At 35.0% G+C, this 50,659-nt stretch overlaps 7 protein-coding genes across 11 annotated transcripts; 4 read left to right on the forward strand and 3 right to left on the reverse strand.

Annotated features, from left to right (window-relative positions):
- Positions 1 to 334: 334 nt before the first annotated feature.
- On the reverse strand, positions 335 to 2,269 carry LOC133685657 (small ribosomal subunit protein bS6c). Its single transcript, XM_062106921.1, has 2 exons — positions 1,771 to 2,269; positions 335 to 927 (listed from the first exon to the last, which is right to left on the reverse strand). Exons 1-2 carry the CDS (start codon positions 2,251 to 2,253, stop codon positions 688 to 690), a joined length of 723 nt encoding a protein of 240 aa, XP_061962905.1. The 5' UTR covers positions 2,254 to 2,269; the 3' UTR covers positions 335 to 687.
- Positions 2,270 to 3,316: 1,047 nt separating this feature from the next.
- LOC133696585 (26S proteasome non-ATPase regulatory subunit 8 homolog A) lies at positions 3,317 to 6,538 on the forward strand. Its single transcript, XM_062119147.1, has 6 exons — positions 3,317 to 3,512; positions 3,658 to 3,736; positions 3,887 to 3,989; positions 4,663 to 4,926; positions 5,701 to 5,812; positions 6,195 to 6,538. The coding sequence occupies exons 1-6, from the start codon at positions 3,408 to 3,410 to the stop codon at positions 6,333 to 6,335; spliced, it is 804 nt and encodes a 267-aa protein (XP_061975131.1). The 5' UTR covers positions 3,317 to 3,407; the 3' UTR covers positions 6,336 to 6,538.
- Positions 6,539 to 7,420: 882 nt separating this feature from the next.
- Positions 7,421 to 10,752, forward strand: LOC133701459 (protein ABIL2-like). Of its 4 annotated transcripts, none has more exons than XM_062125401.1 (11): positions 7,421 to 7,526; positions 7,748 to 7,853; positions 8,591 to 8,720; positions 8,855 to 8,937; positions 9,029 to 9,179; positions 9,424 to 9,523; positions 9,618 to 9,713; positions 9,842 to 9,884; positions 9,977 to 10,065; positions 10,185 to 10,282; positions 10,447 to 10,752. In XM_062125401.1, exons 3-11 carry the CDS (start codon positions 8,616 to 8,618, stop codon positions 10,618 to 10,620), a joined length of 939 nt encoding a protein of 312 aa, XP_061981385.1. In that variant the 5' UTR covers positions 7,421 to 7,526; positions 7,748 to 7,853; positions 8,591 to 8,615; the 3' UTR covers positions 10,621 to 10,752. The 4 variants fall into 4 exon arrangements, with proteins under 4 accessions (XP_061981385.1, XP_061981394.1, XP_061981374.1 ...); XM_062125410.1 differs by having other exon boundaries at positions 7,463 to 7,626; positions 7,748 to 7,921; XM_062125390.1 differs by having other exon boundaries at positions 7,463 to 7,626.
- Positions 10,753 to 15,306: 4,554 nt separating this feature from the next.
- Positions 15,307 to 18,296, forward strand: LOC133679081 (cyclin-dependent kinase E-1-like). 2 transcript variants are annotated; one of them, XM_062101589.1, is made up of 2 exons: positions 15,307 to 15,650; positions 16,542 to 18,296. In XM_062101589.1, the coding sequence occupies exon 2, from the start codon at positions 16,674 to 16,676 to the stop codon at positions 18,081 to 18,083; it is 1,410 nt and encodes a 469-aa protein (XP_061957573.1). In that variant the 5' UTR covers positions 15,307 to 15,650; positions 16,542 to 16,673; the 3' UTR covers positions 18,084 to 18,296. The 2 variants fall into 2 exon arrangements, with proteins under 2 accessions (XP_061957573.1, XP_061957581.1); XM_062101597.1 differs by having other exon boundaries at positions 16,586 to 18,296.
- A 2,638-nt stretch (positions 18,297 to 20,934) lies between these two features.
- Positions 20,935 to 25,900, forward strand: LOC133680974 (protein NLP7). Its single transcript, XM_062104047.1, has 5 exons — positions 20,935 to 21,663; positions 22,566 to 23,137; positions 23,335 to 23,382; positions 23,515 to 24,451; positions 24,608 to 25,900. The coding sequence occupies exons 1-5, from the start codon at positions 21,372 to 21,374 to the stop codon at positions 25,756 to 25,758; spliced, it is 3,000 nt and encodes a 999-aa protein (XP_061960031.1). The 5' UTR covers positions 20,935 to 21,371; the 3' UTR covers positions 25,759 to 25,900.
- A 5,336-nt stretch (positions 25,901 to 31,236) lies between these two features.
- On the reverse strand, positions 31,237 to 35,002 carry LOC133679096 (protein KINESIN LIGHT CHAIN-RELATED 1-like). The gene is made up of 3 exons (XM_062101609.1): positions 34,035 to 35,002; positions 32,429 to 33,337; positions 31,237 to 31,698 (listed from the first exon to the last, which is right to left on the reverse strand). The coding sequence occupies exons 1-3, from the start codon at positions 34,691 to 34,693 to the stop codon at positions 31,473 to 31,475; spliced, it is 1,794 nt and encodes a 597-aa protein (XP_061957593.1). The 5' UTR covers positions 34,694 to 35,002; the 3' UTR covers positions 31,237 to 31,472.
- Positions 35,003 to 45,597: 10,595 nt separating this feature from the next.
- LOC133679127 (beta-amylase 1, chloroplastic-like) lies at positions 45,598 to 49,429 on the reverse strand. Its single transcript, XM_062101639.1, has 4 exons — positions 48,723 to 49,429; positions 47,001 to 47,211; positions 46,783 to 46,899; positions 45,598 to 46,646 (listed from the first exon to the last, which is right to left on the reverse strand). Exons 1-4 carry the CDS (start codon positions 49,265 to 49,267, stop codon positions 45,852 to 45,854), a joined length of 1,668 nt encoding a protein of 555 aa, XP_061957623.1. The 5' UTR covers positions 49,268 to 49,429; the 3' UTR covers positions 45,598 to 45,851.
- Between the last annotated feature and the right edge of the window lie 1,230 nt (positions 49,430 to 50,659).

A 50,659-nucleotide genomic window follows, 5' to 3' on the forward strand; every position in this document is an offset into this window, starting at 1 on the left:
TTTATTTATTAAATTTTATTTTTTTTATTTCAAATTATTTTTTAATGTTTTTAATGTTCATATTAAAAATAAATTTTAAAAATTTAAAAAAATATTATTTTAATTTATTTTCAAATAAAATATATTTTTTTAAAAATAACATTTATTACACTTTCAAATACCCCCTAAAAAAACATAGAGTTTGGCACCATTGAACATTAAAAGATGCTTAGAATTAGAAAAGCAATTACATTTCAAAGTGATTTTTACTTCAAAATTCATTAAAATAATTTTTTTTTATTTTTTAAATATTATTACGATATCAATATATTAAAATTATCTAAAAACATAAAAATAAATTAACCACGAAACGGTTTCACATTCCCAAACAGAGTCGGACAAGAGGGGCTGGATATTTCTCCTCGCAATCAAAGCTAGGATAAACACGGCCTTCATGAGTTGTTAAATTCCCATACAATACAATACTACTTGCACTGTTGAGGCAAGTCCACATTCCTAGCACCCGCAGTCCACATTCCTAGCACCCGCATGATTTCTAATCTTGTCATTGTGGATATACTTAAACAAAATAAATTTCAATCATTAGAATCAAGATTATAACAAACAAGATTACATTGCCGCTATAACTCATTCTCTCCTAACCATGTTCCTCCATCGTACTGCACAAAAGATTGAAACTGACCAGCACTAATACTTTCTCTTTCTCACTTTGAAACTGGATGATCGGATAACATCATCATCTGTGTTCAGAGTTTGCTCAAGAATTCCAATGGACTCAGGTTTTGTGAAGTAGGTAAAGAGAAGGTAAATACCATCCAAATAAGTGTTAGACTCCCCAGCTTTGTTTTTTTTCTTGATGCTGTAAGCTAGTGGAACGACCCCTCTGTTGAATACCTCTACATACATGCCACCACCAGCAACAAGCAACTGCAAGATGATCACCATCAGCAAGAACGATGAAGAAAATGTGCAGAGGTAGTGTATAATTAACCATTATGCTACTTGACACTGCTTTAATTTTAAGTTACAAACTAGCATACTTGCCTAAATAGTTCCCTTGCTTAGCTCCTAAAGTAAACATCTACACAAAATGCAATGCTATAATCAATTTATATTGAATGCACATCTCGTAACATGCATGACTTTATTGACGTGATCTTGCTTATAAGGTGCATAGCCCAGACCATCCAGATATCAGGGCTGAACGTAAATGTCAACTGCGCATAAGTACTGAAAAATTCAGGCCATCTATTGCAAGATCATTCTAACACAAAATCATAATCAGCAGGGCATTGAAACAAATTGGCATACAATACCATCAAGCTGAAGCATCTGCTAGTTCCCTAAATCAAAGTAGCAGATACAAGGAAAAATCATAATCGTCTGGCCAGATACATTTCAACTCGAAGCAATTTGGCTTAGAATCTTTGTCATTTGTCAACAAGAATCGCAATTCAACTAGAAGCATTTCTATCCATCAGTGACGGTTAAAGAATGTCATTTGGCCCCGATCACTACCCTATTAGTCCTCCTCCTCAGTTTCTTGAGCACACTCAACGTTTAACAACACAGGTACCTATTTAACAATATTTAAAATTTACTTGCCATAATTACTCGAAAACTAATTATTAAAATTAAAAAAACTAAAAGAACCCCAGCATTTTTAGAACGCTGTAGGATTAACAACAAACAAAACATTGTAAAGTTTCATACTTCAAGGACTACATTGAAAAGAAAGAAAGAAAAAATATTAAACATGCTTGTTTTTACCTCCTCGTACTTCTGTGTAAGAGCGAGTCTTTCATCCTCCGACATGTCGGGTCTCAAAACAGCCATAGTTTCATACTGTCGAAGCCCGGGTGGGCAGGGTGGCGTCTCCTTCTCCTCGACAGCAGTGATAGTACCCGACCCAATTGGAGAATCCGGTTCATCTTCAGACCCGATCCCGCCTTCATAAAACGAGCCCGCGAAGTCTACAGTTTGGGCCTTGACTGCTGTTGTTGGGTTGCTGTGTGCTCTGTAGACCAGTTTTGAGGTGTTAGGGAAAGGCTTGAGGGTTTGAGAGAATGAGAGGAGGGGCAATGATGGTGATTTGGAGAATGATGAAGGGTAAAATGGGGATGAAACTAAATTTGATGTAAGCGAAGAAGAAGTAGAAGACGATGCCATTTTTTCAGCTACTGCTTCTGGGTCAGTGAAAGGCAGAAAAAGGGATAATAGATAAGGAGGGTGCGCTGTACGCACATGGCGCATTTTAGAATAGCACTTATGGGCCTGATTGTTTGAATTGGTTAAATTCTTAAAAACAAAACTATTAATTCCTAAAAAAAGCCATAATTCCTTTTTTTTAATTATTATTTCATTAACATAAAAATTCTAATTTAATAAAAATTCTAATAAATTTTAAATTATATTGTACTTTAATTTTTATTAAAAATATTTTTTAATATGCTAATAAAACATGAAGTATTAAGTTTAAAAATAATTAAATTATATTAAAATTTATAAAATTATTAAATTGAATCCTTAGTTAATATTTTACAAGTTACTTTATGTTATTGTTTTACGTTATTTTTTTTACTCTTTAAACAAGCATGGGTAATACTAAAAAAAATTAAGATTTATAACAAAAAAAAGTATTTATAAAATTTGTATTCATGTTTGTATTGTTAATTTATATTCACATCATATATAATTTAAAAGGTGTTTAAGATAAAAAACCGTTCAAAATAATATAATGTTAGGTAAAACTGTGTTTTAGTAGTTTTTATTTTAAGATTCATATGTATGTATCTTAACTATTCATTATTAGATTTTGAAATATAATTTAATTTATGTCCCTAAGTTTCACTTTAAATTCCAGTTTAAAATAATCATATATTCAAAATATCAAAAAATATAATTTTAATTAGTATTATAAAAAATATATTAAGTTATTTAAAAATCAAACATGGTTATTTAATAAAAAATAGAATTTATGTTCTTATAAATAAATCTAAATAAATATATTAAATATTAAAAAAATAATATAAATTAAATAATTAAAAAATAATATAAATTATATTTTTCAACTTAATTAATTAATTATTTTTTTATATAGTTATTTTTGCATCTGTTTCGATTCGTTCTTGGATTTGAAGGAAAGAAGGTAAATTCTTTCTCTTCATATACATTTGACGATGGATTGAATCTTTCGGTTGTTTCTATCATTGTAGCCCAGCTCATAACAGCCAGTTATGGGCTGGGCTAGACTGAATCGGGTCAACAAGTTATCACCCGAACCAAACTCTTTTTAAACCCCTGTAAAATACTTTTTTTTTTTAAAAAAATTCTTTTCTTCCGGTAAAAGCCAGGGAACTCGGCCTTAAAAACCAAAACCGGGGAGAGCCAGCGAGGGAGAGAGAGAGATGGATCCAAAGCTAACAGAAGTATCGCAGCTATTCGAGCGATTCAAAGCGGCATGTACTAGAGACGATATCAATACTTCAACGAATCTGCTTTCTCAGCTCAAGGTAGACAAATCCTCACACTTGAAAACCCCATCTATTTAAACTCATTTTCAGCTTAATTCATTTCTGTTTTTTTTATATAATGATTTAATTACGGTTGAATTGATTAATAATCAGCGTTAATTGCAATTAATATTTTTTTTTGCAGGTTTTGTTGATAGGATTTCGAAGCTTGCCGCCGTTGTTTGAAAACACGCCTAATTCTGTTGAAGAATTGATAATAGCAAGTAAAATCGTGGCTCTTTTTGTTATGTTTTGAGGATCTTAGGGTCATAATATAGGACTTAGGGTTTCATGATTTTAGATTATAGTTTATAAGATTGTTTCTGACGCATGGTATTTTATTTATTTATTTATGTATGAGAATGTTTTTTCAGGGGATATTTATGAGCATGCTGTTCTTTTGAGTGTGAAGATTGGGGATCAGGATGCGTTTGAAAGGGATTTCTTTCAGTTGAAGCCTTATTATACTGATGCCGGGTAATTTTTTGATTGGTTTTGGTTTTCGAGGAATTATCATGCATGCTTAGTTTTGTTTTTGGGCGAGTGTTTTTAGTATAAACTGCATGCTTCTACAATTATGTTTCCGTACTTCGCTAGAATGCTGACTTGAATTTCATACCGAGTCTGATCTGATATATTCACCATTTCATAGTTTCAACAACTTGAGTAATCTATTTGACTGTTGGCAGTGTGGACTAAAGTTGCATGTAGGGCATCACGTACAAATATTCTTACCGTGACAGGATGCATAATTAGTTCTGTTCTCAACTTGTTGGTTTGCACATCCTAGTGCATATCAAGGAATGGGACTTCAAACTACTCGAGTTTTGTTTCAAAGGCTTTGTTGTAATTGTGAACTCAATTGAGTGCCCTTTTGTGTGTGTGACCTTCCCCTTTCAGAATAGAAAATAAAAAATGGCTTGTTTCATAGTTGTGCATTTGGTTCTTTTAAATTTCTGGCCTCTCTATAACTGATTTCTGGATTTTATGTATTGGGCAATACTAAGTTCTTAACTAAAGGAATCATTAAAGTGAAGAACACATGTATTCTGGATGAGGAAGAATTTGCTGTTTTATTCTCTTCATTAGCCAGTGTTGAGTTGTATATTATTAGAGCTTGATGTTCATGATTTCTTTTTTGATGGAGCAGTGGCCGCCTTGCCCCATCTCCTCAGGAGTATATGATCTTGGGTCTCAACCTCTTGAGACTCTTAGTCCAAAACAGAATTGCTGAATTCCATACTGAATTGGAATTGCTCTCCCCTGCTGCTTTGGAGAATCCTTGCATCAAGCATGCCGTGGAGTTGGAGCAGTCCTTCATGGAAGGGGCTTATAATCGTGTGTTATCTGCAAAACAGAATGTGCCATACAAGACTTTTGATTATTTTATGGATCTCTTGGCAAAGACTGTAAGGTAATTTCTCCATACTCCATAATAACAGTCAAGTGACCATTGATTAGTCATTGAAAATTCATTCCTTGAAGTTATATTTTCTTATGGGTAATATTCACCACCGCACCCTAAAGGGTAGGAATTTAGGATAGATGGAATTGTCCGTTCAGAGAGAATATGGTCATTATTGTTTTGGTCAAAATGGTTCATTCTAGTCTAGACTACACTTGGGCTTAATTAATATCTTTTTAGGTGCTGTCAAACTCTTTGTTTTCAAGGTTTATATATGTGTTCCATCCATTGCTCTAAATGAAAGCCATCGTTTCTTTTGTAAACTTGTTCGTTTGCTTGAAGTTTTAATGATGGTTTTGATTTGTTGTACCTCTTTTAAAGTGACATCTCAAACATTTGATGTAGTTTTTCTAATAATGAGATCCATTGCTGTTAAGTTTTTGCCAGAGTCCTTTTTTCAGTTTGATTTATCTAATAGTGTTGTGGTTAAATAGAGTATGGAATCCATCTTTTGTAAATTTCCATGCTAGAGTTTTGCACTCTGGCTCATTGGTTTTTTAGGACACATAGTTTGGAGTTTGAATGTAGAGGATTTTATTTTTCATTTTAACCACATCGTTGTAGACTTAAAACTCATCTTGCTACTATACTTTGAAATCTGTCTTTAGAATTCCTGGTTGGAAGCTACAGTTCTCCCTACCATCCTATATGAATGGATATAGTACACAGTTTGCACTTTCCTCTTGTCTTCTTATTAGTTAATTTCTACTGCATCATCCCCAGGGATGAAATAGCTGGATGCAGTGAGAAGGCATATGACTACCTTTCAATAAGTGATGCCCGGCAAATGTTGCTCTTCTCTTCTGATGATGAACTTTTGGAATACATCAAGGAGGTACTGAAATATGTTTGCATTGTTCTGTGTTGATTTTCTTTTACGTTTGAGTTTTAGGAATTTGAGCAATTCATATTTTCCATTGATTAGAAATTATATAAACTTGGATAAGAAATGCCTGTGACACTGCTTCAGAGCTTGTAACTAGTCCTGGGTTTAGCTGCCCCAGTGACTCTACAAGCTTCCACAGTTAAGAAACAGTTTCTAGGGGAGGGGGCTGCTTGACCCATGATTTGGGATACTTGACAAACTGAAGTAAGTTGTTCAGATTGTTTTCCAACTCCTTTGATGGAGTTTAGATCAAGCATGGACAAGTTCTGGGCATTTTCAGATTTAGTTTCACGATTAACATAAACATGACATGTTCTGTTACTTAATGCAGGGGCATCTTGAGTGGGAGATAAAGAATGGCTCTGTAGTTTTCCAGAAGGCAAACGAATCTGCTCCCTGCAAAGAGATACCATCTCTACATCTCATCAACCAGACATTGAGTTATGCTAGAGAGTTGGAGCGGATTGTGTAAAAGATAGATAGCTGTCTTCAGACACAAAACTTCAACTTGGAACTGTTTCATTTGAGGATACAAATTTCAATTGCCATCTTTTGTAGTTCAATTTGGCCCCTCAGCGGCCTACATTATCAGCATTTCTCTCTTTGATTTGTAATGCTCCAGTACATTTTACTTTTAATTTCACAATTTGACATGTTTCATGCTGCTTTGGAAAATTATCTTTACAGAGCTCCTCTTCCCCCCCCCCCCCCCCCCCCCCCCCCCCCCCCAAAATGGGCCGACTATCAAGGCATCTTTGTTAGGGAAACCTCAGATAGTTTGTCCTCAACTACTATATTATCTAAACTCATCTAAATTGGTTTTACAACTAATATTAATATCATTTTGGGGTCGAATCTTAAGGGAAGATTGCAAGGAGGAATTTCTCAAAAGCGGAGCCCAAGGTATAAGCTTGCCATAAAATTAAACAAGAAGTTAAATTGATTGAAAAATAGTCCCTCCTCCACTCACCAAATAGGATGGGTGTCATTGTTAGCGGAGCTAAATCTTTAATGCAAAGCGTAATCCGGCGACGAAAAAGTAGAAAGATTACGTTGCTTTTAACGAAAACGACAGCAACGTAAGAAACACTACAGCTTCAGGAAAAAGAAATCACTGACATTGCTAGTAGTACTGTTGCTTTGTTTGTTCCATGTTTTCTACCTAAATCTCCCGTGTCTTTGCATGGCGTGTCGGTGCGCCTGTTAATTTCCCTATTTTTATTTATTTTTAAATGGTTGGGGTTCATTTATCAGCCTCAAAAGGGTTGTTCTTGAAACATAACTCTATACCTCAGAGTCATGAGCATTGATACCAACTCCATCTATGATTATGATCCCCTTGGTAGGGTGTCATTGACGTATCTACTTGTGAGAAAAATAAAAATCATCAAGTAATATAAACTTACATCTTTTAGCATGGATTGATTTTTTCAAAAAATATTGAAAATAATTTTTTAATATATTAAAAAAAAAACATTTCAAAAAAACAATCTTCTAAAGCGCTACATAAGTCGGTAGACGATGAAACCAGCATATAACTGACATGTGGCCGATTCCCGCTAATAAAAAGGCCTTCCTAGCACAGCAGAGAAAAGAAATCAGTTCTGTTTCCAAACTGTTGGTAAAAGTAACAAGTTCATCTCTTAACTACAATAACAAACTCGTGAGATTCTCTTGCCTCCTTTCTTTCCTTGCAAAGATTTCTGTCTCCTTTCAATAATAATTGCTCTCTTTCTCTTCCTCTTCCTCTCTTTCCCATGAAGGTACGGTTATGTATTATCTTCTAAACCATAACTTCACTATCATCTTTTGTTTTTAGTTGAACCAAGTCAAGATACTTTATTATATGTTTAGATAAATGAAGACCCTTTACTTCGTTTTCAGTGTTTCACAGTATTTGGATATCTACAAGGAATAGCGACTTCAAATGCAACGTGGGTTTGGGATTGCATTTCCAGTTCTAAATTAAATTAAGAACAAGGAACACTAGGTTGGCTCTCTGTCTCCTTCTCTCATGGTTTACGTCTCTCCTAGCCTGTCATTTTTATGTCATTTCTGGTACACTCTTCAATAAACTTTCGAAAAATCTCGTGTTCTGTGTTTTTTTCTCAAACTTAACCATGTGATTATACCTGCTGAAGTACGAGTGTTGCCTGGAATAGTGTTATTGGTTTCCTTTTTGAGGAGCATAGGGATCAATATTTAACTGGAAAGATCAATATGCAGAGTTTTTTGGTCTCTATACAATTTCATGTCTTTGAAATATATTTTCTCTGAAGTTTTCTGATCTTATAATCTCTATAGTCCACATGCTCTCTGGTGAAAGGTTTGCAAGCTCGAAAGGGGGGAAAAGGGAGTAGTAGAAAACAAAGTTCTGAATCTTTAGCTCATATTGGTTTAGTTTCAGAATTACAGTCCTCAACTCAACCAAGCTATATGGTACCATGTTGTATGTTGAGTTGATTAAGAATTTTGGTTGCCCAGATTTCAGGATATTCTTTAATCTCAGATTCTTATTGGTTTCTCTTTGTTCATCCTGTTTCCATTTGAGTGCCATAGAGTCATTAGTTGGAAATATTTTATGCACTTTTAATGTCTATCCTCGTAACTATATTTTGCACACTTGTTCAAGAGTCGAGGGCATGTGGTGCTGTGGGAGTGGCGTTTTCATGAAGTAATTAGAGTTGGTGGGTCTTAAATGTTGATGTGGTTTTGATTAATTGGCAGCTAAAAAGAGCCAGGTTTCATTGTCATGGATAGTAAGACCTCATCCTCTTCAGTAAATGGTCCTCGAGAACCTTCCATTCACGAGGAACTTCTGATGCAGCAGAGCTTGCTCTTTTCTGATACTCTCAAGGTACACACATTCTTGTAAAATTCTTCCATTAGTCTCCAGGTTGCATGAAGACTCCAATGGTTGCTAGAAATTCAGTGATAATTGTAGAAATGATTACTTTAGTTTTAGTAAAGATAGTTGTTTTGTTTGATTAGGACTTGAAGAACCTTAGGAAGCAGCTATACTCAGCAGCAGATTATTTTGAATTAGCTTACAACAAAGAAGACCAGAAACAAATGTGAGTCAATTTTCAAATCCATTATAAATGCCATGAATGTGACATAGTATGCTAATGGTCGTCCCCGGCTACCGGCTTTGTCTAAGCGCAGAGTGGTGGAGAACTTGAAAGACTACGCCATCAAAGCTTTGATCAATACTGTTGACCACTTGGGTTCTGTAGCATACAAAGTTGACAGATTTTTAGATCAAAAGATTGATGAAGTTTCAGGAATGGAGCTTCGATTCTCTTGCTCCGAACAGGTATTGTTCCCTTCCGGCCTCCCCTTAACCCTTCATCATACATTCTTCTATACAAGTGAGATTCAATTTCAGGTTTTTATGAGACAGTGCTGAAACATTATCACAACATGCTCGTGAAATCATTTATTATCATATTATTTTGCTTTCCTTGAACATGTCACTTGTCTACACATGAATTTAAACCATGCCAGACTGTCCAAGACTTCAATATATACTTTATACCTTTTCCTGTGCTATGCCCTAGAGACTGGAAGCATGCCAAAAATATATCAACCAAGGTGGCCTTTCTCAACAATCACTGGTAATAAAAACTCCCTACCACTACAAGCGGTACATTTTTCCAGGTAAATATTTTGATCTCTCCTATTTTCCTTCTGCATTTTTCTCTACATTTCCAATATGCCAAAGATTTTTCTGACACTGGAACTCGCTGTTCAGTCGACGAGGAGACCATGGATTCATTTAGCCATGCTAAACCAGATCATGATAGTAGAAATCTTAGCACTGAACACAACTTGCTTGAGTTTAAAAATGGTATGATACTCCCGCTCCTGATGGTTCACAATGTGCTTATAGCAAATCAATCAAATACCAAATTTTTATGATCCAAAAAACCTCTTTCAAACTCATTAATTGTTTCTTGATGTCACTGCTATGCCAAGCTGCTCAAGCGTCAATCGAAGGAACCCCTTCCTCTTTCTTCAGGTAATCCCTATGCCATGTATGCCATTACTATGACCATCTTACCATGTCTGTTTCATCATGACCGAGGACTTCAATGTATAACTTTAATGCAGAGAGAGGCATTCTGAATTACGTTCTCCACAATTCTACTCGGGACAGGGAACATTTACATTCACAAGGACTTCAACCAACAACAAACCTGGTTTGTGCAAATGCAAATGAATTCTTCTTCACATTCGTCTTATCTAGAGGAAAATTTGCAGTACACGCTGCAGATTGATCAGTGTGCTATAACATAATTCTGTCTCTCCTTTTAATCAGAGAAAAGATCATCCTCTCCGCAACGCTCTCCGATCATACGTTCTGGATCTCTTCTTAAGAGACCAATATCTCCTAATTATGCTAATGCACTACGAAGGGTAAGCGCAACTATTACAAAGAAAATGGAATGACATATGAGATTATGCTGTCAAAAAATCCCAGACAATGAATAGTCATGACTTGAAACTTGTTAAAAAGGTTGCTGCTTAAACCTGAATTAATTCTGAAACTGATGTAAATCACTCAATTCCTTGTATCTCAGTATCCATCGGAGCCTCGGAGATCTGTTTCATTGTCCATGTATTCGGAAAGAGACATGGCAAAGGATAGTGATCAACAATATTCTGCCAAGAGCAAACGCCTGTTTAAGGCCTTGCTCAGCATGCGCAAGTCCAGAAAGGAAGGCTCACTGTTTACTTGCTTGGATCAGATTTGAAACAGCAAAATAAATGGAGATCAAGCATGGTAGGAAACAATAGAGAGACTATTTGTAGTTTCTGGTTGATAATACGTATCCTTCTTTTGGTTTAAGATTTAATTTCTCTATGGAAATGAGGGGATTTCAACATATGCTCTCAAAATCCTTATTTTTGGATGCTATTATGTGATTGATAATAATATTACTTATATTTTTTTTTATCAAAAACATAAGAAAATACCATGTTTCATTATATAATATTTATAATTTCAATTTTCAAAAAAGAAAATTTGTTAAAACGCTTGCTAGCTACAAATTTAAGAAAATTATTAAAAAAACTTTTTAGTGGCTAAATCAAATCAGCCACACCCATAAATACTATTCATTGGAATAATATTTGGTATAATTTTTTTTTTAATTTCACCGTTGACCAACCCCTTCTTTTCTTTTTTCTTTAATTTTATCTTTTAATATTAGATTATATTGAGAATTGTGTTTCATAATATTTTTTTTTTGTTGAGTTATATACTGGTTTCATGGATTTATTTATTTTTTTCGATTTCTACCTTCAATATTAGATCTATTAGAAGATCGATTTTTTTATTGCTTTTTATGAATTTATCTTGATCTCATAACCCAAGTCGCAGTTTTAACAGGTTAATTAACTCGGGTAGACTCGAATTACTTTTTTGGACCTTTTTTCTAATTGATTTTCCTTTTGATTTCATCATTCAACAATGAGTTAGTTGAAAATTAAGTTTCATATTTCCTTTTCTTTTTATGAGGTTATCATGATATCATGACTCGGGTTGTGGGTTTGGTAGATTGCCCAAGTTGACCTTATTAATTTTTTGGGTCTTTTTTTAATTCAATTTGTTTTTTTTTTATAAGGTTATCCCAATGTCATAACCGGGGTCGCAGGTTTCGAGTTTGACAGGTTGCCCAAGTTGACCTTATTAATTTTTTGGGTCTTTTTTTATTGGGTTTTATTTTTTCAATTTTTTTTTTCAATTTGTTTTATGAGATTATCATAATCTCATGACTTGAATCGCAGGTTTGACAGGTTAACCCGAATTGATTCCCTTTATTTCTTTGGGTCATTTTTTAATTAAATATATATATTTTTTCAATTTCACCCTAAAAAAACTCAATCTTTTTTTTTTATTTTTTTTTCAATTTTATTTTTTAGTATTAGGTTGTTTACAAATTGAACTTTGTTTTGTTTTGTATTTTTTTTTGTGGAATTATCATGGTCTCATGTATTTTTTTTTTCTATTTCAACCTTCAACTTTTGATCTATTGTAAATTAAGCTTTGTAATTTTTTTTTAAAGTTATTCTGGTCTTATGATCTAGACCGTGGGTTTAACAGGTTATCTTAGGTTAACGTGATTTTTTTTTGTATTTTTTTAATTTCTTCCTTCAATATTAGATTGGTTAGAAATTGGGCTTCATATTTTTTTTTATTTGATTTTCAGAGGGTTATCCCAATCTCATAACCAAAGTTGCTGGTTTGGCAGGTTAATTTGAGTTGTTTTTTTTTCTTCAATTTCATCATTTTACATTTGGTTAATTAGGAGTTAACATTCATAATTTTTATTTTTATAGGATCATCACGATCTAATAACTGGGGTTAAAGATTTAACAAGTTAACTTGTATTGATCAAATTTATTATTATTTTAATATTTAAAAAGAAATGTTATCCAATATATCATTACCATTAATATTTTTTTAAAACATGAGATTCGTAAATCTTGGCTAAAGCGGGGAGCTGCTCAAAGAAGCATTTATAATCTCTTTTTTTACCCCCCCCCCCCCCAGGATAATAAGAAGGATTTGCCAAAAATCCCCACCAAATAAAAATGATTTCCCACTAAATAGTTCACTTTGATGTCTTTCGTTAGCATTACCAAGACATCTCGTAGTGATCGGTCCAATAACTCAAAATAGAATCTATTGTTCATTTAAGAGAGCAATGCCAGTTTTAAGAAAGGAGAAATAATGCCAAGCTTATCTTCAAGCTGATAGTTTCTTGTTTTTTAATCTCCCTCTGTATCTCAAACCAATTAACATTGCAGGTGAATGTTATAAAAAGCTTTGAATTGCTATAATATATCATAATAATTATTTATCATGAATATGGATTGCTATAATATATCATAAAATAAAGTTTTTTTATTTTGTAAAAATTATTTTTAACATCAGCACATCAAAACGATCGAAAAACCTAAAAAAAATTTAAATTTTTTTGAGAACACGGTTTACATCACTTACCCAAACACACCCTAAGAGTAGGCTCTTGCATCCTTTTATAAGCTTCGGTTCTAAGGATTTTTCGTTTTGCTCGAATGTTATCAAGATGATCTTCGTCAACATTAACAAATACATCTAACTAAAAATTACTGGTAAAGTCGTCCTCCTTCAGCAAAAGTACTTTCCCCCTCGTTTTTTTCGTGAATAAAATAAACATAATAAGCTCTCATTATAACCTTTTAATGCTTTCCAGGTGGTTGTTGCTCTTGATTAGCCAATGCGATATCGGTGTGAAATCCATCCTCGTCATAAGGAAAAATGAGTGGATATTGCAGATACATAAACTTTGGACGAAGATGAGGGATCCTTTATGGGATCTCTGGAAAACTTTCTATGATAATGTCTAATTACAGTTTGAGAATCACCAATATCTCCAAGAACCAGCCCACTCGTGTCATCAGAAGATGGATTATCGTATTGTTTAGAATCATTATCTCTACTGGAGATCAAATGAAGCCTCCGATCAGGACCACTCACCCTATCGAGTCTATGCCTACCTTGACAGAACCACCTTACACTATGTTGGATAAATCTAGCATTACAGTAAGTCCACCGACAATAATTTTATTTAAGGTTGATGAAGTGTTGTCTTAATAGACAAGGTTCATTCTTAGTGTTAAGAGATTAGGAGCTGGGCAAACCTTCGTGCTTGATTGTGAGATGGCAAAAGAGAACCAATAACATGGTAACATTGCCCACTGATCTTAAAGATTTAAGATCCTGTTTGAGCACTCAATATCCCATGAACCAAATCAAATTAACAAGAACAGTTATAAAAAAGACAACTTATTGCAATTATCTCTACCTTTCACAAGATGAATCAAATCACCATATGATAACCATGACTTGTTATTGGAGGCATCCATTTTGCATCAAACCACGTCTTTATTTCATCGGTTTGAATTTTCGATGCTTGTTTACAATGAAGTCTTCGAGTAATGTTCTCTTGATTTGCTTGGCTTCATCAATTGTCCTTAGGTTTGCTTTTACAATCAGATTTCTTTTCTTTTCTTATATCCTTTCTGGGATTCTTGGCCTTTTCAATTCCTCTTTTTGACGGCCTTTGTGGCTAGCTAATAGCTCATGGGTTCTGCAATTCTTTTCTCGTCAATAAACTTAGTTTTATTGATTTAAAATAAAGTAATTCTAACAAACATGGTTGAATCTGAACATGATGGTTTTCGCTCATAATTTACTCTTAATGTTCCTCGCTAGAGTGGAGCTCTTTGCTGCAGGATCAAACAAAAAATGAAATAAAAAGTAAAAAAGGGTTTTTTTTTTTTTCTCTTTCAGAAGGAAAGCTGATTAAAATATAACACTAGCCACTGATCTCCCAACCATTTTCCATTCTCGTTGTGCTCTGCCCTTCGTTATGCTACTACCTTTTTGCTTAGACGATGGATCAGGTTAGAAATGCACAGTTGGCTTCATGATGCTTGTGTACAGGATTCTGTTCTATTCATTTGAATACGAGCTGGATCAGGCAAAGTTACATGAAGAGGTTGAGGATCTGGCTAAGGGGATGTTCTGGGCGTCGGCCACTGCTCCATAACCAGCCACCAACTTCCCAATCAATTTTCGGTTGCTGAGATTTTTAATGAGCAGGTCATGTTCTATCGAACTTCCCATGTCTTTGCTTTTTCCTTTTTACTCGACAGCGGGATGGATGTTGACAAATCCAAGTCGGTGAAGAAATGGAAAATTTATCTGAGCGTTATAAGGTCGGCAAGCTCGCATCAGCCGAGCACGGGAGTATTTTTTATTTTCATAATTAATTTTAGATTCTATTTCTAATTAGGTGTTATAATATTATTTGATTTAGAAGTGAGTTTAAGCTTCTATTTGTGCATTATTTCTTAAGAAAGATTGATTAGCCAAAAACCTCTTTTATTAAAATGTTTTGTTTATAAAATAATTTTTTAAATTATTTTGATGTATTAATATTAATTTTTTTTATTTAAAATGCTACTATAAGAAAATACCACGTATGGTTGAGCTTGTGAATTCAAAGATCTTTTTTATTAAAATTTTGTATTTTTAAATAATTTTTTAAAATAATTTTGATGTATTAATATTAAAATTAAATTTTAAAAAGAAAAAAATATTATTTTAATATATTTATAATAAAAAAACTTTAAAAAATAATTATTATAACTGTAAGAATTAGCACCAATTTCTTCCGAGTACATTTCTGCAAAGATATATATAGAAATAGAGATTCGAGTATAGAAAGTTCCAATATGGACTTTTCCTTTTGCAAAGAGAAAAATAATTTCTTAAATCTTTATTAACTATGTTAAATAAAATGATATGGAAAATAATATCTTATTTCTCTTACATGGCATAAAATAATCTATTTTGATAAATATATTTAAAAAGTTATCTATAAAGATTTAAAAATGCTCTAATTTAAATTGAAAAAAGAAGAAGCTGGTAGGCTGTAAGATTTTCGTAATCAAACTGAGCTTTACGTTACGAATCTGCAAGCCCGCACTCAGTGTCAAGAAAAACCCGACTCAAGAAAACCGACTATAATCACGAAAATTAACTCCAATTCATTTAAATCTCCGGGACATGTCTTATTGATTTATGCACTCAGTGTGTATCTCAATAACAAAAAGATACTAGCTTTTTTGAGCCGTTGAGGTAGCTATATAGATAGATACCAAGAATCAAGATCTGGGTTTTTTAGAGTGATAGTAAAGGTCTTGAATCGATCCAGTTTCAGCTCGAAAGGTGAGTTTCCTTGGGTCTTTTTAATTGATACGCTCAACTGTATTTTTGCTTATTTATGTTGATTTTCTTAGCTTTTTTTTCTTGATCATTGAACATTGACTGGGTTCTGGGTTTGGTTTGTGGGATTCAGTTTTTGAGGTTTTTTTTCATTTTCTTATGAGTATCATTACTAGTTACGAACTGGAAAGTTAGCGTCTTTAATAGTTTTGGTCTTGCTTGTTATGAAGATTCAATCTTTTGGGAATCTTTAATATAGCAAATAATTCTCTTACTATAGTTTAGTTAATCCTGTTTTGCGTCGGGAAAACTCAGATATTCTCGTTCAATTTTGAATTTCAGCATTTGAAAGCCTGAAAATCTCTTACCTGGTGAGAGCTTGTGTTATTATGTTACCTTGAAGATTTTTGTTTGTGCTCTTTTGTTAAGATGAAAACATTATTTCCACTTTCATCTTATTGCATCTTACTTCGATTCATAGGATTGAAACAAGAAGTGGGAAGGGGTCGTGGACATAGTATTTCCTGTAGTGTTTGGATAGGAGAAATTTCACTGGGATTCGAACACTTTGCAGATGCTGTATCGTTTTGAGTTTTATTTCTAGGAATCTCTTATTTAAGTAATATATGCAGAACAAGGCTTTTGAACACAGTATTCCCTGTAGTGGTTGGGTAGGAGAGGTTTCACTGAGATTTGAACACTTTGCAGATGCTGTATCATTTTGAAATTTATTTCTAGAAATCTCTTATTGAAGTAACGTTTGCAGAACAAGGCTTTTGAACATGTAGCTATAAAGAAACTAACTGTGAAACATTCTCAATTGATAATCCATTCGTACTTCCAAAGATTTCAATTTCTTTTTCTTATCTTCCTAATAATTTCATTATTGCACAGTAAGCAGTTGCGTTTTAAGTTCATGGATCTGCAAGCTGGTGCAGGAAACTGGTGCACCCTTTTCTTTTCAATCTCAGTGCCAATGCAGCAACCTCGGTTGTAAGGACACACAGCCAAAGTTGTTTTGCAACCATGGGAGACGGCAATAATAGAAGCAACAACAACAGTGAAAAGCCAGAGTGGCTGCAACAGTACAATCTTATTGGCAAGATTGGTGAAGGCACTTATGGTCTTGTATTCCTAGCAAAAACCAAGTCTCCTGCAAATTGTGGAAAGTCCATTGCCATCAAGAAATTCAAGCAGTCCAAGGATGGTGATGGTGTCTCTCCCACTGCCATCCGTGAAATCATGTTACTTAGGGAAATTACTCATGAGAATGTTGTGAAGCTTGTGAATGTGCACATCAATCATGCTGACATGTCGCTGTATCTGGCTTTTGATTATGCTGAGCATGATCTTTATGAAATCATCAGGCATCATAGAGACAAGGGTAACACTATGATCAATCAGTACACTGTTAAATCATTGCTCTGGCAGCTACTCAATGGACTGAACTATCTGCACAGTAACTGGATCATACATCGAGATCTAAAGCCATCAAATATCTTAGTTATGGGCGAGGGAGAGGAACACGGGGTTGTCAAAATTGCTGATTTTGGACTGGCAAGAATTTATCAAGCTCCCTTGAAGGCTTTGTCTGATAATGGTGTTGTGGTAACCATTTGGTATCGTGCACCTGAGTTGCTTCTGGGGGCTAAGCACTATACAAGTGCTGTTGACATGTGGGCTCTTGGATGCATTTTTGCTGAACTTTTGACTTTGAAGCCACTTTTTCAAGGGGCAGAAGCCAAATCGGCATCAAATCCTTTCCAGATTGATCAACTTGACAAGATATTTAAGGTCTTGGGCCATCCTACACTAGAAAAATGGCCAACACTTGCAAGTCTTCCGCACTGGCATAATGACGTGCAGCATATCCAAGAGCACAAGTATGAGAATACTGGACTACATGTTGTTGTGCCTCTCTCTCCAAAAAGTGCTTCATTTGACCTTCTATCTAAGATGCTTGAATACGATCCTCGAAAGCGTATAACAGCTGCACAAGCTATAGAGCACGATTATTTTCGTAGTGAACCTCTACCTGGACGGAATGCCCTGGTTCCCTCTCAACCTGGAGAGAAGGTCATCAATTATCCTACTCGTCCGGTAGATACAAATACAGATTTTGAAGGAACAAGTAGTCTTCAACCTCCGCAACCTGTCTCATCTGGAAATGTGGTTTCTGGAGGCATGCCAGGTGCTCATGGAATTAACAGCAGATCTGCACCTCGACCAATGTCTGTGGGCATGCAGAGAATGCAATCTCAGGGCATGGCAGCTTATAATCTCTCTTCTCAGGCAGGGATGGGTGGTGGAATGAATCCTGGTAACATCCCTATGCCACGTGGGGTTGCCCAGCCCCATCAGCAGCATCACCTGAGAAGGAAAGACCCACCTGGAACGGGGACTGGATACCCTCCCCAACAAAAATCAAGACGCTAATTAGCATATGGCATCTAGACAAACTGTCATTTTTTTACTTCTATGGAGTACAACCATGTCATTGTTCATGAACGTTCCCACCCACTAAGGGCACCCAAGAACGCATCCAATTCAAGAAGAAATTCCACTTGTTTCATGTATGTGACAATTGCTGTATCTAGGCCTTTTCAAATCATCTTTGTTCAGGAAGCAATAGCTTCATTGCATATCTCATCAGGGGATTCTGAGTTTTCGTGTCCAATTTGCAAGATAATCTTGTGAGGAGCATGTTCTGGGGGAAAAGGCAGTAGTATTGTAATGATTATATTGTGTTGCCTTTAAAGCAGAACAAAGAAGTTTAACATCGTTTAGCCTAAGACTGCTAGCATCTCAGTCTTGAAAGAGTGTATTTCCACACGAGATACAAGATGTGATCCACCTTTTTGATATCAAAGATCTTACTAAAATTCAGCATATGAAAGCCAATGTTGAGTTTGCAATTCATCGAGTAAACTTCTGGTTGATACACGTGCACAAGTAATTCTACAAGGCTGAACAAATTGTATATATTTTCCAGGCGTAGCAGGATATCCTTTGTCGGTACTGGAGCAAGGCATTTTGTTTCTCAGATGCTCGTTGTTGTTCTAGATATGTGCTTGTTATTTGTTTTCTCGGTTCATTTCTAGAATGTGGCATCACCCTGTAACCCATTGTGGGTTCGATATGTTTTGGTCACCTACCTCGTGATTGCCTTCACTTATTCTTTTCCATGCTTTCCCCATTCCCGCTTGACCAAAACCAAGAGAGGAAAGTCTCTTCACCTGTACGAAAGGAACAGTGAAAGCTTCGGTTGGGCAGGGTTTTCGGAGCCCGAATTTTCTCTTCTGCAGATAGTTTATGCCACTAGGAACTTTACTATGTTCATATTGGCAAATCCAGTCCATAGGCAGCTCATTTCACGTACTTTCAACGAGTAGATGAGATCTCTTTCAAGTTTCAATGCCATAACTAGTCTCTGCTCTATCTAACATACACAACTCCACAAATCTGCCATCAAAATAAGTTGACCCTCTAAAAGTACAAGAACAAGGTCGTTGTAATGTTTGTCGCATATTATATAGTTGTATCATTTCCTTTAATTATTCAACTCTTCATTTTGCTAGAGTTTGTGAATCTTGAACAGCTTTCTAAAGGATTCTTCACATCAACTCCTAATTGTCTATTCTATAAATTAGTGCAGATGGGCAGCACAAACCATCAATCCAGCTTATAGCTGGATTATTTTTCTAATCGTATGTTGCTAGTTGACCCTCGACAGTATTGGAATACGTACAGATGACATCAAGTATTTCCGTGTAAATTATATCCAGTGTATTTGAATAATCTCCCGCTACGAGCCTACCACACCAACTACTCTTTATTTGATAAGCTCATAACTCATTCGTGTCACATTTGTTATTTTTATTTCGTGATATGTCTCCTCCTCCCATTTGTCTCCGATCAAAGCTCATGGGCATGCCGTTAAACTTGAAACGTGCATTATGCAATTGAAGCAAATGATAGAACACGAGAGCACCTCTTAATTGATGGTTTTTTCAGTTACGGCCGCGCGGAAATGTAATCCAATTTGGATTTCCTGTCAGCATAGATTATGATTTCAGACGTCACTTTCTCTTACTAGGAGGAAAGATTAACAATCGCGAGGTTACTTATTGTGATTATTTTATCCACTGTTAACTAATTAAAAATACATAGTGATTGACTTTAACCACTTTGCGTAAAGTCTGATAACTAAAGTTTTTATTTTTAAAAAATTATTTTAATATATTTTTAAATAAAAACATGATTTAAAATTATTATTTTTTTTTTATATTATTCCAAACACCTCTGGAAGGTTCCTCTTCCATTTTATTATGTCTTTTAGACGTAGTCAGTCCACTAAAAGAAAAGAAAATTAAAGGAGTGTGAGCACTATATAAAGGTATGTCGTTTTATACGTGGATTTTTTCTTTTTTATGACCGACTCTTTTACGATGTTTACTGCTTTATTATTTTGTGATGATTGCATGACTATAATTTTAACCACTAGAATATTTTCGGACTTGTTTTTAATCTTAAAATTAATAAGTTCTCCTCAATTGGATTTTAAGCAAATTAATTTACCATATCTGAACTGATGTATTTATTGTTTTTTTTTTGGAATTAAATTCAAGAATATAATATAAGAAACAAACTCACTTTTTGGAACTTAAATTAAAACGATAATAATGATTCTGTACAAGAATCATAGTATGTTAATTATGCCTAAGCTGGAAATTAAGTGGTTTGCCCATGGGGACGACAAATGATGATTGTAAAAGAGATGAATGAATCGGATTTCAACTGTTGAAATATTTAAACCCATCAGTGGTAGCAGCCACAACAGCCTCTTTAATTTCCACTGAATCTTTTGTTCACATATATATATATATATATATATATATATATATATATATATATATATTTTAATCATTTTAATATATAAATATTAAAAAAATTATTTTAATATATTTCTAAATAAAACATCATTTAAAAAATATTATTTACCACAATTAGAAACACAACCTCACCTAAGATGAGAAATGTTACTGAACACCAACTTATTTCTGTAGTATTTTTCTTGTGTTTCTGATTGAAAAAACTACATGTTTTTCTTGCTAGAATATAAATGAAATAAACACTCTGATACTATTATTTTTTTAATAAAAATCTAAGGATATATTTGGTAAAATGTTGTAACACAGTGAATGAATTGAAATAACATTATAAATAGGGTCCTAATTTGCCAATTAGGAACTAATAGCTTCTTCTTCTTCTTCTTTTTTACTAACAGTTTAAAGTAAATGGAGGGAAATGAAGGAGGACAAAAAGAAAGAAAGAAAGAAGAGAAATGAACGCGGCAACTTGGATGGTTTCGTTTTTGGTTTCATAGAAGTGGTAGTGAAGCAGATAATGATGGCTCATTATTTTATGTTCCATTTCCTCAGCAGCAGCAAGTAGTACAGTTGATGGATTCCATGGAATCACACACAAACAATTGTGCAGGACAAAAACCAAATTGTGTTTCACCCTCCTCCCTCCTCCCCCACTTCCACTCCCACGTTTCCCCTCTCTCATTCAGATAAAAGAAAAAAACAGAAGAAAGAAGAAGACATCAAATTCCATATCATCTCTTGCAAGAGAAATATATATTAATACACAATAAAAACTTTGTTTCTTTGAATGTAAACCACTCTCAATCTTTAAAAAAAAAAAAAAAACACGACAAAAATGCCAGAACCAACTGAAGGTGGAGGAGGGGGTGAGTCCGAAGGAAGGAAGTCAATGGAGTTGGATCTTGATCTTGATAGTTCTTGGCCTTTAGATCAGATCTCTTTTATTTCTTCAAACCCCATGTCAGCTTTTCTTATTTCTTCTTCTAATGAACAGCCTTGTTCTCCCCTCTGGGCTTTCTCTGATGCTGCTGATGATAGACTTCTTGCTGCTGCTGCTGCTGCTGGTCAGGCTTCCTCTTCTTTTGTTGGTGGCCTTCGCTTGTCTGATAATCCTATCGTACTCACATGTCGGTCCCGTAATTTGTTTTCTTTTTTTCTTTTTGAACTTTGGTGTTGTGTACGTGAATGAATGAAGATTATTTGATGCTAAAGTTGCTTTCTTTGAATGAATGAAATGGTGAAAAAGTTGCAAATTTTTAGTTTTGTTGTGGTGGTGTTAGAAATTTTTTTACTTCTTTCTTACCTTCTCAGATTGAAAAGTTTGTTGTTTTGTGTACGGTGGTGAATGCAGAGAGGGAGTTTCTGTTGGGTTTTCTTTTCTGTGTTTAATTTGTTTTTTGGTCATATTTGGTGCTTTTGGTCGGTCAATTTGAGCTTTTCTTTGGTCTGCTTATTGTATAACTTATTGTCTTGTTGATTGTATTGAGGGATTGAAATTTCATTGGTGTCTGAATTTGAGCTAAAACTTTCTCAAAGCATGTGTTCATCACAGATATTGGAACTCTGGAAGCGTGCTTGTATAAATTAAAGCCAAGACTCGAGCAATGAAAATGAAACATGAACATGATCTCCAGTGTTCTGGAAGATGAGAAAACCAAAATCCAAGAAGGAAAAAGTGGTGCAATTGATTTTTGTCCGTTTTAATGGTCTTAATTTTGTCTTCTCTCAAATGAATGGTATCAGTCGATACCTGAACTCAGTACTGCCTTAAATCTGGAGACTTTGTTCAAGTTTGGTGTTCTTTCTCATTATCTTTTTGGCAAAATTTATATCCTTTGAAGTTTGAGGTCATACAGAGGATTTTTCAAGTCTAAGTAGGCTGCTCTTGCTCTTTCACCAGTTAACTGTATCATTTAATTTCTCGCAGTCTGTCTTCTATATACACTATTGCAGCTCATCGACCACTATCAGGATGGCGAATCATTTTTTTTTTTTCTTCACTGCTGACTTGGAAATTTTCTTAATGCAGGTAATCCAAATTCGGTAACTGAAAGCAAAGGGGAAAATGATGATAACAGTAAACTTCCTTCTCCGTTTTTGGGATTAATGCCTATTGACAACCCTGATGGGTATTGTATAATTAAAGAGAGAATGACACGGGCCCTGAGACATTTCAAAGAATCAACTGAACAACATATTCTAGCTCAGGTTTGGGCACCTGTGAAGAATGGGGGTGGGTATGCGTTGACAACTTCAGGGCAACCCTTCGTTATTGATCCTCATAGTAATGGACTTCATCAGTATAGGATGGTCTCTCTTATGTATAAGTTCTCTGTGGACGGAGAGAGTGATGGAGAGCTTGGGCTACCTGGCCGTGTTTTCAGACAAAAATTACCGGAATGGACTCCCAATGTTCAGTATTACTCCAGCAAGGAGTATTCACGGCTTGATCATGCTCTACACTACAATGTTCGGGGAACCGTGGCTTTGCCAGTCTTCGAACCTTCTGGACAGTCTTGTGTAGGTGTGGTTGAACTCATTATGACTTCACAGAAGATCAACTATGCACCCGAGGTTGATAAAGTCTGCAAGGCACTTGAGGTTAGGTTTCATCTCCCTTTGATACGCATATTAATCACATGCTATTTCCTTTCTTGATTGAGCTTGGTGATCCTTTAATTTTTAGTGGGATTTCCTATGGGAAACTTTAATATATGATTATTTTGATCACATTACATACACCTTGGCAAGTACTTCATATCGAGATTCCCAGTCACATAATTTCAGTTGTTCTGCAGGCAGTAGATTTGAAAAGTTCAGAGATATTGGACCCTCCAAGCACACAGGTGAGGTGCCATAACATATTTTATGTAAAATCTGGTATTATTTGGAGAACAACAAGATAAATCTTGTCCTCTTCTCTCATTTCTTCCCCCTTTATTCTCACACATGTATACTTGGCACTGCTTTTACACCAGATTTGTAATGAAGGTCGCCAAAATGCACTGGCTGAAATTTTGGAGATATTGACAATGGTATGTGAAACTCACAAATTGCCTTTGGCCCAGACATGGGTTCCATGCATGCATCGCAGTGTTCTGGCCTATGGCGGTGGTCTGAAGAAGACCTGTACCAGCTTTGATGGCAGTTGCAATGGGCAAGTCTGCATGTCCACAACTGATGTGGCATTCTATGTAGTGGATGCTCACATGTGGGGTTTTAGGGAGGCCTGTCTTGAGCATCACTTACAAAAGGGTCAAGGGGTTGCTGGGAGGGCATTTTTTTCCCACAACCTATGCTTCTGCCCAGATATTACCCAGTTTTGCAAGACTGAGTATCCTCTAGTACATTATGCACGCATGTTTGGATTAACCAGCTGTTTTGCAATCTGCTTGCGGAGCAGTTATACTGGAGATGATGATTACATCCTTGAATTTTTTCTGCCCCCTAACTTCACAGACAGTCGTGAATGGAAGACTTTGTTAGGCTCCATATTGGCAATAATGAAGCAGGATTTCCAGAGTCTCAAGGTTGCTTCTGGGATGGACCTTGAAGAGGAGGAAGGATTTGTAGAGATGATTCAAGTTTCTACTAATGGGAGACTTGATTTGAGACTTGAATGCATTCAGATACCCCAATCTACAAAATCTCCCCCAGATGACAATGCGTTGCTAAATGGACCGATTGTACAAATTTATCCAGAAAAGAATCAATTAATGTTGGACTTGGATGTCATAAAAAATGGAGGCAGTGCTGTTCAAGCAGATGTCAGGCAAACTCATGCTTCTCTTACAGAGAAAGAGACAAAAAAGCCAAAAGAGAGGAAACGTGGAAAGGCAGAGAAAATGATTAGTCTAGAGGTTCTCCAACAATATTTTACTGGAAGTCTGAAAGATGCTGCAAAGAGCCTTGGTGGTACGATTATGCACTTGAATAAATTGTCACTTGTAATTTTCTTGTGGTTATTGCAAAGATGCTGATCTCTTTCTTTATAAAAGCTGGTTAATGTTGTGATATAGCATGTTATAAAATGGATTTTTCTTAGATAATTTCTTGTGCTACACTTTACAGTTTGCCCTACTACAATGAAGCGCATTTGCAGGCAGCATGGGATATCTCGCTGGCCATCTCGCAAGATCAAGAAGGTTAATCGTTCCCTGTCTAAGCTTAAGCGGGTAATTGAATCAGTCCAAGGCACTGAAGGAGCATTTTCTTTAACTCCTCTCACTACAAGTTCTCTTCCTGTCGCTGGTGGTACCATTTCTTGGCCTCCCAATTTGAATGGGAGAAATCAACAGAACTCACCAAACTCTAAATCCTCTGAACATCATGGTGACAAGAATGGATCACCCACCTGTAGAACGCCAGGAAGCGATGTAAAGGCTGGTTTCGAAGATCAATTGCTAGGATGTAGAAAATTGAGTCTAGAGGAACTCACTGTGCAAAATAGGTTTTCACCAGAGTTAGGTAAAGGCTCAAACAGATCCAAAACAAGGGGTGGTTCGAGGGATGAGAGTGCAGGAACTCCTACTTCTCATGGCTCATGCCAAGGTTGCCCAGAAAATGAAAGTGCACCTGCAAAGGACCCATCTGTTTCTCCTGTCCATGAGCGATGCATTAAAGCAGGGGGGTCACCTGAACTGGCTCTTCAACAAACCAGGGAACTAAATCTGTCAGCTGCTTACTCAATACCTGATGCTTTTTTCGCAACGGAAGCTCAAGAACAATTTGGTGGAATGCTAATAGAGGATACTGGAAGTTCGAAAGATTTGAGCAACCTTTGTCCTGCCATGGCAGATGCTATTGTGGATGAGCGATTTCCAGAATCTAAATGGACAGATCCTCCTAGTTCAGATATAAATCCCACACAAATGATTGCTGCTCTTTCGATCGCAATGCCGCATGTAACATCTAGGCAAGAAATGAATAGCGTAACCATAAAGGCAACATATAGGGAAGACATAATAAGGTTCCGAATCTCTCTGAGTTCTGGGATCGCGGAGTTAAAAGAGGAAGTAGCCAAGAGGCTGAGGTTGGAGGTGGGTACATTTGACATCAAGTATCTGGATGATGATCATGAATGGATTTTGATTGCCCGTGATGCTGACTTGCATGAGTGTATGGATGTTTCAAGATCATCAAATAGTAATATGATCAGGGTATCAGTTCATGATGCAAATGCCAATCTTGGGAGCTCCTGTGAGAGCACTTGGGAGATATGAATAGTTTGAAAATATGGAAAGTTTGGAGCACAATTCTTAGATTCCTAGGCAAACGATGCTGTAGATTTTCTGTTCTGAGAATTTGATTGGATTGTAACAAATTTTCCTTTGAATTATAGAGATCCACCTCTTCGGTTTTCTATATTGACATGGTTCGCTGATACATGAAGGCATGAGATGGGAATGGATTAACTCCAACCTGCTATCTATGTTTCAGATTTCTGAATACGGGAAGCTCAAAATCTTTAAAATCTCCATGCCTCTGCTCTCTACTTCCTCACACGATGACAAGAACATCATCATAAAGGTGATATGTAGGGAAGACCAAACAACTGGGCTTTAATAGCCTGAGATACAGGCTTGCAGGAGCCCATGCGCTGCAGTGATTTTGTTAGTTCCATCTTCACTTTAGCAAATTCGATGAAGCCTTTGGCAAAGGAAGCGAGGGGATGTACTTTCTGTAGCAATCACAATTTCTGCATAATTAAAACAATCCAGTTATTTATTCCTCACTTAAACACATTCTATTAAGCCCATAAGCTAACAATTTCTCCTAATTAATAATCTCCATTTCAAAAACAAGTACAAACATAGCATTATGCTATATTCCATATGTATTAAAGCACAGTAAGGTTAAAAAGATATAAAATAGCAATTAAAATTTGAGAAATAGAATGAAGGCGGCATGATTAAGGAGACTAAGCCCTAATTTGGGATTGTAGCAACATTAAATATACAACGATGAGCCTTTGTTGCTTGTCTTAATGACTTAACAATTCCATGAAAGTTGATGATAACATATACTTGAAGAATATGGTTCAATTGAAAGCAACTTTATGCTTGATTGAAAATCTAAAAGGAGGTTGACACTAGATGATTGTTGGCAGACTACACACAACTGATCAGAAGACAGTTTTGGGAGAATCCAAAAAGTTAATGATTTTTTTTATGATGAGTCAAATAACATCACACTTAGGGACATGATCAGACTTGACAAACAATAAGAGTAGTAATCATCGCGAACAACCTAGAATGAGCATTACACTTACATTTGAGTGAAGAACTGGCATACGGTAGACTCGGATGAGCAAGTGAATTAGAAAAACTGAGAAAGTTGTGGATAACAAACAAAGGCATCCTATGATGATAAAGTATCAAAGAGGGGGATGTATTTCAAACCAGGTAAGGATGCATGTATGTCATGCAAAGCATTGCATAAATGTTTTTGAATTATTAAAAAAAATCATCAATGAAATCAGGCAAGATTTTGATGAATTTGAGTTCACAAAGAAAGAATCATTGAGCTATGATAGCAAGGAAATAAGAAGATTAACCCTGTAAATAAGAAGCACCAAGTTTTCAAACCTCATGATCGAGAAGTATCAGGTCAACCCTACAATCAGGAAGCACCAAGTTTTCAACCCTGTCATCGAGAATCCTAATTTTTAAACCCTACAATCAGGAAGAAAAATGAGAAGAACCATACTATTAGAAAATTCTCAAGAAAATAATAAAGTTCAAACCTTGTCATCAAGAAGAACAAAAAAAAACCTACCATCAAGAATTTGAGTTTTGAGAACCATGTCATCAGGAATCTCAATTTTCAATTCTACAATTAAAATAATTAAAGACACCCTTAAAAAGTTCTAGTTAAAAGGGATTGTTGAGATAAGGATTATATGTTAATCCAACTGAGACAACATTTTGGTTCTAATTAAAAGGGATTGTCAAATTGGTATCTCAGGTTGACTGAGCTGAAGATAAAGATTTTGGTTTTGGTTAAAAGAAATCGTCAGATTGGTATCTCAGGTTGACTGACATGAATGCAACATTTTAGTTCTAGTTAAAGGGGACCGCTAGATGAGATCTTAGATTGACTGAGCAGAACACGAAAACCAAGGTTCTGGTTAAAATGGGTCTCTAGATTGAGATTTCAAGTTAACCCAAATGAAGGCAACATCCCAATTTTGTTAAAAGGGAATTGCCATATTGGGATTTCAAAATAACCAAGTTGTAAACAGTTTAATCATAGTTCTTATTAAAGGGCATGTCACCCGTAAAAATAGATTAATTTTTAGAATTTAAAAGGACGGGTCGCTCGTGAAAATAAACCAATTTCAGGGAAGAATGAACGTTTGCTGAAGTTCCTTTTGGAATTTGAAAAAGGACAGGTTGCCCATGAAAATAAGTCAATCTTCAAATGTCAAAAGAGGCAGGTCGCCCGTGAAAATTGACTAGTTTTTGAACGAAAAGGTCACTCAAGAAAATAGACCAGTTTTTAAATTTTCAAATAGGCAAGTTGCCTGTGAAAAAAAAGATCAATTTTAGGGAAGCATAAACATTTGCTGAAGTTCTTTTTGGAATTTGAAAAGGGCATGTCGTTGGTGAAAATAGACTAGTTTTTGAATTTCAAAATAAGCAGGTCACCTATGAAAACAAACCAGTTTTTGAATGGGCAGGTTGTCCGTGAAAATAGATCAATTTTTTAATTTCAACATAAGTAGGTCACTCGTGAAAATAGATCAATTTTAGAATAGCATGGAAGTTCTTTTTGAAATTTAAAAAGGCAAGTCACCCATGGAAATAGATCAGTTTTTTTAATTTAAAACGGGTGGGTCACCTATGAAAATAGATCAATTTCAGGAAAGTATGAATGATTGCTGAAGTACTTTCTGAGATTTAAAAAGATCAGGTCGCCCGTGAAAATAGACCAGTTTTTTAATTTTAAAATGGACGGGTCGCCCGTTAAAATAAACTGATTTTAGAGAAGTATGGACGTTTGCTGAAGTTTTTTTGGATTTAAAAGGGCAGGTCACCTGTGAAAATAGACCAGTTTTTTAATTTTAAAATGGACAAGTCGGCCATGAAAATAGACTAATCTTTGAATGTCAAAAGGGGTAAGTCACTCGTGTAAGTAGACCAATTTTTGAATGGGCAGGTCCCCCATGAAAATAGACTAGTGTTTGAATTTTAAAATGGATAAGTCAACCGTTAAAATAAACTTGTTTATTGAATTTCAAAAGAGGACAGGTCACCCATGATAATAAGATCATTTTATTCTTTGGATTGATGGATCACCCAACAAGTCAAGCAAATATTTTTTTATTTACAAGCTCACTATGTAAAACCTTAATGAGATTTTATTTCATAGGCGTTGTAAAGAGAGATATATGTAGCTACCCAATTTGTTATCCTATTTTTGAAAACATTTTGAGAAAAATCAAAAATAGCAAAAAACAACCAAAAAAACTCTAAAATATATGTTCTTGACGTGTTTGCATCGTTTTTGGCGTCTTTTCCAAATAATTTAAAATAAGAGAGAGAGAGAGAGAGAGAGAGAGAGAGAGAGAGAGAGAGAGAGGAGGAGGAGGAGGAGGAGGAGGAGAAATGCATTTAATTTTTAGTGATCTAATTATAATTGTGGATGGGAGAAGACCAATTTAAAAATTAAAAACCCTCTTACCAAGCAGCTTATTTTTTTAATCCAAGGATCCATTTTTCTTTGTTTTGTCTCCAAGTTATCAAATATTCAAATGAATGGTAGAGATTTATTCTTGAAATCCAATAATTGATCTTGTTTTGCTTTGCCTTCAAACCAAAGAAATTTATTCACCTATAAATATATGGTTATACCACTCACAAAAGAGAGAATGATGAAATTGAAAAGTAAAATAATTGAATAAAAGGATATAAAAAAGATTGATTTCAATCCGGGTTAACATCTCAAACTTGTGATCAAAGTCATGAGATCAGGATCACCCAATCATAAAAAATTACAAAGTCCAATTTCTAACCAATTTAATATTGAAGGGTGAAATTGAAAAAAAAATCAATTTTAAAAAAGAAGCTAAGGCAAAAAAAAATAGAAATCAAAAGAATAAAGATCAAATTTGAAACACAAATAAAATGAATGGACACCCTCTTTTTGCAAAGCAGGATTCAAACCACTTTGCCAAAATAAAAAATAGGTAAATATAAACAATAAAGAATATTAACAAATTTCAAATTTACTAGTTTAACCACTCAACCATCTAGATTATTGGTCATTATTTATGTCTATTTTTATTTTAAACAAAACCTTTTATTTTTTTTTAGAGAAAAAGAAATAGACAACATGTCACCTATAGAGACTCAGAATATGGCCACCATTTGCGGTTGAAAAATCGACGGTGTTTTTTTAGCCAAAAATCTAATTTTTCAAGTTATTTTTATTTAAAAACACTTCAAAACCCTTTTATAAATGACATAACAACTTTAAAACACCCAAAAATAAATAAATAAATAAAAACTAAATCAAACCTAATCTTCCTTTTCATTAATGTTTAGAGAAAAAAAAACCATTGTTATTAATCCCCTTTCATTGAATAAGATTCATTGACACCAAAAACATTGATTTTTATCAATGAAAAGTGATCAAACCAATGACTTTCTCTTTCCTCATCTTTTTTAGACTACTTTCTCTAGCTTTGGACTGAAATGCAAAGGAAATGATTTTTTGGATCAAAATTGAGATTATAACAATACAGGGATTGTAGGATAAGAAAAGGAAAGGCATGAGGGTGAAAAAAAAACTCTTAGCTTCAATTTTAAATTAGCCATGAGGTTTCTTCTTGTTTTGCACTATGGTCCTTTTTTTGAATTTTGTCCATAATTTACCAATTTTGACAAACTTGGCATAGAAGGTTGGACATTGAAAAAATAGTTGAAATTGGAGAAATTCTTCCTGGCACTGTTCACTGTTAGTGAATTCCTTAGCGTTTTAGTATACTTGGCAATGGTAAATCCTTTTAAGCAAATTTGCAGCAGTGTATTCCCTAGGGGCTTGTCCATGCAAAGCAGTGATGGCATCCATGCCATCACGAGTACGGAGTACATGGACTTGTAGGCTTATGGCAGTAGAGTTCAGTCCACATCAAGAAATCTGCAGTGCCTAAATCAATGATAAGACCCACCCATGTAGCCCATTAGCAAAAATGCTGCTTAATTCTAATCTATTTAATTAATCAATATTTTGACAGATATCCTTATCCTATCACTCGGCATTGATTACTAGAGAAAGTTCTTGCCATTGGTTGAGTATGGTGAAGACTAATGTTACAGCGGGGTTTATTTTTCAGACACGAGTAGGTATATGGTTGGGATTAGCTGATTCCTATCATAGCAGTTTATAGATTGACGGGAGCCCACGTTGCTTTTATGAGAGAACGTCCATGTCGAGCGGGCGGCAGGCTATCATTGGTTGGGCTGTGCAATCATTTAGAGCGTAGGTTACACATAAGTTTTTACCAGCTATTCTCGTTGCCACTATGCAGGCTCAAACTCTGGCAGAGTGCTAGAAGATTAGGTAAAATTTGTTACCAGATAGAAAGAAGCAACCCCCACAAAACCATTTGGGGAGTTGTGTGTATCACATGAATTCTTGAGTTCATGTTACAGCAATAATATGCGGGGGCCGCAGAGTCATGATTGAGACATGCATAAGAAAACATCAGGCATTCTCAAAATTTATTCGCTCAAATGAACATTCTTCGTTGCGGTGAACAACTTTGAGGTCACAATACAGACAAGCAATAAAACAATTCAAATAGACAACAAATGGATTTCAAAGCTCAAGGAACAGAAACTCACCAGATTACAACTTCGACACTATACAGGTCTTCTATGCTACAGAATGTGCAGGTGTGGTAAAGTAGATAAATACGATCAGTACATTTTCAAATTCTAAAACCCCACTTCTTCGTTGATTCCTTCTTAGTCCTCCTTGAATTAGGATCGATGAGATTCTCCAATGATTTTGCCTTTTTGTTACGAGCCCTGCCTGCTTCTTTCAGGAGCTCAGCTAGCCTACTCTTCTCATCTTCAAAATCGGGATTTGCAATTCCAAGCTTTTCTTCTCTGAGCTTTAGAACATGCTCCAAGATCTCTATTGCATCTTCAACCCTGCAATGGAAGCCATAAAGATCAACAAGAGACAAAAATAAATAAATCTATAGCTTTAAGCAATGTTCGAAGTAGCAAGGTTGGAAACCCAAAACTAGCCATAAATGCTTTTTTATCTAGAATGCTGTCTCTACTATAAGTAATCATTATAAGCTTTACAAAACCAAAATTATAAAACTGGAATGTACACTTCAAAACCTAAGCCATGACTTAGTTCTTAAACCCCCACCATAAGTCTTCTCATCTCGGCAATGCATATATATTGGAGAAAGGTGAAAGCACAAAAACATCAAATAAGTAATTTTCATAAGCAACAACTTCACATATAAGAATGTGCTAAACTAGAAACAGAAACTCAACCAATTATACTCTATCTAGAAATCCTCCCCGGGGACAAAATTCAAACTCAAACATCAAAATGGATAAATCAACCACTCATCATAATAAGACGGTGTTTGATAGCATAGTAAAAGGTTGTTTTTCAAAGTGTTTTTCACTTGGAAATACATTAAAATAATGTTTTTTTTATTTTTAAAATTTATTTTTTACATCAGCACATCAAAACGATTCAAAAACACTAAAAAAAAATCAAAATAATGCCTAAAAAAATTAATTTGAAGCAAAAAAAAATCAAATTTTGAAAAAAAAATAGGTTGCACCGCAACCCCAAACAAGGTCCAACTCTGACATAATAAATATTGAGTAGCAATAGTTTGAAATGACATATTACCTCCCCAAAGCATCGTAAGTTGCTGCAAGATTGCTATATACTCCAATGGTATCTTGATGGCATGGGCCACACTCCTTTTCCAGTATCCCCCTTGCCTCTTCAAATAACTCACAAGCCTCATCTATTTTAAACAGTTGTACGCAAGCCAATCCCATCTGGTTCAGCACAACCCCAAAGAAGGCCGACTTCCTCTCACCACTACTTCTAAGTTTTGTTACAGCACTCTCGAATGAGTTCCTTGCTTCTTCATATCTCCCAACCATGTAAAACATCACTCCCATTCGAGCTTCAATCCCTGCAATGGTACTTTGCTGTCCTGGTTTATCCTCCAACAACTTCATTGCCTTTTGCAAGAGCTTCAATGCCTCCTCAGGCTCATCCACAGACTCAAAAATGGCAGAAATCTCAGTCAATCCCCCAGCAATCTCTTCTGCCGTGGTTCCCGGCACAGGTTTCGCATATATCCTCAGAGCATTTTCACAGTAAGACTTAGACTCTCGGAGTTTTCCAGTCCTATGATACAAGTCAGCAAGACGTACAAAGACGGATGCAACCGAAGGGTGGTTGTCACCCTTTGATGACTTGAAGACAGTGAGTGCTTTCTGATATGAGAAGACAGCCTCATCAAAGCGACAAAGAGACATGTAAATATTCCCAATGCTGACATCAATAGCAGCAACCTCATTGTCCTGTCCATTTGCAATCATTGCCATGCTGGCAAGGACAAGGTGCTCAAGTGCTGATTCATAATCTCCCTTTGCCTCGCATACAAGGGCCATCAGCCTGCGGTCAGCTGCTTCTTCAATAGATGCTGGTTCACTATGTGCACGATGAATTTCAAGAGTTTTCTTGCACAATTCTTCGGCTTTATCAAAGTTCATAGCTTGAACATGTGCCTCAGCTAAGTACCTGACGTTTCCAAATTAATGAACTAAAATCGAGTTAAACAAGAAGGCACATGCTGATTCAAACCTATTTTCACTATACATCATATGCAGAAACCAGCAAAACCTCAGTATTAAACATATCAGGCTTATTTAATCAGACTTTGAAAGAACAATAGCAAAAGAATTTGACAAACATAAACAACAACAAACTCATATCAAACAAAGAAGTAATAATAAAACTACTAATTTTATGATAAAAAGACCATATCACTACATAGTACATCCAAATATAAAACGACAAACAAATAGGAGCATACACAAAAATGGAAATATTAACTTCAGTTCTCCTACTTTTAGCCTGCGACAGCAAACCTTAACCTCAAATCTCTTCCTAAAATAGTAAAAAATCCGAATATTTTATATTTAAGGCGTAATCAATCTTAATTACCCTGTTAGCAACCACACACAAAACAACAAAGAATCCCCAAAAAATCAACACTTTCCCTCCAAATCCATTAACATTAGCATAATCAGCGAAAAAACACATTTTAATCACACTTGAAAGTCTTAATCTCTCATTAAGACAAAAGTCCCAACCTTAATTACCCCAATAAATCAAATTCACAATCACACAAAACCAACACCTTCAAAAACAAGGAAATCTCAGGAAAAAAAACAACCCATGAAGAAAAACATTTCAGAATCCAAAACCCACAAACCTGCAAGTCTCACCAACTCGTGGATCAATCTCCCCTAAGCTCTCGATCTGAATCTGCAACCCTTTCTCATAACACTCAATCGACTTATCAACTTGACCGAGCATTGAATAAGTATCCCCCAACTGCATATACCCACTAAATCCAGCAAGGGCATGATCCATTCCTTTACTCAAATCAGGCACTTTAATAGCCCTTTCAAGAACAGGCACTGCCTCTTCAAACCTCCCTAAACTGCAATAAATAGCACCCAAAACATGAAGACTCATAACAAGATCCAAACTTGGCTCTTCACCTTTTTCAATGGCCACTCTTTCAAAGGAATTTGATGCTCTGATTGCATAGTCCAATGCCTTAATGGGTCCTTCACCGGATGCAATGGTGTCACGGGCGAGCTTTAAGAGAAACGGGCCAAGATCGGGGTTGTCCAAGGAAGGATCCGAGAGGAGGGTATTCGGGTTAGGAGAATCTGGTGGGGGTTTTTTGGCGGAGCGTGCAGGGGAAGGTTTGGATCGAGATGGGGAAGGAGATGGGGGTTTTTTGGGAGTTGGGGTTCTGGGTTGTTGTTCGGATCGGGTTGAAGATTCGGGTCGGATCTCAGGGAGAGAAATGTTAAGTGGTGGTGCATCTGGTGGGGTTTTAACAGAGACAAGACCTGGCATGGCTGTCGTGTGAGGGATTGGCAGGGACGGAGAGTGAGTGAAGAAGAGTGAGAGTTATGGAGAAGAAATGGAAAATGAGAGGGGGGGAGGGGAGGTTAAGGAAGAAGGAATTAGGTGATTAGAGGAATAATTAAGAGAGATGATTAGAGACAAGGTACCAAGATGGAACAGACAGGTGGTGGTGGTGGTGGTAAATTCAGTACTCTTTTGTTAGGACAACAAACAACATTAGAATTTAGATCAGATCAGATAATTCAAGGTGAAGGGAGGCGAGTGTTCTTTTCTCTGTTTTGTTTTGTTTTTTTTTTTTCATGGATGTCGTCCTTTAATGGCTGTCTGGATTCTCTTTTTACTTTTTACTTTTTACTTATCTAACTGCCAACTGCCAAGTTGAAGTAAAGACTGATTTGTGCTCCTTACTCGAGAAGAAAAAATAAAATAAAATAATATTTGGGTCATTCAATGATTGAGCTTAGCCCTGCCAAGAGGCTGGAGAGAAAAGCCCTGCGGCAACTGACTGAACACTTTTACTCTGTTAGCTCCATGATTCGAGTGTATGGTTAAAATGTCATGGTTAGCCCCGCTCGGCCCTCAGGCTCGATCCGATGATAGGTTCGTTTCAAATTGTTCAGGGAGTTAGTTGACTTGGTTTTTGTAAATATTTTCTTTTTAATTGTTATCAAACGACGTCATTTCAACTTGCGATCAAAACCTATGGCCATGTGATAGGTCGCGCCGGATCTTATTAATATGCTACACACAAGTAATTGGGTATGTACAAGTCTTTAGACCTCCAAGGATAATTATTTTATGGTATGGAAATAATTGCATCTCGGATAATCTTTTATCAATAGAGTTCATCTTATGTTTTTTAAAATAAGCTCTTTATTCTATCTAAAAGTAAAGTTTAAATTCAAAACTTCTTTTATGTCTTGAATCAAATTCTTTAAGCCTTGTTACAAACAAAGAAGAAGAAGAGGAGGATGATGATTTTGGTTAGCATGGATTACCACTAAGGAAGATCAATATTTAGATTTGAGTCTAATTATCTTTTTAATTTTATTTGTCTCTAATGCTATAAAAACTTTGATTTCACCCTGTAGAATTCAATTTTATTTTTGCCTAGCATAGATATGTTATATATATTTATGAGATGGCATGCTCGCGCACTACTGCGGATTTATAAAACAAATGTATTTGATAGTGTTATAATTATAAATCAGCGTTAGATAAGTAATAAAAACTAAAAGTATGATGGAGCCAATATTTCATGACAGAAAAAAAAAGTTTTGTGATGATCAAAAACTTAGAGACCAAATAAAATGATTTGTAGTAATCCACAGTATTTTGCGAGGAAAGATACAGTATTTTCTCCACATGATTTAGCTTTTCTGTTAATAAAAAGCAAAAAAAAATTATAAAGCTAAATTATCTACCAACTTAATATTAAAAAAAAACCAACAGAGATAATTTTGGAAGGAAAAAAAACCCATGAGGAAAAACGTTGTAGCAATTGACACTGTTTTGTGAGGAAAACTACAATGCTTCCTTCAATAAAATCGACAAAGATAATTTTAGAAAAAATCATAAAAAAAATCATTTAGACAAATACTGTAGCAATTCACAGTGTTTTGTGAGAAAAGTTACAACGCTTTCCCCATATGATTTAGCTTTATTGTGATTATAATACTTAACCAACTCAATATTAAAAAAAAAATTGACAAAGATAATTTTGGAAAAAATTACAAAGCGAAATTTTTAATCAACTCAATATTAAAAAAGTAAAATCGACAAAGATAATTTAAAAAAAATAAACAAAAAACGAGGAAAAGTTGTAAAAAAGAAAAGTAATTTTGAAAAAAAATAAAAAATAAACAAAAAAAAGGAGGAAGTTGGAAAAATATAAAAAAGTAAAAAAAGAAGAGGAATGCACTGTGAATTACTGTTATAATTCATAGTGCATTGGGTGTGGGTGAACAGTGAATCACCCATACCCTTTAGCTTATTACTTAATGTTTTAATTTAAATTTTCATGTCAATCATAGTTATTAAATTTGACCCGATTAGATTTAGATCCTAACTCGGATCAAGTTATAAGTTAAATTAAAAAAAATATTGACTTATTCAAATCTAATTGAATCATACCCTTTTTTTAGTAATTTCATTGACTCATCCAAACCTTATTAAGTTGATATCAAAATATTTTTTTTAAAAAAAAATAATATTTTAATAAAAATAATTTATCTCGAATTAACTTATGAACCATAAGCTATCCAGTGACCGTGCTCTGTTCTAAATCAATTCTCAAACTAGGTTTGACAATTATAATATCAATCTTAAAAAAAAAATTACATGTCTGTAATTTGAGCAACGAAGCACTCATAATGCATATGATGCCATGACTGAAAACCCTGACCTTTTGTGAAACATACTATCATACCATGCCAAAAGCCATGACATGGTAAATTTTTTTAGTATTGTTAGATATTTAGCTCACACTGTGATGTGGGTAAAATTAATTTTTAAAATATAAAAAAAATATAAAAATGTTGTTAATATATTTTTTAGCAAAAATAAAATAATCATGAACTCAAAATCCTATGTATGTTAGATAGTTTTTTTTTTAATTAAGAGTATGACATACTAAATGATATTTTTTAAAAAAAATTGAGAAGAATATAGTATTTTGAATCGACTTAGATCAACTATAGTTAATTTATAAAACATGTGACCATGATAACCCTATAAAAAACTATTTGAAATGAATTATGAAGTCCAATTCACATTTCTAAATGTTGAGGAACAAAAAAAAAATATTCAATTTTAAAATACAGACTGAAAAAAAAGCGACTCGAGTCAATCGGGTAAAATAGACAAACTTGTGACCTAGGTCATGAAAACAAGATTACTCAATAAAAAGTAGATTAAAAAAATATGAACTAGCCAAACCCACAACTTGGGTTATAATATTGAGATAAATCAATAAAAAGCACATCAAAAAAATTAAAAAGTCTAATTCTCAAACAATTTAATATTGAATGATGAAATTAAAATAATAACAAAAAAACAACCTGATTCAACTTGGACTTAGCTTCAAAACCCATAACCGGATCATGAGATCAAGATCAATTATAAAAAAGCAAATTGAAAAAAATTACGAAGCTTATTAATCCTCGACCAACTCAATATTTAAGGGAATACACATAAAACCCATAACCGGATCATGAGATCAAGGTTCAATATTTTCTCTTTTGCGCTACAATAATTTCACCATTAGTTTTATTTTTTTTTATTAATGGAAACAACTACCGATGCTTACTTTATAAATTTATTTTAGAAAAGATGGATACAAGATAAAAGAAAAAATCACACCTAAATTTTGGAAAGTTTATTAAAACAGATAAAATATTTTTATCTAACTTTAAAAATATTTTTTTTAATTCTCTCATCTTTATATGTATTTCTCTTTTATAAAATAAATATTAATAGTTAACAAAATATGTTCACCCAAGTGCGAAGAGATTTCAATTCCTTGATTTCGTACGTGGGCCGGGTAATCATCGGGGACAACTTTATTATATACCAAGATGAGTTTTATCTCTCCATTTTCACCATTATTCCTTTCCGCTCTAAAATACAAGCTCATAATTTATCCACTCTCTCATTGATTTATTCAACATGAAGTGAGCCCTTCAAGGCGTTGAGGTTTTTGAACAAGTTGTTCAACAGTTAGGGGATGCCACCACCACCACGAAATCCTCGCTGCTCGTGTTTAGGCGGTGATGGACCGCCAATGATATAGTCCATCCCTGCAGTCTCCATTATCAGCTTTTTTGAGATTTTTTAATTTCCTGTATAAAGATTTAGTTTTGATTCCCTGATTATTAAATCTTATGTATAACCAGCTTTCTAAGTTAGCTCAGTCAATATTGTATATATATTGTTTCTTCCTCCTGCTGCAAAATAAGAAAATTAGAAGAGTATTTCTCTATTTCAGCAATGGCCTGCAACATTGAGCAATCATAGTGTTTGTTATAGCAGCAGAGTTTCTATCGACAATAATTTTATGTAGTTCTGTTACCTCACTAAGTGGATTTGCATCACTAAAACTCTGGCTGGAAGAGAACAAAATATGAAAATAATGTTGCTTCAATGAATATTTGGCAAGATGCTAGCAAACAAGATTGAAATAGACATGGAGAACTCGCTTACCTGCAGAGAAATAAAAGGAGAATGAGAAATGTGATTTTGGCCTGGGAATTATCCATATGTGGTGGTTTTTGTTATGGAGTTTGACGGAAGGGAGGCGGAGCCCTGGAAACAATATTCATGGTGCCAGATGTATTCGAAAGCATCGTAGAGTGCTACGATGAAAATGCAGATCCATTAGCTAAAGTCAACTGCCTGCACTAGGGTAGTAATCAACTGGCTTGCAATGCATGGCTGAAGCCTACACAATTTCAGCTTTCAATCTGTATTAAACCTCCACATACATGGAACCCATTTTTGGATTTGTTTCACTCAGTGGTGTCTTCATCAATAGCATGAACCGCTGGCTGGAGGCCTCGGCCTATTAATTGCACATACTTCATTAAATCTGTAGTGAATGATGCATTTTGGTACTTGACAAACGAAATCAGTAACATAGCAATCTACAAATGGCACCATATTAATAGAAGCAATTTAGAGGAGGATGGGTTAAATGAACCAGAGATAAGATTTTTTTTATGAAAATAAACAGCAGTAGAGACTGCAGTGTCCCACGCAGGGTGTCAAAATTCAATACCAAAGGATTTTCCATGATGTGTGCTTGTTCACGTTCTTTGCCTACTGTATAATACCGTGTTATTGCTTGAGACTCGTTCTGCTGTCATATTGTATGGTAATGGACAGAGCTTATCACTTCTCGTGAAGAACCAAGACAAGGAATATGAAAACACATCTACCCCTGTTGTTGTGAGCACTCAAATCATGGTAATTTGGATGGTGGATGTCATATCATAACATAATTAGTCACAGCACCTTCTTTAAGTTGACCTCCCAACCTTTCCATATTTTCCATATCATGATAATAGTCCCTTGTCTAAAGTATCCCTTTTGGCATTAAACATTAGGCTATGGTTTCCCAATCCTTTTTAGGACATTAATATTGGTTTAGTCTTGTAAGCCACTTGAGTGGCAATTAGTTGTATTCTACCTAATAATGCTGTTAAAGGAATATATAGGAGTATGATTAACTAGCACAATAGGCTGGGGAACAAAGACCGGACTCATTATTAGAGATGGTAATGTTTTGGCTGCATGTTTCTTAGCTGGAAATTACCTCTTATGATTGCCAAACTATGGGGGTGCTGGCATTACAGCCTTTCATTATCGAATCTGCTAGCTGTATGGTATCAAAAAAATATATATATATAAAAAAGAGTACGGTATCGTTTTTTCTGTCTCCTAAAACTTTCACTGGCATGGCCTGAGTATCCTCAACTTCTCTACAAAGGAATTGGGATTCAGGAATCCATTAGGTATCACAGATCTTGTAATTCGAAAGGGCATCTTGTTTCCCAAAGTCAAAGCAAAATTGTCTTAGCTGGGGCCGCAATCTTATGTTGGCCTCGAGGCTGATGGAGCATTACCAGATTATAAAATACTCACAACCATGGTTCTTAGCACATATGATGCACAATTACATATTATCATTGAAAATGTAAACATGTTGGTGTTGCAGAATTTCTCGGACAGATAATAACCTTTGAGAGGAGAAAACCCACAACTTGTCCATTCTGCTGTTTTTGGTTTACTGTGAAACTGAGGTGCATTTCTTTACTTGATATTTGAAGGCTGTATACATTGGAATTGAATTGGTTAAAATTGCTTATATTAGTTAAATGGACATACTAACATGTTTATCAGAAGATGCTACATTTGCAAGACAACTAAGAACGGATATCTTTAGACAACATATTATGGAACTTGCAGATTCTCTATAAATCCCAGTAGAGCTACAGAGAGTGCTTTCTCATTATTCATTTTCATTTTACAATACATCCGAAAATTCATGCACTCTCTCATTGAGCAAGCGGTACCTTCAGAGTCTAAAGCTCTCCTTACTAAACTGTCCAATGGACATGCATCCATATTACATACATACATATTTCTTATTTCAATGAGCCCCCAAGGCATGGAGTTTTGAAGTAGAAGTTTAAACAGTTAGGGGCCGTTTCCTCCAGGTTTATGTTTAGGATTAGGCTCCGGATCTTTTTGGTAGTCCACCATAGCCTCCACCTCTGTAAGCTTTCTCATCTCCATTTCAGCAATGACCTAAAATATTATAAAAGTATTATAACAGAAGAGTATAGTTTGATCTATCAACAATGACTAATCAGTGATGATGCTTATACATCTATGATGTATATATCTTGTAATTAGGACAGAACTCGAAATCTGTCTGGACTTTCCGATAGCTCTGAACTTGAACCGGAGCTTGCATCAATCAATAGCTCATTTAGATAAACTTCAAGCAGTATCATCAAGTCATGTTATAAAGTATGATTTATAGGTGAAAAAAACAAATAGTTAAGGCATGACATGTACATAGTTGCATTGACAAAGTGCTTGTTAATATGGTTTAGCTACCTCACTTAGTGGACTTGGAAGAATACTGCCCTCCTGGACTCCTAAAACTCTTGCTGCAGGAGGGGAAAAATGGAATAATGTTACTTTAATCAATACTTGGCAAATAATAAGATGAATTTACATGGAGAACTTATGAACTGCTTACCTACAGATAAATCAATGAAGAAAAAAAGAAGAAGAAGAAGAAGAATGATTTTGGTATGAGAAGGCATGGTAAAATGTACTGGTGATTGTTGTTATAGGCTCTGAGAGGACAAGGGATGTGTTAAATTTATAGGGACAGAACCATGTAAACACTTCATGGTGCAAACTGTACTCAAAAGCTTTGTAGAATGCTATGATGAAAATGCAACACCCATTAGCAAAAACACAACAAAGTCAACTTCACTTTCTTTTCTTTTCTTTTTCTTTTTTCTTGTGACCTCAAGAGTCAGGTTCCAAGGACTTGCCTCACGCCTTCCCAAAAGCCGAATTGGTTAGGTAGCAAACAACTTAATTCGCATTTGCATGGCTGAAGCTCTATAAATCAATTCAACTTGAATTTCTGTGTAATTGCCTACGTTTCTCTGGTCTCAACCATTCTTTCCAACCTTTAAAACCCATTTTTGCTTTATTTCACTGTTTAGGATAAGTGGTGTCATTATCAAACAATATGAACCATTGGCAAGGGGGCCATGCCCATTCATTCCATATGCAAATTAATGCTCTAGCTAATGGTGGTGCAGTTCATCTTCCAAAAAAGTTTTTTTGTACTTGACAAGTAAAGTTAGAAAGAGATTAGCAGTGGATTCTACAAATGAAGATCAGCATAAAAGCAATTACAAGGTTGAATTAATGCCCCAATAGGATGAAAATAGGCAAGAGTAGGGACTGCAATAATATCCTATACAGAAAGTCAATTGAATTTACCAAAGTCCACAGAATTGCTCATGATGTGCTCTGTTCATGGTGCTTGCTTACTGTGTTATGGTAACATTGCTTCTGACTCTCTTTATAAGGTCATATTGTATGGTAATGGACAAAGCTCATTGCTTCTCATGGAGGGGGACCCCTTGTATATAGTCCCTGGAAAAAGAACACGAAAACACGTCTACCCTTCTTATTTTGCTGGCTTTCAAATCATGAAAATCGGGATGGTGCAAGTCACATCACAAGTCACAGCACCTCTTTAAGTTGATCACCCATCCTTCCTACATCTTTCTTTGTAAACTTTAGTTAATCCTCTTCTCTTAGAAAGATTTGATGATAGCTTATTAAACCCTTTATCTCCTTTTCCCACAACATTATTTTCGATAATCATCTGTCTAAATTAATTCTAACCATACTGCAGGAGAAAAATTATCCATCTTGGAGTTATTATTTCAAACTCTTAACCGATTTTGTTCTTTCCTTTTTTGTTAACCAACATGTTCTCTGAAGTGGACTCTAAATGTTAGAACTCACAGGCTTACCTTGTTTGCAAGCTATTTGTGTGGCAAATAGTCCTAATATTGACAGAATCATTGAGGGAAGAGGAGTCAGGTTAGCCACATTGGCTCGACAACTAAGACCGGCCACATCATTTGAGGTGGTGATCAAAGCTGGCTACGTATTACTTTGCTGGAATTCATGATAGCAAACCATGGAAGATTCGACGCTACAACCTTTAAATATTGAATCTGTGAGCTGTATGGTATCTAAATCTATGGCGTGGCTAGAAATAGCGAATCCTCAGCCTGCCTGCATTTTATCATACTTTATTGTAATTAAAAAGGGTATCATGCTTGCTAAGATTTGCAAAATGACTTAGAGGCGGATTGTTTTCACGTTTTAAAAGCATTATTAAAAAAAATTACAGCTCCACTAATTGTAATTAAAAAGGGTATCTTGTAGTTGTTGAATCCCTTGGAATGTTGCAGGATTTCTTTTCACATGTATCAACTATTTAAAATTACAGCTCCACTAATTGTCCGTCCTCCTTTTGTTTTTTTTGTTAGAGATGATGATTGTGAAGACTGAAAACTGATTTGAGAACCAGAAATATCTCTCAGTAAAAGAACAAAAAGAAGGAAAGAAAAAACTAGTAGACATATTGGACTTATTGGACTATGCTAGTTTATATATGAGATATTTTATGATATTTAAGGAGTAATTAGTGTTATTTTATTAGTTATATTTTGGATTTATTTTGAAAAAAAGAGACAAACATAAAGATAAAAGAGAAGATGAAACTCATGACCTGTCAAAAATAATAAAAATATCTTCATTTAGAATTTTTTTTCTTCTAATTATATTTTAAAAAAATCTAAAATATAATTCATATGATATCACTAATTATTTTCTAAACATTATAAAAGTTGACATTATGTGCCCCATGAAACCAATGGCTACGATCTTTCACAAAGTGATAGTATTTGAAAGCATTTTCGTTAAAATTTAGCACACATTAGCTGGAATTTACCTTGTATGATTGCAGACGGCATTTTAATTCTAGCTATTAACAACACCGCCTTTAAACTTTTTAGCTGCATGGGTGTCCATTAAAGATGCATCTAAAAGTGAGAAATGTTTAAAAATTCCTCAAGCTTATATGCATTCAAGTATTTTTAAGAGTATAGTAATGGTTATTTTTTAAAATATTTTATTTAGAAATGTATTAAAATAATATTTTTTATTTTTTAAAAAATTAATTTTGATATCAGCACATTATAAAAATAAAAATAAAAACATTACAAAATTAATTTTAAATAAAAAAATTAAAATATCATGAAAATATCATTTAAAATACCGTCCTAAATGGCGCTTTAATATATATATATATATATATATATATATATATATATATATATATATTCCCCTTATATAAAAAAAATATTTTAACTTGACAATACATCAAAATAATATTTTTTTCATTTTAAAAAAATTATTTTTGACATCAACACATTAAAAAATAAAAAAAATTACAAAATTAATTTTAAACAAAAAAATTTGAATTTTCATGAAACACCATTTGAAACGCAGTTCTAAACAGCACCTTAATATATATGTGTATTCCCCTTGTAACAAAAATATTTGGCCTGGGCCAATGGGGTAATAGAATTTTTTTTAATTTTTGAACTGTAAAAATACAAAATTACCCTTGGTGTCAAATTTTTATTTTATAACAAATATTTTTTAAAGAAAAAAAGTTAAGATAAGTGCTGCATACTTTAGCATGTATGACATCTCCTGACGGTCTAACAACATCTACTAGGGTGACATATGAATTGTCTCGATAACTTTTTTGTCCCTGTCTAAGGTGTGTTAACAACAAACATCTAGTTTGGAACTGCTATAACCTTATAAAGAATAAATTAAAATAAATTATGAAATTTAATTTTCATTGTACCATGCCGGATCCAATATTAAACAATAAAATTTATAAAAAATAAATAAAATAAAAAAATAAATCAAGTCAGTTCAAGTTAACTCGTTAAATACTATTCTCGAATCATGATGCCTAAATAACCTAATAAAAAACAAAATAAAACAAATCATAAAATCTAATTATTAATCATACACGATATTAATTGATGAAATTAAAAAGAAAAAAAAAGTTAAAAAAAATTAACCCATCAAACTCAATACCTGAATAATAATAATAATAATAATAATAAAAATAAAAATAAAAATAAAAACTTATTCAAAACAAATCCAGTATTAAAGGAATCGTGACCCAGGGTTTTCTATTAAAATTGCCGATTTTCCATTAGAATAGAAGCAAGCATCTCTGTGTTTTTTTAATTGTCACGTATTCCAATACAAGCACACAACAACAACAACAACTAGGTACCTTCTACCTTCTTGTATCCCGGCCGTTCCACAGCATCTCCCATTCCACTGCCCTGTCAAATTTCCCCTTATTTTGCAACAATTAAATCTTCATCTCTACTTTCTTTCGCTCTTGCTGCGATTTTTCAAATCGAAATCGAATTGCTCGGTGCATCTCCTTTCTTTCCACTACAAGTCTTTCGTACTTCTATCCTTCCTTTACCATTTCTCTTTCTCCTTCCTTCATCTTTGGACGGAACTGAATGGCTCTAGCATATTCAAAACATCTCAAAAATCCAAAATGGACTGTCATTTTGAATTTTGCGATGAAATTAGTTTCTTTTTTTCTTTTTCTTTTTCAGGTGGAACGAGATCAGTCAGAACGGTATTAATAACCTTGCCCTTCACAATCAAAACAATCCACCAATGACCTCATTGATTCTTAGCCATGCCAGCAGGAGTTGACACTGACATTCCTTCACTAAACAGCCAGAACAGAGATTAGCACTACGTATCATTACAAGTTTCCAAGTACAAATTGATGAGACGCCAGCCACTTCAAAAATATTAGGGAGGCAAGATGTACACGGACAAATAATATGGTTCACAAGAACCCTGCACGGTTAAAAGAAAAAAAATTGATTGAAAGTGAGGCATCACAACACATTTGGCAACAATTGATTGGATATCATCAGATGATTTGCCTTGCTGCTGGATATGGGTTGAATCTCCTTCCTTAACAATATGTATACGCAGCTCTAACTTTTACAACATCTGACATTGAAGTTGGTTGTACATCGCCTCCAAAATCTAATCTGGCTCGAAAAATATTGGCCCCTGACAATTGCTTCACAAAACGAGTAAAGCGAACCCATTTATGCTGTTCAAAGAGGTATCTGTCCATCCTCATAAAGTTGAAAGAAAAGGTGGGGCTTTCAAGACCATATGTGTAGAACTTTGACATCTTTAGCACCTGTTCAAACGATTCATCTTCCAAAAAAGTGGTAGAATTTTCACCTTCTATCGGTATGTGACAGACCCTAGCTGCCAATAAAAGCTGTTTTAGAAAACCCTCTGGACTGCTGACTGGGTTTGTCTTTTTTTCTTCCACGTCTCTCATTCCAAAGCCTGAGCAGCATAAACCAAAACCGTACCTACCCAACATGCGAGCAATTGGCAAGTACCCATCTCTTCTTGAAGTATTGTAGTAGCCAGCTGTTAACTCAGAAGGATGAGATTGCATGCCATAATGCCAGTGGATCCCAGCCACTTTGGCTGAAGTATCAACTTCGGTGCCCTGAAAGATAGTCTTCGCTTCTCTACATATCCTTTCGCCATGAAGCAGCAGCATCCCAGAGTACCATTGAAGAAAAAATTTCCCAAATGGGGTATTCCAAGATCCACCATTGCTTTTGAAAAACTCAGTATTCTCAGGGCCATGCATCAAATTACCAGTACCAATCGGGCCTCCATATCCCCATTCACGCATTCCAGCATCATGAGCACATGCATTCAGGGATGCAATCATATACTGCAAACAGTCAAATCAATACAGATGGCGACAATACTAAAAGACGACAGTCATGAATTGCAAAATGATTGGAGCAACCTATTACAGAGAATGAAAGTTTTGCAAGCTTACAAGTGAATTGCACTTGTTGGTGTACCTTATCATAGCACTGAAACTCTCCAAGCTCACGTGTGTGCCAAGCCCATGCTAGCTTCTGTGATGGACATGAAGGGTACCTTAATTCACCTGCAGGACCCATGCCAACTTGGACTCCCTACAAAATGATCTATCAGGAAAACTAACTTGCCAAATCAAAGAATCAGTTCTCAATGATTGAAGAAGTGATTTGCTGTATTATAAACAGTAACATCTCACCGTAATGACAACACCAAGTAAAGATCTAAAAGTATCTCTGAAATTCATCATAAAATCTGAATATGCTTGGAGTGGTGATCGTCCCTTCAGGACAGGAAACATATCGCATCCAAGAGAAATGTATTCCATGTTTCTTCTACCGAATCGATCAGTATATGCTATATCTGGATCTTTATCAATCTCTTCAAGCACCCATTGAGGAAGAGAAACCCTTCATCATATAAAACTAGTTGTTTAGACCCACTAGCACATAAGCAAGCAAGCAGGAGAACCAAACAACAAAACTTAGGAAAAAAGATCAAATCAAATTTGGTAAAAGAAATTTTCTTTCAAACCAAACTTTCACCCTGAAACATGTGCAAGGGCCCAGAATTATGAAAATGTCTATAAGACAGCTTATGGTGCTAAATTAAACGCATTCAACATATGCAAAATATGACTCACTAACTTCGGATACTACTAGCTAGAAGCCCCATGAAGAAAGGAGGAAAACCCTCACAATATCCACTTAAACTGAGGAACCAAAAGGTTGCCCTCACCAAACCAGACCATGAATTGAACACTTTAGGTCCTAGGTAGCTTGGGAGCAATGAATACTTTAAAATTGCCCCAGAAACAAAGCAGTAGGCAAGACGACCTATGTTCTATGACTAAAACGTTACTCAAGACGGGTTATACAATGTAACTAAGAACAACCTTACTAGGGGATTGTTTATTCCAAAGATCAACATGGTTAGATGGTCCAGACCATCAATGTTGTAAAACTCATCATACTATCCAAAGAATAAAACCATTTATATCATCAGTGTTCACCAAATGTGTAAAGCTACTACATTGCACTTGATTTGCTGACCTTGATCACACTACATACACAATAAATCTGCCTGTTCTTTTCCCAAGGATGTCTACCATGAATAGCTAGAGGCTTTTTCAATTTTATTTAGATTGATCTCCATCAAAATGTTGATTATAGACAATCAACACACGGTTCTATCCATATTCATTATATACACAAGTCAGAACATAAAACTCTATGAATAAAACCAGCAGAACGTGAATATACTTGCTTCGGACCTGCCAAGAAATTGAAGGCTTCAACTCAAGTGTCCAATCACCTAGGCAACCGAATTAGCACTATTGACAGTAAGGGACAAAGAATGCAGCCAAAACCGTTCCCCAAAAGGTGTGACAGTTGAAAAAACCTTCAACCGAGCTCTCAAGGGATGATTTACTCAAAATTCACCTGATCAGGCTGTATGCTTTTGGACTTAAATCATTTTTATGCACCTTTGCTAGATACAAAAGAACAATATATAGAAAAAATTCCGCTAACTTAGGCATAAGCAGTAATGCAGTGGTATCATCCATAAAGCCATAGCACTCTCTAGACATGCACTTCTTGCCAGTATACCCACGGCACAGATAACAGAACTGCAACCAAGACATTAACAAGGAAAGCATTGGAGGTATAAAAAATCAAGGCGAAGGGCAATACAATATTGTATTAACAGTAACCAAAAGTCTCCACACATTATGTCAAACCTCCGGCAATAAACTAAAATTCCATTTATAACTATACAAGAAACACATAAATCACTAACAATGTGCATAACCTCCCGTATTAAAAATTAAAGAAACGGAGACAATTAACTAACTAGGCAATAATTAAACAGAAACTAAAACAATTCATCAAAGATTCTATTAAAATCAAGAAATTCTCACCATAAAGGATCTCCAGGTCCAGTGCCACGTTGATGAAAAGCCAAGACAGCTCTAACCTTCAACCCACACCGTCTTGCTAACGCCACAAGATCCAAATACCCTCCCCAATTATAAACCCTAGGCTTCTCCCTCTCCACTATTCCCCACCAAATCTCCATAACCACGCCTTCCACTCCAGCAGTCACCAGGGCCCTCAAAGACGCCGTCAAGACTTTAATCCTCCTCACCTTTCCATCCTCCGCCACCAATTCCGCTGGCAGCGTCACGTACACTGGCGATCCCCTCCGCCGCCGCTCCACCGGGCCAGTAAATCCATGTTGAAGCTCGTAATGCTCGAAATCTTCGCTCCCGCCATTGTCGGGATAGACGGAGCCGCAGGATTTTGAGGAGTTGAGTCGCGAGCTGATCGCGAATCGGCGAGGTGGAAGGTGGCGAGTTCGTGTAGGTGACAAGGTGGAAGGGAAGCGAGTTAGGTGAGTTGACACAGTGCGTTTGCAACAGAAGGAAGCAGAGAAAGTTGGTGTGGATGGAGATGCGATCGCCATTGATCGGATTATCAGTGATTACTGGCTAGGGTTTCATTTGAAAAGAGATGAGTAAAGAATTAAAGAAATGATTTGCTGGCAGTTTCTTTCTTCTTTTTTTGTGCGTGCGTGAGAGAGGGAGGGAGGGTGTTCGTTAAGGTTGGTTAAGAGTGATTTTAGATGGCTGGGATTGTGTGAACGTGGATCCATTGGTTTTTACGGTTGAGATTGGGGCAGTGAGATTGTGATTGTTTTTTTATTGATTGATTGGGAAGAGAATTTATTAAATAAAAATGTGGATCCAGCATCATGTGTTTGGTAAGGAATGAGCAGGGTAACAAAATATCTGCTCCATTTACCTTATTTTCTTATATTAAGGGAAGAAGAAAATACAAATTATCTACTAATCTACGGTTTCTGGTTTTTTACATTAAATTCATATAATTAGGGTGTTCGTTAAGGTTGGTTAAGAGTGATTTTAGATGGCTGGGATTGTGTGAACGTGGATCCATTGGTTTTTACGGTTGAGATTGGGGCAGTGAGATTGTGATTGTTTTTTTATTGATTGATTGGGAAGAGAATTTATTAAATAAAAATGTGGATCCAGCATCATGTGTTTGGTAAGGAATGAGCAGGGTAACAAAATATCTGCTCCATTTACCTTATTTTCTTATATTAAGGGAAGAAGAAAATACAAATTATCTACTAATCTACGGTTTCTGGTTTTTTACATTAAATTCATATAATTAGGTTTCAAATATTAATTTTATATAAATTTAAATAATTTATTTTTTATTTATAAAATTATTTTTTTATTTTTTTATTTTTTTATTTTATATAATTTTAATCAAATATTTTTTTTTTTAAAACCACGAGTAAAAATATTTTATGAAAACTTGTTTTTGCAAGTCCTCGCCATAAAAACTATTATAATACTAAATACACTAATAATAATAACTTGTTACAGCGGTCTTCATAAATTCAAATTTTACACAATAAGATGTTTTTTTATACACTTTTTATTGGGATATTTGAAGCCAACTACACACAAATATTCAATTTACACTCAGCAGCAACCAATACTAGTTTATAAGTACTATATAATAATTTATTGCTTGTGCTTAGATTGTCCCTGAGCTATATCATTTTATTTATACAAATTATATTTTCTTTCATCCAAGATAGTAAATACCGTTATGTATTAGTTGTCCATTAAGAAAATACTAAGTCATGTGGCGTTTTCTATGTGAATTACAAAAAAAAAAAAAACAAACACCAAAAGCCCTCAATCAATTACCGTGGCTCCCGAGTGTGGACTGGAAGAGTCCTTCTCGCGTGAAAAGCTGGAATTGTTTTGTGTTCTCGTGCGAGATGGGGGGGGGTTTCTGATTGCATGTTAATTTCTTTATGCAA

Source organism: Populus nigra, chromosome 1 (genome assembly GCF_951802175.1).
Source record: "Populus nigra chromosome 1, ddPopNigr1.1, whole genome shotgun sequence".
Lineage (NCBI taxonomy): Eukaryota > Viridiplantae > Streptophyta > Magnoliopsida > Malpighiales > Salicaceae > Populus > Populus nigra.

Bases quoted from the DNA above. Each gene is read 5' to 3' on its own strand.
- LOC133685657 (XM_062106921.1), bottom strand. From the start codon at position 2,253: ATGCGCCATGTGCGTACAGCGCACCCTCCTTATCTATTATCCCTTTTT. The intron at 928-1,770 runs GTAAAAACAAGC...ATCATCTTGCAG, and splicing joins TTACACAGAAGTACGAGGAG to TTGCTTGTTGCTGGTGGTGG.
- LOC133696585 (XM_062119147.1), top strand. From the start codon at position 3,408: ATGGATCCAAAGCTAACAGAAGTATCGCAGCTATTCGAGCGATTCAAA. The intron at 3,513-3,657 runs GTAGACAAATCC...TTTTTTTTGCAG, and splicing joins ATCTGCTTTCTCAGCTCAAG to GTTTTGTTGATAGGATTTCG. The intron at 4,927-5,700 runs GTAATTTCTCCA...CATCATCCCCAG, and splicing joins CTCTTGGCAAAGACTGTAAG to GGATGAAATAGCTGGATGCA.
- LOC133701459 (XM_062125401.1), top strand. From the start codon at position 8,616: ATGGATAGTAAGACCTCATCCTCTTCAGTAAATGGTCCTCGAGAACCT. The intron at 9,885-9,976 runs GTAATCCCTATG...ACTTTAATGCAG, and splicing joins ACCCCTTCCTCTTTCTTCAG to AGAGAGGCATTCTGAATTAC. The intron at 10,283-10,446 runs GTAAGCGCAACT...CTTGTATCTCAG, and splicing joins ATGCTAATGCACTACGAAGG to TATCCATCGGAGCCTCGGAG.
- LOC133679081 (XM_062101589.1), top strand. From the start codon at position 16,674: ATGGGAGACGGCAATAATAGAAGCAACAACAACAGTGAAAAGCCAGAG.
- LOC133680974 (XM_062104047.1), top strand. From the start codon at position 21,372: ATGCCAGAACCAACTGAAGGTGGAGGAGGGGGTGAGTCCGAAGGAAGG. The intron at 23,138-23,334 runs GTTAGGTTTCAT...GTTGTTCTGCAG, and splicing joins AAGTCTGCAAGGCACTTGAG to GCAGTAGATTTGAAAAGTTC. The intron at 23,383-23,514 runs GTGAGGTGCCAT...CTTTTACACCAG, and splicing joins TGGACCCTCCAAGCACACAG to ATTTGTAATGAAGGTCGCCA.
- LOC133679096 (XM_062101609.1), bottom strand. From the start codon at position 34,693: ATGCCAGGTCTTGTCTCTGTTAAAACCCCACCAGATGCACCACCACTT. The intron at 33,338-34,034 runs GTTTGTGGGTTT...TGGAAACGTCAG, and splicing joins CGAGTTGGTGAGACTTGCAG to GTACTTAGCTGAGGCACATG. The intron at 31,699-32,428 runs GTAATATGTCAT...CTTCCATTGCAG, and splicing joins ACTTACGATGCTTTGGGGAG to GGTTGAAGATGCAATAGAGA.
- LOC133679127 (XM_062101639.1), bottom strand. From the start codon at position 49,267: ATGGCGATCGCATCTCCATCCACACCAACTTTCTCTGCTTCCTTCTGT. The intron at 47,212-48,722 runs GTGAGAATTTCT...TATATGATGAAG, and splicing joins GGACCTGGAGATCCTTTATG to GGTTTCTCTTCCTCAATGGG. The intron at 46,647-46,782 runs GTACACCAACAA...GACTGTTTGCAG, and splicing joins AGTTTCAGTGCTATGATAAG to TATATGATTGCATCCCTGAA.